This window comes from Gymnoscopelus braueri (genome assembly GCF_963280865.1).
Source record: "Gymnoscopelus braueri genome assembly, chromosome: 14".
NCBI lineage: Eukaryota > Metazoa > Chordata > Actinopteri > Myctophiformes > Myctophidae > Gymnoscopelus > Gymnoscopelus braueri.
In genome coordinates, this window is record NC_137619.1 from 16,772,535 (window position 1) to 16,844,623 (window position 72,089).

At 40.9% G+C, this 72,089-nt stretch overlaps 3 protein-coding genes across 5 annotated transcripts in view; 2 read left to right on the forward strand and 1 right to left on the reverse strand.

Moving 5' to 3' along the window:
* Positions 1-12,604: 12,604 nt before the first annotated feature.
* On the forward strand, positions 12,605-19,833 carry opn3 (opsin 3; the record flags this gene model as incomplete). Its single annotated transcript, XM_080448787.1, has 4 exons — positions 12,605-12,932; positions 16,228-16,547; positions 18,367-18,618; positions 19,558-19,833. The coding sequence occupies 4 exons, from the start codon at positions 12,605-12,607 to the stop codon at positions 19,831-19,833; spliced, it is 1,176 nt and encodes a 391-aa protein (XP_080304913.1).
* Positions 19,834-22,336: 2,503 nt separating this feature from the next.
* kmo (kynurenine 3-monooxygenase) lies at positions 22,337-43,433 on the reverse strand (the record flags this gene model as incomplete). The annotated part of the gene is made up of 15 exons (XM_080449612.1): positions 43,309-43,433; positions 42,358-42,427; positions 42,093-42,190; positions 41,081-41,170; positions 39,465-39,513; positions 36,388-36,475; positions 34,594-34,759; positions 33,809-33,880; positions 31,268-31,389; positions 30,356-30,503; positions 30,208-30,265; positions 28,910-28,992; positions 24,030-24,131; positions 23,875-23,934; positions 22,337-22,477 (listed from the first exon to the last, which is right to left on the reverse strand). The coding sequence occupies exons 1-15, from the start codon at positions 43,396-43,398 to the stop codon at positions 22,337-22,339; spliced, it is 1,437 nt and encodes a 478-aa protein (XP_080305738.1). The 5' UTR covers positions 43,399-43,433.
* Positions 43,434-45,805: 2,372 nt separating this feature from the next.
* ide (insulin-degrading enzyme) overlaps positions 45,806-72,089 on the forward strand; it is a 27,935-nt gene continuing 1,651 nt past the window's right edge. The window contains exons 1-23 of one of the 3 annotated variants that reach the window (XM_080450035.1): positions 45,806-45,948; positions 48,780-48,964; positions 50,237-50,444; positions 53,026-53,195; positions 55,240-55,362; positions 55,695-55,807; positions 56,155-56,317; positions 56,929-57,021; positions 57,205-57,296; positions 57,800-57,880; positions 58,524-58,627; positions 60,590-60,692; positions 61,113-61,235; positions 61,685-61,767; positions 62,429-62,573; positions 65,576-65,686; positions 66,086-66,206; positions 66,985-67,076; positions 67,487-67,598; positions 69,257-69,424; positions 69,563-69,835; positions 70,565-70,626; positions 71,989-72,061. In XM_080450035.1, coding sequence (XP_080306161.1) covers positions 45,851-45,948; positions 48,780-48,964; positions 50,237-50,444; positions 53,026-53,195; positions 55,240-55,362; positions 55,695-55,807; positions 56,155-56,317; positions 56,929-57,021; positions 57,205-57,296; positions 57,800-57,880; positions 58,524-58,627; positions 60,590-60,692; positions 61,113-61,235; positions 61,685-61,767; positions 62,429-62,573; positions 65,576-65,686; positions 66,086-66,206; positions 66,985-67,076; positions 67,487-67,598; positions 69,257-69,424; positions 69,563-69,835; positions 70,565-70,626; positions 71,989-72,061 — 2,896 coding nt within the window. In that variant the 5' untranslated portion in view covers positions 45,806-45,850. Of the gene's footprint in view, positions 45,964-48,779; positions 48,965-50,236; positions 50,445-53,025; positions 53,196-55,239; positions 55,363-55,694; positions 55,808-56,154; positions 56,318-56,928; positions 57,022-57,204; positions 57,297-57,799; positions 57,881-58,523; positions 58,628-60,589; positions 60,693-61,112; positions 61,236-61,684; positions 61,768-62,428; positions 62,574-63,353; positions 63,499-65,575; positions 65,687-66,085; positions 66,207-66,984; positions 67,077-67,486; positions 67,599-69,256; positions 69,425-69,562; positions 69,836-70,564; positions 70,627-71,988; positions 72,062-72,089 lie in introns of all 3 variants that reach the window. The other 2 variants (XM_080450036.1, XM_080450037.1) reach the window with 2 other exon arrangements.

A 72,089-nucleotide genomic window follows, 5' to 3' on the forward strand; every position in this document is an offset into this window, starting at 1 on the left:
TGACCTTTGCCTGTCCTTGGCCTTCTCACTTTTGGATTTGTTTGCCTTCAGAAGGCAAACAATTCCAAGGAAATTCCTGGTTTTGACACTTGCCTTTTTCACCTTGCCCCACCTGTATCTGTCACCTTGCTGTAAGCCTTGTCCCTGCTGTATCTGTCACTATGCTGTAAGCCCAGCCCCTATTTGTCAATACATCCTTTGTATTGAACCTGCTCTGCCTCTGGTCGTCTGCGCTTGGGTCCTTTCCCCTGACACTGTGGCATGCCCATTGCATCCGTGAAGCTTTCACTATATTCCCTTATGTCTCCTCGGTGCCTCAAGATTAGTTTGGCACGTTATACTTTGTTTCATGTAGGAGAGTATTGAAAGACAGGAAACCATGGGGCAAAGATATGAGAGACATGAGGAGTCGGTCTGATTAGAACTCTGATCCTCATGCTTAAGGATCATAGGTCTGTGCACTAACCGGCACAGCCACCAGGCACCCCCAACACCACAAGTTAACATAGTTAACTCTATCCTATGAAACTATAAATGTTCAATCCTCGCCACTACAACAAGTCTAAAACTATGACGCTAGTCTGTTATTTGCAGCTTACTAGCAATTCCTGGACAGTTGTAGACCATAATTCAAGACCATGTTCCCTGTCCCTCTCATCTGTGTTGCTCTGTGATTAGTAATGAAATGGCAGGAAATTTGTGTTGAGTTGGAGAGAAAATATTATATTTTCTAAGGGGCTGACTACCATATTGAGTCAAGCTGGGCTGTGTGGTTCCTGAGATAACACCCTGAGAGGGAGACAAACAGATCAGCTCAATGACACAGAAAGATATTCACCCGCAATATAAATATTCATGAAGAGCGAGTGGCATTTTCCTTTCTTTATTCAGTTAAGCAATCAGTCCAGTATGCTACTTGGGGTAAAAAAGAAAGGAGAGAAGATTAACTCTCAGTTGGCAGTGGCACACATGCACATGCACATGCACACACGTGTGGGCACGTGCAAGTGGATCTAGGTTACTGGAACGAGCGTGGGAGTTCATGTTTTAGGAAGAAGAGAAATAATAGATAAGGCAGGAGATTTCAATTAGCTTTGAGGCCTTTACTTACGGACGTCGTAAGCTTAAACTTCCTCCACTAATTGATAATAGACCAAATTACGGATGCTGCCACGGTGCTACGGCTGATCTCACATCCTAATGAGAAGTGTTAACTTATCACTACCACAGCAGCAGCAGCTTGATTAATTTATGAGTTTGAACCAAAGAATGGACAGCATTACACCCATCGACTCATACAGACCTTAAATGAAGCCTATTTTTCTATATCGCGTCATATCGCGTCATATCCTATGCACACGGAAATGAATGCTATTGGTTGAGACCACAGCGGGGGTGGGGAATGAATGCTATTGGTTGTGTAGCTTGTCCATCAAATCATCACAAGGTAGCCACGCCCCTCCTACAGCATACCCTACTTTATCATCAATTTTAAAATAAATGGGACCATAATTTACCAAAACGCATATCATGGTGATTGAAAGAAGATTTTAAACTAGCGACTGGAAGCATATAGTATTTATGACTATGTTTATTAAGGTAATAAAATCAAGTCTGTTTGGCAAAAACCCTTGAATGGAAAATGTATTTCTGACACCAGCAGGGGTAAAACAGCGAAACTACAGGCCATTCATGTGAACTGTCATTTCCTATTTACGACAATTTACAACTCAGAAGCTGGTCCCTTGGTTTGAACTTCTGTTTAAGTGGATCCATGCAGGAAATATGTCATTTATTTACATCTGGTGGTACTTTGAGGTGATAAAACCTCAAGTTGTACTTCAGTCAAGTCTGTGTAGTCTTAGCCTCGGAAACCCATGCCTTTTTTTTTTTAGAAAAGAAAAAAAGGCTGGGCGAACCATGCAGGAACGATGGTCTTAGGACCTTGTTATCTCCTAACCAATCAGAGTGCAGAGGGGCGTCGCTCTAAATTTGGTGACGTCAGCGTGCTCCGTGCACAGGCCGGGGGGGGGGGGGGGGGGGAGGGGAGGCGGGGACATAGATTGGTGAAGCAATAGGAAGCGCCGCACGAATCCGGTCGGCTGGGTTTGGATCCGCCCTTCAAGACCATTGATTGGGCTTGTTCTTTCAGTCTAGTGTAGTCTTGAACCTGCGTTGCTTTCTAACTCAGTTTATGACACTTGATAGAGTTATTTGATCTCTTATCTAAATTATCATAATGTGTCTAGGGTCACTTAACCTGGTTAAGTTATATGGGCCTGTACTCCAAGCTTTTACATGCTATTTGTAACTCTACTATGCTTTCTCTACCAAGGCCATGTAGCTGCAGCTCCATAGTGGCTATCTCCAAAATGTTCCCAATCAGTAATAACATGTCTTGTCAACGCTTTGCGCTTTAATGTCAAATGGTGTGATCTAATGTCCTAATGACCTGTATCTCTGTACATGACCTATATCTCTGTATGACCTGACATCTCAACTCAACTCAACTCAAATTTTATTTATAAAGCACATTACAATGACCAAGGCCAACCAAAGTGCTATACAACACATCAAAACAACAATGTTACAATACGTACGATGCAAATATAAAATACAAAATACAAAATGCAATCGCTGATTAAGAAAAGGATAACAAGATAGTGAGGTAGAAACGATAATTATGGTGTAGTTGTTTAACTATTTTCAAAAGCCATGGAAAAGAAATAGGTCTTTAGTAGAGATTTAAAAATGTCTATGGACTGAGAGGCTCGTATATTAAACATCGTCACTAATTTACTCTGTCAGCTGTCACCCTGTCACAGATAAACCTGCCACATGTCCTATGATATCGAAGGGATAACTTGTTTATGAAACCATAAGATGTATACAAGGATACCATAAGATAAACAACAACTTATTATTTAAGACAGCAGACGCCGTCCATCCTGATGACTCCATTCTACGTATGAGGGTCTTACAGCCAATCAGAAGGATGCACCTACATCTGATGTCATTGATGTCCAACTCTGTATAAATAACCTTGTCTGTTTGTTACAACTTTAGTGTGATTATTATTCTTGTCTGTAACTTGTACTGTCTTCGTGTACACGCTCGGGCAAATATAGACTGATCATTTTTGACTTACCAGGTGTCTGACTATCATTTCTTTGGGTGTTGACTGGACGGGTATTGGGGGGTCTTAGTACCAAACCATCTTTTTACATCTTATTATAAAGTTAATTCAAAACCAGCTTTATCAACACTAGAAGCAGTTGTAGGTCAAATTTCAAGTATGATGACGAGCCATGCGACTCAACTATGCACCTCTAGGTTGCCCTTGTTACTGTATGTTTGCAACTGACACACACACACACACACACACACACACACACACACACACACACACACACACACACACACACACACACACACACACACACACACACACACACACACACACACACACACACACACACACACACACACACACACACACACACACACACACACACACACCCCCCCCCCCCCCCCCCCCCCAGAAGATTTCATACTTTAAAGAAGAGGTGCAAGACAAGCGTCTATTTCAGCATGCTAACTTTCCAGGAGAAAGGCGGTAGATTCACTTGGAATCCCTATCGATGGTGTCATCGTTTCTGACATGTCCACAGCCCACCTCGGACGCAAAGAGCTAGTTTACAGAAATGGTGTCATCTTAGAGATTAGTAAGTTTTACATGTACATTAGTGAGAAGCAATTATATGGTATCATCTTATCTATTAGCTGTATAGTAAATAAAGTCTAATTAGTCTAAAGACTAATCTAACAGGGGCTTTCAGTAAAGTGATTGCACAAGTTATCTATTTGACAATACTGAATCAAGTCAAAAACGTGCTCATCCACAACCAGAGAACAGATTCTCATCGAATTCTTATGTTTGTGTACAAATTGACAAATATGCAGGTAATTATATAATAATCACACCCAGTGTGAAGTGGGCGGTGTGGTCATCACAGTGGTCATCACAGTGATGGAAGCTCACTTCAAAAAAATATGGATTTTTTGAAGTGCATAGTCCTATTTATAGGTTATTAATGTCATCATGTGTCTCGCTAGCCAATCACAGTGCTGAATAGAGTCAGCCAATAGAGTCAGCCAATCACAGTACAGCTAGGGGTGTACTAATGAGCCAATCACAGTACAGAGAATGAGGTGTCCCAACCCCACTTATAGGGGCGGCTACACCGCCCAAAAAAGAAAATTCTTGGAATAATGATTCTATAGGCCTACTGGTAAGAAGAATGTGCTAAAATAATTGCAGGCAAATATGCACTACATAAATAACTATCACACATGAACAGCATGTGTATGTCTGTCATTGAGGTTATTTGTTACAGCAATGTGCTCAGTCACACCCTATAAACAGTAGAGTAGGTCACACACATCTGTCCGTTTGCCCAGGGGCAGTGAGAGACACAGAGAGCAAAAGGGTGGTACAGCTGGGGCAGACTGGCACACCCAGCCCCATAATAGCCACAACACAGACACAAGCCCCAACCAGCAGGGTCACGCTGAGGTAACAGATATGACAGCATGTGGCAGATAGAGATACAAACCACCTCCCAGTCAACCCCTGTCCACCTGACACCTAGCCAGACATGGCTTCTGTGTCTCTGACCATGGGGAGATGAGTTGGACTGAGAGGACAAACTGTGCAAGGAGACAAGAGGATTGAATAGCCTCTGCAGCCACCATCTTCTAACAGTCTCTGGTTTCCGCCCCCAGCTGACAACGAATCTTTGGGGCCCTGGTGAATGAGTATAGGATTGACACCCGAGTTTTTAATTTTCTTTCATCGGCTTTCCCTGGGAGGGCAATGCTGCTGTATCACATAGCAGACAGTATTCATTCTGGATGCTAAACTGAACCTCAGATACCGTAGGCCTACAACTACGGGCTGCTTTTGATTTATCACCAAATCAACCTACAAGCTGGCTCTGCAATGTGCTTTTTCCAAGAAATTGTGAGCACTTGCAGTTTGCATTGTGCTCAAAACATTTTTTTTCCCCAGAGTTGGTCAGAATGCAGGTCAGCATCTCCCTTTTTCCACTGGGAGTGCTGTGTCTCATTCAAGGACATTCTGCATGGATAAATATTGGCTGTTGCAGGGACTGAAACAGTGACTTTTCAGTTGAACCTGTCCACCCTGTTATTCTTTTCTACTGAGTCATGTTTGTCATCGATAAACTCAGTTCACAAAACTAATAATCACACCAGATAAAACAGTATTTGTACTGTCTACTATTCTTGAATGCATGGGGTACATCTACCCCACCATCAGTACCAGTGGGCTTTGTCCAAACATTCTCATTGACGTACCTGATCAAGCGGCAAAATGTATGACAAGTAGGGGATGATGACGAAATGTGTTCCATGTAGACTCAACATTGAAAACAAGGCAGTGTGCCATCAGAAGCGGGCTTGAGCTCCATGAGGCATGGATCCTTCAGCTCTAAAAAGAAAAAGAAAAGATTAAACTTATTTGAGAAGCATTTATTCATTAAACTTCATTAAAATTATAACAATGTCACCTGGGGACATTGGCTTTTGTCATGACATTCTTGAGAACGTGTCCAACAGGGAAAATAGAATGTGCCCTAAGAGAGGAGGCTCTTGGTGATAGTAGAGATAAAGGTACAGCATGAATGCCATCATCAGCTATCACTTCCATCTAATCCTGGCTGACACAGTCAAAAGCAGGTAGGTTGGGGTAAAAATAAGGTGAGAGCAGAGGAAAGCTGGAAGCCATCTCTTACACAGGTTAGTCTTCTTTCATATCGTCAGATGTCCAGCTCAACTTCGTATAGGTCCCACGTCGAAGAGGCCAGCTTCTGAAGGTGGTCTGTATAGGGGGGCAGGTTATATTTGGCAGTCTGCTCAGACTCGCCACACTTGCATGCTGTGCTGCACTGCTGTCTGCCAAGCCCCACTTCTTCATAGATTATCGGCCGACCCCAGTATGTAGGCGGTTCAGCACGGTCCATTGCCGGTATGGTCACCTTTGACGGAATCTCACGGGTCACAGATGTAGCCATGGACTTGTCTTGTGTGGGCCCGGCCATCTCACACTCCTGCTTCCAAGATACCACCCATGCATTAAGTTGTGAAGACTGCTCTTTATCAACACAGATACGGAGTCAGTTCCAATGTTCAATGACAGCTTATTAAAGGACGACTCTTCATATTATTGGTCCTTACTAGTGCTCATGATAATTATGCTAACATTTTTGTCTACTCAGTCTGTGTCTCAGAGGAGGCCTGTGGACAGTCCAGAAACCTGCCTACCAATGACATCATCGGAATCCAAGCAAATAAAATGGCAGGCTTTCTATTCCTGGAAAGTTAGCATGCTATAATAGAAGCCATTGTTCTCCATTAATAAAAACATTTTTTTTTAAATCTTCCTACCTAATGATGATAGGCAGGTTTCTGAACTGTCCACAGCCCTCAGACGAGTATACATTTATTTTATTTTTGTTACCATATTATCATCATGAGCAGTAGTGAGTCAAGATCAATTATATGAAGATTGAAAATGGGTGAAGTCAAAGGAAAGGTTAAAACGTCTGGTGAGGGGGATAAAGCAATTCACAACATAAATTCATCCAGGGGTTAAGACCATTGCAAACACAAACTGAAGTGTTCAGTCAAGCTCATCAGTTTTCTATCCAGAGTTTCCAGTGTCCCATGGGGCATTGAGAGAATTGTGGGCATCACTTCCTGTTGTCGTTCAATTCACATTCCTACAGGAAGTGATGCCTATAATTCCCTAGGAAACTTGTGGATAAATGAATAGAAAAAACAATTTGCAGGTTTGCAGTGGTGGAAAAAGTACTACATTTCTTTACTTAAGTAAAAGTATCAATACGGCAATGTAAAAATACTCTGTTACTTGAGCAAAAGTCCAAAAGTAATGGCATCAAAATATACTTAAAGTACTAAAAGTAAAAGTACTCATCATTATGCAGAAGGTCCCATTTCACAAGTTTTCAAATAATATATAAAATGTATGAAAATCCTCTGAAAATAGCAGATACAAGCTTACAACTCGTAGCAAAAGACAATTGTAGATGAGCTTGTAGATGGCTATTTTCAAATTGCCACCATATAGGTCTGAAGTAGTTTGGTAATAATAATCAAAATCTAACAAGTAACTAATGTGTTCAAATAATTGCAATGGAGTAAAAGTACAATATTTGTCTCTGAGAGAGACTGAGTACTCAAGTACAAGTACTTCGTTACTTTCCGCCACTGCAGGTTTGTACCTGAATCACCCTGCTAACCATGTCGAAGAAGTGGAGTATATGGCTTATCCTTCCACCAATGAAAGCCAGCGAAGAGTGAGCACTACAAATAGCAGCCAGCTGCCTCCAGCCAGACCTTTCTCCAGCCTGTTAGTTAGAGCGCAGGTGTCATCATATCAAGCTGATTGATAATAGAGATTGGCGCCTCCCCTCGGAGCCGGTGCTGTCCGAGGTGCTGAACTCTGGGTCCTCAGGGATTTGATTATCTTTATTTCGAACATGCAGGTAAAAATAGAATAAAACAAAAAAAAACTAAAAACAATGGATTTCATAATATATAAAAAAAAGACAAAACAAACAAAAATGTGACCAAAAAGGAGTAGGAAGAAGTAAAGACTTATTTACTCCTACCCCCTTCTTATATAATATTTATAATAGGTCTACATGTATAAATCCTATGATATCTCTATATATAATACACATATACCCATATACTTACTATACATGACTTATATACACTTGCTGTATATTAATTATGTGTCATATTTAGGGTTTAATATACTCCCAGTATATCACTATACTACTCATAACATAATCTCCCAGTGCAGCCCAATTCACCACCCAGTGTCATAAAATAAATAAAAAAGCCAATACAATCAACACACCCCTTCCTCGTCTCTACAACAGCTAAGGATGTATTTTTTTATACATCCTCTTAAACTGTACAATATCCAGACCATTCCATACATACATTGACCCCACAGATTGTGATACACTGACTTTTCATAGTGGTAGCCTATGTACAAGAAGTTTCTTTAAAGGAGGAGTTCACCCAAAATATCAATTGCACACCCCATGAAGCCTTGAATACATGGATTTATTTTGGTTTTTGTCGCATTCCTAAGCCAATAATTTGGTGTATTTCCGGTAGGAGAAATAAAGAATCTGCTTTGTGTCTCCTACCGGATACATTAGCCGGTAGGAGACAGGAGTCAAATTATTAGCTTTGGAAAGCGACAAAAACACAAATAAATCCATGGATTCAAGGCTTCATGGGGTGTGCAATTGATAGAAAATAAGTTAAGCTCCCCTCTTAAATAATAACCCCCTCTATATCAAGAAACATTTTGTATATTCCCCGGTAGTAAATTATTTCTTGCTTTAAACATGATTTGAGCTGTTTAGAATTCCAACAAAGGGATAGATCATCTCTTGTGCCAAAGTATTGGATGCCCGGACTTGAGTCTGCTTGGGGGCGCTGCTGGCATTGTGGTGTAAATGCAGGATGCGCAAGTCATAATGGGATTTCCTTGCCAAGGGCGAGGGTAGCAGCCTTCAGAGGCCAGCTGGGGCGACTCCCACTTGGACTGGCAGGGGGAATACAGGGGAGGGACACAGGTTAGTGTTGTGTGTGTATGGGGGACCCGTGATCCGCATCCACTTAATTGGATCAGGATCATGCTTTTAATAGATCAGGGTTTCCTTTCCATGACAGAAGAGGACACTGATGTTGACACCAATCTTGCTAACAGCAAGCTGATGGGACATTGTAGATCTTGTATAGGCCTAATAGCACAAGTGTGCTGGCATGACAAACATACACAGCCAGCACTTAAATAACGTGACATCACACAGGTGGGGACATGTGGAATGGCCTCTAGAGCAGAAGAATCAATAGATAACATTAACAGACACAGAGTCACCGTGTGTTCGGGCAGCAAAGTGTCCAATTGTATAAGACATAAAGAACACCTGCAGAGGCAACTGTGCTCTGTGCTGTAATGACAAAAAGAGGTATAGCATTATGTGGATGTGTGCTGGCATGTGCATATAGGCCTACAGGTGATTGTGTGCATGGAGTTGGCCCACTTTTACCAAACAGCATCGCCTGCCCTTAAACCCTCAATCTGGTGACTAAAAACCCTCAAGAAAAAAACTGTTATGGGAATGGGAAAGGAAGAAACCTTGGAAAAGATCACAAAAACATGTAGTGTTGTTGTTAGTAGGACTAAACACAGAAGCACCCGGGAGGAAGTGGACTAAGAATGGGGAGGAGACAAACTGAGTTCCTACACTTATTGTAAGTCGCTTTGGATAAAAGCGTCTGCTAAATGACCGTAATGTAATGTAATGTACACAAAAAAGGAGGTGATGCCCCCTGAGGCAAAAACTAAGATTTGTTTTGTTTTTGCTGAATGGGTTCCCAGATTGAATTCAGTCTAACCAGAAGCAGGGCTAAAACATCTCCACCAGCGATAAAAATGTATGACCAGTCCAGATTAGATTAAAAGCAGAGGCATGGATTCTCCCCCTTATCCCCCCCCCCCAGCAATTTCACCCCTGATTGTATGTACCACATACATACAGCAGTGCAGTGCTGGCTCAATGGATTTCTGTGGCAGCTCACTGCAAGGATGTGTGTCCATGCATTAAAACCAGTGTAATGGATGAATCAACAGGGAATGGATCTTGGCGTCTCTTAAATGTACAGGGCAACAGCGCTACACCAGTTAATTCCCGAGTGCAGGGGATCATTTATCCAGGCAACCACTGCTGCATGAGTGGATACTCAGTGAAATCCTCATTGTTAATTTAAGTTAACCACTGAACCGCTGAACCACTTGACCTCTAAACAATTCTAAATTATTTCAAAACTAGGTGATCTACATGCTCAGAAAGGGTCGCACAGCGACGTTGGATAGATCTGATATTTAAAAATAATACAAATACAAAAATAAACATTTTATTTTCACCTATAATGTTAAAAATTTGGATGCCAGGGTTGAAGTTGTAAACTCTTGGAGTAATAAATGGATACATTAATACTGTGTAACAGCACTGCTGAAAAACATATAATTGACATAAATTATGAATCTTACATCTATTGTATTGTTGATAAAAAACAAAAACACTGAAACAACTAGGGTCATACTGTAGGTGTCACAGAAAAACTGAGGGAATCTCATTAAACATGGTCATGGTGCATGAATTGAAACATTAAGGGAAGGGAATTAAAATCCGAGAGTGCTGCAATGGCTACCTGTCTGTATTAATATATAGGCTAATGATTGACAGAAAAGCTCATTCTGACTCTTGAACTTGTTTGATCTAGACTAAAACCTAATTTATAATTTATTGTACGACAATACGAAAATAACGGCAGCTGATGAACAAAGAAGGTTGTTTTTAGTTGAAAATCTGTTATTTTCAGCAAGCAATATGAGAACGGCTGCTTTTCTTGAGTAGTAGTAATTATCTTCTACAGCAATCTTTACACAGAGGTATTGATCATATGGAATCGACATGGTGTGTGACATCATCCTACAGGAAACTGAGCCTCTGACCTCAATGCCATCAGTGTCATTCTACAGAATATTGTATGCGTTGTGATTAAATGGACAATGCAATAATGTACAATGCTGGTGGTGTTGACATAGAAAATGATCTGTAACTTTATGGGTTTATCTAATGGTTCAAAGAGGAGATTGTGGCAACATCTAGTAGTATTTAGGCCAGGTGCTGGACATCAAGGCAAGAATCAAATCAAAGGTTAAAACATCTGCACACTGGTTTAAAGCTCCCAGAATTGTTTTGCCTGATGAAGACCTATATAAGATATTTATATTTTAAATAAATCAACCTGTGGGCAAATGAGAAATTTGATCAAATGCAGCAGCCTCCCAAGAATCCTACATTTGACCACAATGGCATTTCCCTCTTGACACAACTACACCAGACAGTACCCCCCCCCCCCCCCTTCACCGTTTCTATATATACCTTTTATTGCTCCTGGTATTGACGATGATTTGTATTGTATTATATGTCTTGCATGTTTCTTGTATGTCTTGATTATGAATTGAATACATAGGACCACAATGGAAACAAGCCATCAAGGCGTTTTTTGTTATCCTTTTAGCATTGCTTGCTTAATTGTACTTGCTGTACTGTTGGCAAATGTTAATAAAGTATTCAATCAATCAATCAAACCTACTTTGTTTATATCGGCAAACCTGTGATGTGACAATAAAGTTCCTTCTTGATTTTTTTAATTCAATTTGAAATGGACCTTACACTGCAGATATAGTTGTTCAGTGTGATTTCTATTCTATTCCAAACAAATGTCCCCTCTCCATGCCTCCTTTTTCTCCCTGTCATGTATTTACACCTCTCTCCTCCCCCATCATCCTTTGGTACTCCCAGTGCACCACCCCAGTCCACCCAGCTATGAATGCCCTGTCAGGATCCAGCTGTGCATTCTGAATGCACATTTTCACTCAGACAGGATCATAATTGAATCTTGGCTGTGGGGCTTGTCAAGTGGCTGTGGTCTTTTCATTTCAGCATATATGATAGAGGGCCTGCTGGGAAGAAACATGCACCTGGAAAGGGCAAGATGTTAGTCATAGCCTTGTTTATTGTAAGAATCAGGTAAGAACTGTCTGCACTGGTCAGCATGGTCTGTGATAGCCTATAATTGGTTTCATTGTTCAAAAGCCAGATGTTAGACTTTTATGATGGCTGCATGGGCTTATGGAGGATTAGACATTGTCCGATATGCCATCTGTTATATAAACCATACTGTACAGCTTCCTTATGCTATAGATATTATCGTTTTCCCACCTATTTGTGCCATGCAGTGTTCACTCTGAAAAGCCACAATAGGAACAACTTGAAAATATAAATGCTTATAAGTAGTAGCACAAAGTTGTTGTTTTTTTCTTTTTTAAATTGGCAACACTCTATATATATGGGGCTGAAGTGGTTAATGTCTGTTTTTTAATAATAATCAAAATCTACAAAGTAACTAGTAACGTTTTTAAATAATTGTAGTGGAGTAAAAGTACAATATTTGCCTCTGAGATGTAGTGAAGTAGAGGTAAAAGTACAGAAATTTGGAAATACTCCAGTAGAGTAAAAACACCTCAACATTTTACTTAAGTAGGCCTACAGTACTTGAGTAAATGTACTTAGTAGGTAAAAACGCTGATTACCTTGCCATGATGACTACATGACAAGCCCCCCTCCCTCTCTCTGTTTGTTTGTTTGTTTGTTTGTTTGTGTGTATGTATGCGTGTCTGTCTGTTTGTCTATCTGTCTACACAAGACAGTTGACCCAGATTCACCAAACATAAGTACCCTACAAGACCGTACAAGACAAGTTAATTGAGTTACATGCGTCAGGAGTGGATGAAGAGCTGCGGACATTGGCTACTACTTCTGCAAAAGGGATAGATAGTAGTAGGCTACATGGTCATTGCGCGCACAGACAGCACAATGTTGGAAACCAAATGATCCACGCAATGAATCCTGCGAACGAAACCAGAACAGAGAGAAGTAGTACAGAAACAGAACACCACATCTTTGCAGTCGGCACGTACAAACTCCTGGCTTTTACCATCGGAACGATTGGAGTGTTTGGCTTTTGCAACAACGTCGTTGTCATCGTACTTTACTATAAATTCAAGAGACTGCGGACGCCCACGAATCTGTTGTTGCTCAACATAAGTGTGAGTGATTTACTGGTGTCGGTCACCGGGACAAACTTTACTTTGGTTTCTTGCATCCGAGGCGGTTGGATCTGGAGCTCCACGACATGCGTCTGGGACGGATTCAGCAACAGCCTGTTTGGTGAGGAATCCAGGTTTATTCTCACTTCAGAAACTATAGCCCCGTTTGGAACCTCTCCCTCCCATCACCACAGTATAGCTCCGAGATGAAGTCCCGCTGTGTAGGGTGCCGGCAGAGTGCGAAACCGGCGAACGGTGGCCAATATTGTAGATTCTTACCTTTTCCCGCACATCGTATCCAAAAAGTAAAGGTCGCCCCCCACCCTGCTCTCAGATGTTTGACATTTTAGCGGTATAGACATTTTAAGTGACGGGTTGAAACAAGCGTTTTAGTAAAAAAAAAAAGCCATGTTTTCCCAATGCAATCTTAAGGGGAGATGTAGCCTACAACGCATGCGGACGGGGGTTGACTGGCCACAGGCTGGATAAATAAGCGATTTAAACGCTTGTATCAACCCGTCGGTTAAAATGTCTTGACCGCTAAAATGTAAAACATTTGAGAGCAGGGGGGAATACCTTTACTTTTTGGATACGATGTGCAGAAAAAGGTAAGAATAAACAATATTGGCCACCGTTTGCCGGTGTCGCACTCTACCGGCACCCTACGCAGCGGGACCTCAGGGAAAGGTTCCGATTGGAGAGCTCTCTAACTGACAACATGCCTAATTGAATCCCGCCTGTGTTCTTCCAGCATTAACACATGCATTTGGTGAATGTCGTCTGTCAAAGAATGAAAGAAAATAAACATTTTGTATACTGGTATTATTAGCAATTGCCATCAGAAATAATGACACAATGGACACTAAATTGTTTGCGCACGCCATAATACGCATAATACGCCATAATACGCCATAATAATGCGCTGCGTTATGCGTTTGGCGACCGTTTTTACGCAGATATTGAGACGCAAGGAATTCTAATTAGCCTAGTAACACATGAACAGTATGATGCCAATTCTCACTATTGTTGCGACGACTATTCAAGTATTCATTAATTAGTTATCATTCTGTTATGATAGCTGTATGTCTACTTCAGCTTCTAAATAAACTATACATTAAATGAAACGATATTATCATGTTCAATAGCTCTGGTCCATATGGATATATAGCGTTAGAAGGAGACATGGTTGAAAAAGTACTCAAATTGTTTACTTAAGTAAAAGTATCAGTACTGCAAGAAATACTCAGGCAAGAAATACTCTGTTACAAGTAAAAGAAGAATTCAAAAGGTACTTGAGTAAAAGTACAAAAGTATTGGCATCAAAATAGACTTAATTACCAAATGTAAAAGTACTCATTATGCAGAATGTCCCATTTCAAGTTTTCAAATGTATAAATATATTTTGAAAATAGCAGATCTACAAGCTCACAATGTGTAGCTTGTAGATTGGCTATTTTCAAATGGCCATATATAGGGCTGAAGTGGTTAACATATGTTTTGTAATAATAATCTAAGTAACTTGTAAATACGTTTTCAAATAATTGTAGTGGAGTAAAAGTAAAAGTATTAGAAATACTGTAAGTAAGTAAAGTACAAATACCTCAAAATTGTACTTAAGTACAGTAAGTAAATGTTCTTTGTTGCAACGAGAGAGCTCCTTAACCTATGGACCAGAGCTACATCATGTGCAATTGCTACCAGAACGCTTGCTGCCGCCCACTTACATGGGGAAATTACTAGAAATGTGTGATAATGAGGTAATTAGTTCAAACTTGCAGCCTTGACAGTTCTCTATAAATATGCACAATGAATGATGATTTCCCCTACTCCTGTCATCTGAAAGGGTTTAGAATGTCTTTAAAATTTGAAGGACAGTACATATTCACTATGCCCCTCAGGCAATATGCTTGCATTTCATCCAACATTTTACCCATCAAATATAGTCAGCCCAAGCCATTTATTAACCCCACACACTGCCTCCTTTCATCTTTGAAATGTCATTGAGCAGAAATGACATGGGAAATGCCATCCCTATTTTGGGCATGTCATTCATTATAGGTGGAGATTTTCACACATTTCCAAAAAGTTTTTACTGTGTAGGCCTACTGCATTACAAAAATAGACAGATTATTTTAAAAAGGAGGGAAATCTGTGTTCATTTATCCAATTGAAACTCGGAGAGACTAAAAATGATAACAAATGGGCCCCGTAACAGGGTTGTTCACTCACAGTTAAATCGATAAGGATTTTACTGTACACTCACAGCTCACGCTCATCCACAATAGAGTCAGATAGTCATTTGTGTGAGAACACAGCGTCCTCTTCACACGTGCACCTTATGTGTGTTGTGTGTATGTATTAGACCTTGGTGAGCAATGTGAGCTGTGGGAGCAGACACGTGGCAGGTGAGAATGGAACAATGTGCCTGGGGAGGTCTACACTTGCAACACCGCCACCACGGCACCGAAAGAGAAGCTGTGGGGGGTGAAACTACACAGTAAAATGATCCCCAGTGTTACTTTAACTCTGAGAATGTGCAAATGGGGTCCATTTGGTTATATTTGTACATTTCCCAGAGTTAAATTGATCTGCAGAGGGCCCCCAAGGGCCGCGGTGTTCCACCAGCCGACCGACCCATTAGGCAATTTCAATATGGATTACAGGTACAATGATTAAAGGGTTTGTACCAATATACAAGATTGAAAATCAGTGTGAATCACAGCTGTTGGTCTGTGAGTGGTTATGCCATCTGTTAGGCTTGATGCTTTGATGGGTTCACAATGAAGACAAATGTTTGCATTAGATATCCGTTACATACCATTTAAACAAAACAAAAAATATCTGGGAATCAGAAGGTCGCCACCTGGGCTGCCCAGTATATGTTTTGAAGTGTCACTGAGCAAGACAATTAAGAATAAACCCCTAACAGCGTCCTCCATGCACTCAATATAACCTGAGCAGATCAGCTGGGTGAAGCTGAAACGGAATTGAAACTGAAGCTTTGTTTTTCCTTCTTTTCTTTTTTGTTTTACTTTTCTATTGACCCATATTGAGTATTCGGCATTAAGGACTTCACACGGGACTGACGCTCCTAGTAATTAATTTGTATTGGGAGAGGCGAGCTCAGGTGTGTTTGTGGGGGTCAGTCTGACAGGTGTAGTGACAAGCGGGCGCGATCCCGTGAAATTGTCGCATTCGTGCTCATCTCACGTGCACGCGCGCCCGCGTCAAGAGTTGAATTGTGTTGAACTTTTTCCTATGCTGCCACCACGGCACCGAAAGAGAAGCTGTGGGGGGGGTGAAACTACACAGTAAAATCCCAGTAGAAACACATCTACTCACATGAGGAACGAGTGTCGCTCCCCGTGTGAAAAGCCCTTTACTCAACATGACTGCCTCTCTGCCTCCCCTGCCAGGCATCGTATCGATCATGACTCTGTCCACCCTGGCGTACGAGCGCTACACCCGAGTGGTCCATGCCAGGGTAGTGGACTTCTCCTGGGCCTGGAGGGCCATCACTCACATCTGGCTCTATTCCCTGGCCTGGACGGGGGCTCCCTTGCTGGGCTGGAACCGCTATACCCTGGAAATCCACCGGCTGGGCTGCTCCCTCGACTGGGCCTCTAAAGACCCCAATGATGCCTCCTTTATCCTCTTCTTCCTGCTGGGCTGTTTCATTGTGCCTGTGGGGGTCATGATCTACTGCTATGGGAACATACTCTATACAGTAAGAATGGTAAGCGCTGGTTTGCTCAATGCCCTGTGATGGTCTATAATTAGACTGCATATAAGAGAGTCATAATCCATTATTACTAATGTTAGATATTAGATTTGTTTTTTTTATTTAGTCAGTATTATAAAGGGAAGCAGGGATGGGAATGGAAGGTTGCCAATTAAGGTTGCCTACATACAGTACATGTACACGCAAGGCATGGTTGAAAAAGTAAAAATAAGTTCTTGTATAAGATCCATACAAAAACTCCTTTGGGTATTACTTATTATGAAATATCCCCAGATGAAAAATGGTCTTACTTACTGTTTCTTTTCTTCTGACTAAAACTAAACTTGATTCACTCTCCCATTCATACCGTTCACTCTTATTATCCTACTGTACCCTCAGGGCCAGTCCTGTGCAGTTATAAATAATTTGTACGCTCATTGTTCTCAGTTAAACCCATGCTTATAGACTGTGCCTCACATCCACGTGTGGTACTGATCTAATCAGTAGTACAAGTTATCTTGGTAAGAAAAAAGGCTGTCTGTCCCCAAGGATAAATAGTTTACCTGTTTTCACGGCATGGTGTGTGTGTGTGTGTGTGTGTGTGTGTGTGTGTGTGTGTGCTCACACTGGGTAGCTGTAGATGACTCACTATTTGCTACTGACAATGAGCAGACAATCACTTAATATCAATCTGGACCGTGTAGGCACCCACCCTATGTCTGTTGCAGCTGCTATCCATCTGTTGTACAGAACATAACAAACTCACCATGACGCATCACCACACAGAACAGTAATTCCAGACATTGCTAAACTCAGAGAATTCAAAGAGAACAAATTCTCTAGAGTTTAGTATTTTTTTATTACCTGAACAAAAAACGATTTGGCCGCTTTACCAAAGCATGAACATGGGAGAGTAGGTAGCTGGGATAATAGCAGATGTTTTTCATATAAATTGAAGTTAACATGTTTTATTTTTGATTAAAGAATAAAGTGACACTTGACACAACGCTGCAGCGCTCCAATTCATTTTTATTAATTGTGTTCCATCTCTGGGGAAGTTTTGGTACCAGCTGCTTGTATTTTCATCTACAGACAGTAGATAGTCCAATTCATGCAAGTCATTGGCTTCTAAGGGGAAAAAAATATTATGACTAAATGAGGCAGTACAACTTTTAGATTCATTCATTGATGTATTTATTTACAAAAATGCATACACAATGACATGAACATATTTGTACATATCCGTTTAGTTTGTTTTTTGTTTTTGTTTTTGGGGAGGGGGTAGCCGAGACAATAAATACATTCATACAATTTCAACATAACTAGACAACTGAAAAAGCAACAAAACAAAAACAAATTGGTTCTGTAAATGGAACTCATTGATGGTTAGTGGTTAGGTCAGCCAGCTCTTAATGGAGGACGTGAAGGGCTTGCAGGTAGCACATTCTACATAACTGCTGCAGAGTAATTAGTGGGAGGGGCAATATCCAATCAACAAATTGGAACAGTAAGTTGAGGGGCCTCTTTAGAGCGCACCTCCAAAAGGACTTTCACTGGGGGCACCCAAATGCAAAAAGTTTAACCATACGTCATAAGCAATCTGCACATTAGAATTTGAGATATACTGGCCTAATGGTGCCGCCGAGGAAAGGCCATGGGGTCGTACTAAATGTGATATTTTTTGGTCAAAGTTACATTATTGATGTATTTGAAAATGCATTTTGATGTGCGGATTGACATGCAGATTCGCGAGTGTAATATCTTTTTACCTTTTTGGGTTCTCAGAGTTAAATTAACACCGGAATTACCACTCTTCCAATTTTCTCTTTCTCAGCTGCGCTCCATCCAGGATCTGCAGACAGCTCAGATTGTTAAGATCCTGCGCTACGAGAAGAAGGTGGCTGTGATGTTCCTGCTGATGATCTCCTGCTTCTTGATCTGTTGGACGCCGTACGCAGTGGTGTCCATGGTGGAAGCATTTGGCAGGAGGAGCATGGTCTCCCCCACTGTGGCCATTGTCCCCTCTTTTTTTGCCAAGTCCAGTACGGCCTACAACCCGCTCATCTACATGTTCATGAGTAGGAAGGTGAGATTGACTATTTTTTGGTTTGTTTGGTTGTTGATGAAAAAGTACCTGAAAATGTATATACACGTACATTTCAAAAGTCTCAGTGTCATACACTGTAAATCCTGAGTTTTAATTTGATAACTGTAGTTGTGTAGTCTTATGAGGATTGGGAATTCCCATGCTCATACAGCATGTGTTGGCAGTGGCAGTCAACTCCTTGGAACATGTGCCAAAACCGTGGAAAAACATGTGGCAAAGCACGAATAGTAAGAAGATAGGTAAATTGTATTCGCACTGCCAGATAACTCATTTGATTAACACTAATAAGCGATAAAGGGAAGTGTGCAAATTATTTGTGCAGGAGGCAGTAATCCCATAATTGGGAAAGGAAATCGTTAGGTCTCTAATAAAGGCTTGGTCTGTTTGGCAAACTGTGTTTCTGCTATCTTGTGCATTTGATACTGATAAGAAATCACAGCTACTGTAATTATACTCACTGTTTAAAAGGCTGTTCACACCGGCAGTGAAACAACGGACGAGTCTGTGTTGATCATTCAACGTCCTCATCAGCTGCAGCTGGTGAGTTTGATGAACCTGCTGACAGCATGGCCTGCAATATAAGATAATATTCAGAGCGGAATATTATCTTAATATTGCATGGCCAGTATTTGAAGGCTTATCGCAAGCCTTGTGCTTCCTCAAAGAAGGATCGTACTACTCTGGAAAGTTAATTACAACAGCTACATGTTTCTCCATGTTGATATTGGTTGATGTTTACCACAAGTTGTTTCTGAATGACGTTGTAATGGAAACTTTTCCACGGTTGCTTTGCAACAAGCTTTGTGCTCCGTCAACATTTGTTGTTTTGCCGCATAGCAAATGTCAGTGTGAACATCCCCCTAAATATCACATTTTTTTCCACTCTCCATCCCCTCATGCCGCCTCATCCTCTGACAGATCCGGCGCTGTCTGCTGCAGCTGCTGTGTTCGCGAATCTCATGGCTGCAACACAGCGTCAAGGACCGCCCGCTTGCTCCAGTCGTGCGGCCCATCCGTCCAATCGTCATGTCACATGGGTGTGGGGGTAGGGACCGGCCCAAAAAGCGGGTGACCTTCAGCTCCTCCTCCATTGTCTTCATCATTGCCAGTAATGACACCCACCAGCAGCTGGAGATGACCTCCAGGAATGGTGACGCTTCGGAGGTCAACATCATCCAGGTTCGGCCGCTGTGATTCAGGATCTTTTGAGGGATCGTGCTCCAGTTTAACCTGTCTCTCTTTCGAGTATGCCTTAGGACAATTCCAAGCCAAATTAACCCTATCTGACCTCATAAGATGGCTTTCTTTTCTGCCACTTACTTTTTTCAGGATCCATTGTTGTAGACTTTTACAGGTAATTCTGAAAATCCAGTCAGTCAGATGCATTTCCTGTTATTGTTTCATCTCAGCATTATAGTACAGCACTACTGTACTACAACCTGTACATAGTAGTATTATGGAGCTTTTACACTGCATGGTACTGGGTCAACGTGACTTGACTCGTTTCTTGTTTGTTTTTCCATTGGGCAAAAGAATTACTTAGTACCTGGTACTTTTTTTGGTTTCACCTCTGGTCAAGGTTCCAAGCCAGCTGAGGCTGTACCAAAAGTTGCCGTGAAAACAGGGCATGCTAATGATTGTTCTGAGAGAATCTTGACTAGCATTACGACAGACTAGCCGTTATAAATGTGAAATATGAAACAATATTGAGCTATTTCTCGCTTAAAATGTCATCAGAAAATGTTTCTGTTTCAGCGCTCAGTGGAAAATGTACTGGTATGTGGTACCAAAAGCAAGTATAGTCAAGTAGAGTACCATGCTGTGGAAGCGCCATTACGCTAGTCTCAGTAATGGCATTTCCCATGGTCTAAAATCAGTTGTGGTCACATACCACCATCATTTCAATAGCACAATTGTCATTAACACTATGTATGACTATGAACCTCTGCTTGGCTCAATCTGTTGAATCTGTGAATGAGTAAAAGCCTTAGCTCTTCAGCCACAGAATGTTGCTCACAAATGCTCATTATTGTATTCAATAAAGAGATCTTATTTTTACACTAGATGTGTGCTTTTCTTATCATCTCGTGTCATTGATTGAATATTTTATTAGGCAAAATCCAAGTGGGCAGCCTTCATCAGGGAAATGGTATTTGATGGAATTTACTTTGTGACCATATTGGAGTGTAATTAGATGAGAGGACTGGCCCCATAGGCAGCTGCAGCGAGAAATCCCTTTCATAATCTCCTTGTCTATCAGCTGTGAATAGATGAATAAAGTGATAATTACCTCATTCACTTGTGACTGAGTAAATGTAAGCAAATTAACTAGTGGACCTTGCGGCCATTGTAATTTGTGAATTTGTGATAATTATGACTTAAAATCAGTGGCTTAACATTTAATTTCAGTTAATTTTTCAATTAGTTACTGTTAGAATTCCACATAGATGCCCTACATACCCCCAATACAGGTCTCACCAAAAGAGAGGCGCAGTAGATTCAGAACGCTGCTGCTCGAGTCCTCACTGAGACCAAGAAAGTGGATCACATAACTATTAGTCATACTACACTGGCTTCCTGACTGTCAAATAATTGATTTAAAAATATTACTGTTGGTTTATAAAGCACTGAATGCTTTAAGGCCAAAATAAATTTCTGATCTTCTGATAGATGTAACGAACCATCAGGTCTGCTTTCTGTCACCAGAGTCAAAACTAAACATGGAGAAGCAGAATTCAGTTTATGAACAAATTCCCAGAAAACTGCAGGTCTCCTACAATGCAAAGGTGAAGACGTTTCTGTTTGCTGTTGCTTTTTCTGAGGCCTTTGATTAATTTCTTGCGCTGCACTGTAACATTATTCTATTTTTCTGTTTCATTTTAGCTTATTTTTTATTCTCTTAACTCTAAATAACTATTTTAAATCGTATTTATATATTAAAACAATATTATTTTATAACATGTTTCTATTGCACTTTGTCTCAACACTCTTAATGGTTTGTGTAAAGCACTTTCAATTGCCTTGTTATTAAAATATGCTAAATAAACTAGCCAGCAGTTGGTGCCGTGGAGGATCTGTGACTTAAGAGAACGGATAAGGAGAATAGACAGTGACAGTGCCAAATTTGATGTGGAACTTGCCAGGGTCCAGTATAATCTCTCCAATGGCCATTTATAATAACCCTCCCTGTTCTTTACACATTCATGATTTGCATATTTTAGTGTTGCAACTGGCCGCACAGAAAGATCAGAAGCAATGACAGTCTGTATGTGTGTGTTCGATTTCTTTTCTTCTCAGATGAACATTCTGAACATTTATAATAACATAATATTCATTGTGTTCATTTATTTTATTAATTTGGCTTCAGAATCTGTACAATGACAAGTTGTAACTGGGCATGAAGAACACTGAAATTGTCAAATCAATCACTAAAAATAAACTTTAATACACAGTAAAACCCACAGTTCATGGATTGCTATAAAATAATATAGAATTGTAGAAATCATGACTGGAATTGCCATGAGCGACTGCCAAGACTTCATTATAACAGTAGATTAGCACAGTCTGACCTACACAGCCTTCAATTACTGCTAATTAGAATACTCAATCAAACTCTAATTGGGTCATTGTCTTTTCGTTGTCAAACGCTCTCACTGCTCTCCTTGTTTGGACTGGAGATGGCACAGTTTGCAGATGCTCAGAAGGTTTTTAGGGCTAGCATCCTGCTCCACATTTTCTCAATGGTAATGTTGGACATATCGGGCGGATATTTAATGACCAGGTACGAGCCTCCCAGAATAGTAGCTGTAGCACAACATAGTAGGCCTTGGTTGATCACCTGTGAAACAAGAGTCATACAGACTGTAACGCCATGAAGTTCAAGTACACTTGTGTATATTGTCATATTTTTAAAAAAGGTCAAAAGCATGTGCATGCTTCTCTCGTCATATGGCATATATGGCAACACTCCAACACATGTGAGGTGTCACATAATATGTGCAATAATAAAGCATTTATGGCATTACAAGTGTGCAGACATGATACATTGGTGCAACATGGATCTGAATACTTTTGTGTTGTGTGTGCTTAAAATGCACTCTTTATTGAACTATTGCCCCGTCCACGCTAAGGATATTTAGCAAAACGCACATTTTCCTCTATGTGTGGGCCTCTCCTCCACACTGTTTTCGGTCACATTTTTTTTTTGAAAACTGATGAAAGAGTGAAGATTATCAAAAAATATCTGTTTTGGTGGAACCATTAAAACATGTAAAACGTAGCATTTGTGGAAATGATTACTTTAACACGATTGCGGTAACATTAATCAAGCCTCTCGTGCAAAAAATAAACTCACTCCATGAATGATTGATGGACATGCCAATAACATATTTACTATGGATGCTCTGTGAGGACAATACAGTATTTTGCTCTCCAGTTTAAACCAGGGGTTCCCAGACATTTTAATGCCAAGGACCCCCAAATAACCATAGCCTCTGGCTGCAGCCTCCCTAGCCCTGGTCCAGAGTGTTAGTGAGTTCTCTCTAATGCCCTGCCAGGCGCTCAGCTCTGCTTATAGACAAAGAATTCCACCGCCCTGCGAGGGGTCCAACTGTAGTAAAAATAAACAAAAGTACTTCCCTACTCACCCAAACAAAGGCTGTTTTGTGTTGTTGAAAGTCTATTATCCACGGTGGGAAGCCTCTCAGCACCCACCTTCTCTGTATAATATACTTATTGGGCAGAAAATACAATATGTCCGCCAGATGGAAATTATTTTATTTACTCCACTGTGCCCTCTACAGATATGGTCACTGGTAATTTATATTGACCAGATCTGTAGAGGGCGCAGTGGAGTTTACTAACTATTTGGGCGTTAGAGAGAACTGCTGAGAGAAACGCTCTGGACCAGGGCTACAGCCTCCCTAGCTACTGTACTGCAAAATGGCTTACAGAAAAAACAACCAATCTACAAGCTCACAATGCATCACATCTTGATTCGTTGTGAATTATTCATCTATCTTTCACTCCTTTCCAATAGCCTCCTCTGGGGGCCCCAACTTAGAAAACCACTGGTTTGAACATGCTAATCTAGGAGGGCGAATGTCAATTTTTCTGATGACACTGCTACTTCAAAAGAGTGCAGGGGGATTGCAATAGAAAGGCCTTCAATGGTCTTAAAATTTCATTCCATAAATTTGAATGTCAATGAGCCAAGAGAGCAAACATTTGTCTTACTTTGTCTTGCCAGTGCCAGCGTTTCACTGCATCATGGTACCTTGTCCTGGTGAAGGTGACCTGAGTGGGACAAAGAATGCCAGATTAACAATAAGAGCTTTTCAGATGGACCAAACAAAATAAACCTTTGGTTTTGTGAAATAGGAGAAACTTGCCATTGTGTACAGGGGAATTATTGTCTTTGGCATGAGGAAGTGGAGGATGGTATCGACATGTTTTCTGAAGAGGAACCACTTTGAGTTGACGTGTGCTCGCATCTGTAAAAACAAAAGGGTACATCTGTTAGGAATGTGAACCAGCTGTCTCTCAGATGTACAGTAATTAAGTGGATTCACAAAAATAAATCCTACGGCCATTTGAAAAACCTCCATAGAGCACAACCACTTATACCCTATAATATAGAGTATAAGTATATAGGGCCTATATACTTGGTCTATACTTGGTCCGGTCCCCTCCTCTTTTCCCTCTACACCAAACCTCTTTGCCAAAAATAGCCAATCTACAAGCTCACAACATGTCGCAATGACGCATTGTGAGCTTGCGGACTGGCTACTTTCCCCAAATATTCACCTATTATGCCCAGAATAGGTATGCTAGTGTTCATGTGGTAAAACAAAAACTCGTCTCATCTGTGCTGCACACTTCCAATTCCCTTTTTCATCTTACCGTGTCAGCAAACAAAATGAGCCTCTTCTATTCTCTCAAGTTTAAAATAACCGTGGGGGAGATGGAATCAGGTATTATAAGTCCTGATGAGATGTTGTACAGTAAATTAGAGTCTCATATAGCAGCAACAGTGCCTGAGGCCAATTACTGGCATCGCATGATAGATTTAACTCGCAGGTGGATAAGGAGAGAAGCCAGTCAGCCCAGTCGTGATGGAGAGCATTCACGTTATTTCACACAGTTGATTGGGTACAGCAGAGTCAGTCTCTCAATGTCCCTGCACCTGCTGCGCTTGACCTTACCCTGTGTCACTGTGGCCAAAAGAATGTTTGAAAATTGTGAAAACAATCTGAAGTCTTCATGTGATTCTAGACTGCCGTTATTATCGGTTATTTTAGTTTTATTTAAAAATGTAGGACATTCCTTACTCTATATCTGCATATACAGTGAGTGTTAAATTATCCATTTGTAACTGAGTGTAAAAATAGACCCATAACTAGAAAAGGGCGCTGCTCTGAGCGTAGATCTCCACCAGGCCAAGTTGCCTACCCAAGGCTGTGTTAGTCGTGGGGTGCAGCCGTCAGGACACTAGGAAGCTGCAAGGGAAATAGAGTTTGTACGATAGACAGTGCAACTGTTCATGTGTGTGGCGCCTCCTATGGGCAGAAGTGAAAGCGGGTTTGGAGAGGTGCAAGTTTCCTAGGGAGCTTACTGGGGAAAAGAGGGTGTGTGAATTATGGGCATCGCTTTCTGTTGTCAGTCTTTCAATTCATATGAGTGAGCCATGTCAGTCAATAATAATGTGGGAACACAACCCGACAGAAATAAAAAAGAGTCATATTAGTCTGCCTACTTTCCCTACAAGATCTCCCTCCACACAGCTGATTCAAATTAATGATCAATGCTTATTATCAAGCAGAGATTCAGGTGTCACAGCAGCAACAGCAGCCAGTCAGAATGAAACACAGGACAGGAGTTAGGTTACTGCTAAGAGCAAATGTCAAAACTTGTAGGGTAAGTAGTCAGACTAATGAGGCCCTTTCTGATTTCTGTCTGGTTGTGTTCCAACATTATCATTGACTGACACAGAGCACTCAAATGAATTGAATGACAGGAAGTGATGACCATATCTCACGCAAGGCCTCACGGGAGTGTCCCAAATTTGTGAGGACAATTACAGGCAAACGTATGGAGTATCAAAACCCTGTTTGACAGTCATTGTCACATGGCTCACAATACCATTTATCTCTAATTTGGTTGGAAATTAAATCACGTTTATGCAACAATCGCTATTGGCTCTACGTTATTTAATGTGCAGTTGAAATTTGGGGCAGATCGGACATGATTTTATGGCATTTTGTTGGTAAATAGGCCCCTCCTGAAGAAAAAAAATCGGAAGAATCTGACTTGTACAACGTATCACATGACTCCAGAGAGACGCTTTGGACAAAATCTGTAGCAGTAGAAAGCGCAAAATGGTGGAAAATCTAGTCAGGCAGAAATGGTCGTGTCAGTGAAGCCTCTGTGTGGAGACGCTCTAGTCTTCTCCCACGCTGCACCGTCAACAAGGAACGGGGCGAACTCATTGTCAAGTAACAGTGTATACAGGAGATTCTGTCTTAGTGACGTTGCCATATTGCACGCTGCACGCTTGTAATCCACTCGTGTTCTGACGGTAGAATAAATCCACAGTGCGACTGTCTCTTCAAGAGACTTATGGTATGAAATCCTTTTTCGGCATGATGAGTCCAATCACCGCTGCCACCACGCCAGTTTAGGTAAAGGCACACATTCATTGAGTCACATGACGCAAAACGCGTCACAGAAGTGACGCGCAGAAGCCTCAAATAGGCCTCGCCCACCACATTTCTCAACCCGGAAGAAGGGGTGATTTCGGCCCATGCGCTGTGTGAGCAACTCAATGCAAGTGGATGGGATGGGACATCGGGTGCCTTCTCTATTATTTTTGCCAGACCCAAGGGGTCGGCCTACATGAGGCTTTGTACCTGTTTTCTCCATACATGGGCATGCCCCCTTTGCCCTTAGGCCCCAGCCATAAAAGTCTGTCCCCCTTTCGTCCATACATGGGCATACACAGGCTGACACGTCATGTGAAGTCCGGCTTATAAAAGTCTGTCCCCCTTTCGTCCATACATGGGCATAGACACAGGCTGACACGTCATGTGAAGTCCGGCTTAGCCGTGACGTAGTGCTCTGATCTTAGTACTTATTCCGGGTCTGGCAGAACCAGGTCTCCTGGTCTTGTTAACTCTATGCTTCCATGTGACCAGTCTATGACATCACTTATGTACTGTTAGGAAAAAAAATCTTTAAAAAAAAGGTATAACACATGAGAAAGATCATATTTTCTTGTCCTACTGGCAGCGTGGACAAGACACTTGATGATTGGTCCAGTGGTTTGGGGGATTAGCCCTGTACACGCACGCATGCAAGCATACACAATTATTTGTTGCTGTTTGTTTTCATTTATGCGTAGAACTAATAGCTTTTTCTAAGTCATCAAATAAATGAATCCATATTTGAAAGACACAAAAACAAACCTTACAAGGCATATTCCTTAAAATGGAAAACAAAACGTTTTTTGACAACTGTAACTGTGGATTGTTTTGGTCTGCAGTTAATTGTTTTCGGGCAAAAACTGTTTTGGACATGTGAGGTTTCCACCCGACAGAGACCATAATATTGTATGAATACCTTTTGCTTGAATGAATACCTACTGGATTGTGCTTTGGGTGGAATACTGTGATGACACTGTGACCTTGGGTTTTTTATTCTGCATAGTGCAGGCTATTTGTGTAGTAGGTGTATACTATTGTATACTGTTGTTCATTGTTGATGGTGCCTCTGTAATGCTATTTCTTAACTTTGTATTTCTTACCTTTGTATCATGATCCAATTTTTGGATTGTACAACCTACGGAAATAACACTGAGGATTTTACTGTGTAGCTGTTCCGTATGTCTCTAGTAGGCAAAACAACACGCAGAAATACCTGCAAATGCAATCAGTGTTAATTAGCCGATGATAAATGACATATTGGATGAAAGTTTTCAGGGGTACCTTCTGATTTATGTGTCTTCAACTTTTGTCTTAGAGCCACTAAGTTCTAGGCACAGCCACAGAGTCTGGCAGATGGCGCAGATGGCGCAGCTGGCAATGAATCACTTCAATTATACTCTTAAGCAGTAATTGATAAATAATGAAAGCAGAACGGAGTGAGAGATTGGCTAAATAAAGGTTCTGGATTAAAGAAAGGATGACATGCAGGGGCCACATCTGATTACTTTGGTTAAAGTACAGGCCAGGGTTATGTGATATTGATTGAATTACTCAAATTCACAGGTGCAGAAGTCGTTAATGCTTGGTGTATGTGTTACAGTATGATTGGAGAACCAGTACGATTGAAGAAAGCGCGCTCGTTTTTACCACCCACCCAGCACTAGAGGGAGCCACAAGCCAGGCTTGTGCACAAACATATATGGCCACACACACACACACACACAGTCACACACACACACACACACACACACACACACACACACACACACACACACACGCACACACGCGCACGCGCTCATGCTTTTTTTGGTTTATTGAAAGCAGGACTGTTTAGATACTTTTATTGTGTTCTGGCTTTTGTTTTACTTTCTCCCTGACACACACACACACACACACACACACACACACACACACACACACACACACACACAGTGATCCATGAAAAGAACTATTCTGTCCCTATCGGTTTACAAATCAAACGGCGCTGAGTCGACTAGTGGAGCGTCGGCCGGTCAGCGCGGGCACTCGCGCCTCGAGGCGCGAGGGCGCGCTTCCTCGGCCTCAAGCTCCACTAAATCGGCGCGCCTCCGTCATGGACAAGCGTGTGCGTGTGAACGCGTGTTCAGCGTTCCCCTCATAGATATTATGGTTCCCCTAGCGTAGCTTCCTGGTTGCTATGTGGGGGGGAACAACAAAAGACAGGTCCGCTCGGCGCATCAAAGCCCCGCCTCTCCGCGTTCTCCTTCTCCTCCGAGGAGGAGGAGAAGGAGAGAAGGAGAGGACGGGACGGTTTATTACGCGAGGAGGAGGAGGAGGAGGAGGCTCCTCTTCCTCGCGAGCCTCGCGTAATAACCCCCCGCCTCGCAGCGCCGTCCTCCTTCTCCTCCTCTCGAGCCTCGCTAATAAACCCTGTCTCGAAAAGCCCCGCCTCGCCCCGAAGGAGCCCCGTGCCTAAAAACGAGCGCTCTGTCTTCAATCGTACTGGTTCTCCAAACGTACTGTGACATATGTACTGTGCAGAATGTTGTGAATTCAGAAATGTTTTGCAAGCTGCTAATGATCTGCCTTACTTCAACGTAGTTGTACATGGCTAGGTCTGCAATTGCATGGTCATCTGGAACCCTCACTCTGGTGTACTCGGGAAGCACAGCACCTGTGAAAAGTTGTGAGAGAGTGTATTGTATTTATATAATTGATTGATCTTTGAATAGCCTAGGCTTTATGCTTATGTTTGCTGGATCTGCAATTGTTTGTGACGCTGGGTTAAAGTCAAATTCTATTGATTATGGCTCTGTCTCATTTGGAAGGATACATCCTATTATATCACCTCAGCTCTTTGGTCCAATGCTGTTATTGTCTCCGCCAGGCCGAAAGGCATGGCGAGAGTATGTTTTACCCCCTGTCCAAATTTCTCACATGGGCCTGTCATAGCGCCACCTGGAGGCCGATTTGTGCTAAACCCATTTTTTTCCCATTACTCCTACAGATTTTATCCAAACGTCATGCAAATCGGTACACAGTATCTCTATAGTCATGTGATCAACACGGATCTGTCCGATTTCCTATATTTCCTATATTCCATCATCCTTGCCTTCCAAAGTTTGCAGGATTGGTTCGTTTTGAACAAAATGCCTCAAATCATGAACGCAGCTTCGGATTTCCGTGAAATTTCACACGCACATTCCCACTAGGCCCAGGAAGAAATGCCACCCTTTTCACATTGGCCTGTTATAGCGCCACCAGCAGGTCTAATTTAGCAAAACACATTTTTGGAACAAAATGCCTCTAATCATGAATGCAGTGTCCGATTGCCGTGAAAGGCCTAAGAAGAAACGGCCACCCTTTTCACATTGGCCTATTATAGCGCCACCAGGAGGCCACGATAACGTACCTGACCTGGCAGAGAATAAGTGCTGAGAAAGTTGGAATTAAAGAAACCATTCAAATAACAGGTTGTAAGGATTGATGGCCTCGCCGCACAGCCTTATGGGATGTCAAATAACGTATCTCATATTCACTATTAGGTAAGGCCCTGCTTTCATGTTTTGATGTTATTCACCCTTGGCCTTGATAATGATAAGCTCTGACAATCTGAATACTATCTATAGAATCAAGAGACCATGGCGTAGGCCTGGTATTACCATTTCTTTCCTATAACAGTTACTCACCCCTTATATTTGTGTTTAACTATGCTCTGATTCGCTGTTTCCTCAGAATTTAGCAAAATCAAGGACCATAACTAGAATGTATCCTATGCTTCCTATTGTAATGCGACTCTCCTAATCAGCCATATTTTCGGTCATAGGATCTTCTTTGCCAATGAGACAAAGCCTAGATGACTTTGATAATCTGCACTCATATTACTCACTGAAATCCTCGTTGAACTGATCCATTACTTCATTGAAGACAAGGCAGTCCTCAAATCCCTGCAAAATAAAGGTTGACTGCCATGAGATCCCAAATAAATTTCCTTTTATCTTTTGTAGCTGTGTCATTATGTGTTTTATATTACTTACAGCATTCATCCCCTGCCCATAGAAAGGCACTATAGCGTGGGCGGCATCGCCCATGAGGACACACTTGTCGTCGATGTGATACGGTGAGCATTTGACAGACACCATGGGCAGGGCTGGCAGTCGGAAAAAATCCCTCTTGAGTGCGTCACTGCAAGGCACACAAAAAATACAAGAATACACAGTAAAATCCTTTTAACTCTGGAACAAAATCAACCTATAATAAACAAACCTTTTGTACACTCTTCTGAGTTAAAATACACTAAGGATTTTACTTACAAAATACATATAGAACTTTGTTTACAAACTAATGTGTTGCAAAATGTCATCCAATCTTAATTCTAACAGCTGCATCTTCTCCACTGGAGAAAGGTGTTCAAACGTATATATATATTTATTATTATTATTCTTTTTATTTTTTCATACTGTAATTCAAAAGAATCCATGTCTTTTGACTAAACCGAATGAGCCGAGGTCTCCGTGAGCTGCTGGAGTCAGTTTACTTTGAAAAGTAAACAACCATGCAGCTCATTAATGCTCTTAATGCATGAGCGCTCCAAATGAAGTAAACCCGGAGAGGAAGCAAATGAATTACACACCTCGTCCGTTTCCATACCTCATCCTCTATCTCCCTGTCACCTGCAACATACTGTGTGCCTCAAATTAAAACCTCATCACTCTTATCCATGTAACTGTAGGTCTGCAATTTCACACTTCACAGAACGTGGCCATGGATGTGGTTAGAGGCGACTGCAAGATGGAAAATGAAAAGTGTTTCGAGGTTGGATTGGCAGGGTGGAGGTAGATGTGGGAAAGGAGAAGCTAGTCGGTGGTGGGGGGGGGTGAAAGAGGAGATTAAGGAGGGGTGGAGGAAGAGATGAAGGGATGAAGAGAGAGTGTGGAAATGTTACTTACACTCCTATTAGTGGTATAGCATCTGTGAAGTATGTTTGGAAAAATTCAATGACTCCATCTCCTGTGGTGATCTTCTCAAACTCATCAAAGGGCATGAAGAGGGTGCAGGTGAAAGTCTTGTCCTAGATTAGAAAGAAACAGACACAATCGCACATCGAGTTGGCCATGTTCGAACGACGAACATGCTGGTGCACATGCAGAGGCCCTAATGGATGTAATGTTTCCGAATGTAAATATAACACGTTGTATCATGCAATGTGAGCATACAGTACATGTCAGATGCTAGGGATGTCACTAACGGATAATCAATTAACGGTTATTACAAATAATTGAATAATTTAAGCTGCAAGCAGCGATGCCCAGACTCTCGCAGCTTTGTCCACATCAGTATTCACCGTGCTGTTACTGCGGAGGTGTGAAAATCCAACCTCCCCCGACCCTTCAAGATCAGTTTATTTTCTGCGACTGTGGAGTCCATTCTCCTTTACGGCTGTGAATGCTGGACACTGACGCAAGCCCTACAGAAGTCCCTGGACGGGTGCTACACCAGAATGCTCTGTGTGGTACTGAACATCAAACAGGAGGAACGCATTATCAATAACGGGGCTACCAAGTGTATCAGAGAAGACAGCAGTCAAGAGGATGAGACTAGCCGGTCACTACCATCGACTGAACTCCCTGCCAAAAAGCTTGTACTGTGGGAACCAACACACGGGCAAAAGGACGTCCGACACCTACCTATGTGGATGTGCTAAAGAAAAGTGCTGGTGTAGAAAGTACAAACGAGCTGGCCAGATCTATGGAGAATCGAGATGACTGGAGACGCCAATGAAGGACGACGTAGAGAGAGATGCAACATTGTCATCGTCTTTCTTTGTGAAATGGTCCCAAACCGAAAGACACTTTGTGCGTTTCATTTTCGCTCACGCTATTGATCATTCTCTAAACTAGTAGACTTCCCAGTGCCCAAATGTGTAGTATTTATTATTATGAAAATGTACCAATAAGCATATAATCATGTTTGGATTTTTTTTTTAATGTTGTTATTATAGCTTGCTTGATACTTATAGGACTAGTACTTATAGGACTATTGGTCCTCACTAATGCTGATTATAAGATGGAACCATTTACTTAGTCTGTGTCTCAGAGGAGGGCTGTGGACAGTTCAGAAACCTGCCAACTAATAACATCATCAGTAGACAGGTTTGGTCATTTCAAAGACAATTTAAAACTTTTATTTTGTTTTACTTTTTATTAACGCAAGGACAATGGCTTCTATTTCATCATGTTAATTTTCAAGGAGGGGAAAGGCTGTAGTTTCTATATGCTTGGAATGCCCACAGATGATGTAATTGGTAGGCAGATTTCTGAACTGTCCACAGGACACGTACAGTTAGTAGACAGAAATCTTATAAAGAGCATTAGTGAGGACCAATTATATGAAGATAAGGTTGAAAAAGGGCCAAATGTAGGGACATGTGGCTAACCAACTCTCCAGTGCCAGTGATGGATAAAGGTTACGGGGACTGGGAGTTGTGGGTATGCTATTATCTGCCCAGTTAGCTGCTGTTATCCATCAACACCAAAGTTCTCCCTTTAGGGAGTGTCGTCGTTACCATGGCATCTCCACGGCAGCAAGGTTATTTATTTCTCTCTATCTTAGGCACAGATGGTAAGTATTAAGTAAAACTTAAGATAAGATATTAACTTTTTAGTTGTCAGTGAGAACCAATCATAAAACAGGTTTATCAAGCTGTGGGCTAGCACACAGGAATCACATTGAGCATGCATTGAAATGGCTGGGATTAAACAAAAGAAAAGGGGGGAATGATATTATTGTAACATTGAAGTCAAGGAGACCACCTGGGTGCTTCATGCCCCCAAAGGAGCGGGCCTATTGGATTGTGACATTCGGTAGGTTTGAAGGCACCACTTTTTGTGTAACACCATACAATGGCCACAAACTGTATAGGCAAGCCGTCACTGACTTTGACCACTAAAATCAAATCACTTCATTCTTAAGTCGAAGTAGAAGTTTGTTCCAAATTTGAAGAAATTCCCTCAAGGTGTTTCTGAGATATAGTATTCACGATAATGGGAAGTAGGTACAGAAAACCTGAAATCATAATGCCTCCGGGCGGACATTTTCGGAAATCCCCAAAACGTGTCCGGCCACACTATTGCTGGTGGTGGCATAACTAGAGAGAGCAGAGTAATTAAAAGCAAACAATAATTTGAAATACTGAGTAAGCCTGATAAGTGTAAAGTAGGGTTGGTGCCCTGGGAGACAGCAGACACCAGGTTCTGATGAGTCAGCGTGTGGTGGCTTGAGGGATTTCTATGAGCTGAGGTGGGAACTAGGTTTGAGTTCAATTTAGAGTACTAAAGATAAGGAGGATTAGCGGTGCCGTGACCTCCCAAGGGTCAATCACTGTCATGTGGTTATGGTTTTGTTATATTTTATTGTCTACTATAGCTCACACTTCCCAAATACAATACGTAATAATTATGCCGCTGCAAATGACAGAGAAGCTAACTCACCAAGTTGGGCAGCGCAATCATCATGAATGTGTTCCGTGGCCAGATGTGCAGATAATGAGGTTTCATTGCAAACTGGAACACAACATAGAAAACAAGGGCGTAAACCTTGATGATGGTTACAAAATATGACCATACATTAACTCATTTAATATTTTTTGAAATATACAGAGTGAAATCCCTTTGACCGCAACGTCAACTAAGGCTTATTACATTTGTATCTGCACGTGTATAGCAGTGCTGCAGTGAAACTTAGCTTTTGTCCTAATGATAGTTCTATTTGGTGCTAGGGTGTATTCACCTGCTTGGTTTATGTGTGCAGATACTGTTCTCCTTTACACATCAGACTGAAATTAACACAGGATTTAGCTGTGTACCAAAATTTGCCAAAGAGAAAATATAAAGAACATAAATAGAGTGGCTGAGCAGCATCTCATCAATTATCAAAAAGATCATGAGCGTATTATTTTCATTTTCAATTTCAATTATTTTTTTTGCAGATTTTTGCAGAGAATTGCAGATCTACAAGCTCACAATGGTAGCTTGTAGATCGGCTATTTGCGCTATTTGTACAAAGTATATAGTGTACGGCTAAAGTGGTTAAGTGCATTACCACCGTGCATTTGTATTGACAGCAGTGATAGCAGTGGGAACCAAACCCAGAACCGTGGCATGTTAGCTTCATGTTCTGCCTACTGTATGTAGCCACTAGCCAGAAATTAGACAGCCTTCATCAAATCACTGTGGCATGCCAGACCTATAGCCTGGAACAGCGGTAGTGGACAGACCTCTCCATCGATGGGTGGCATGGTCAGCTCCAGGTAGCCATGGGGGATATAAGTCTGGCTGAAGTTGAAGCGGCTCCTTCGAAGGAACTGTTTGCGAATGGCAGAGAAGGCTCCATCACAGCCGACAATGAGGTCTACGCTGATATGTTCCTTGGCCCCATCAGGCCTGAAAGACATCCCCATGTCATGGAAGGTTGATGAAATCGTTTTTTTAAAGAGAACCGTAACATTACAATGACACAGCTACGTCAAAATGTAGCACACTTGTGTGAAAGAACTGGTGGTGCTTGTCTCCAATTTGGCTTCCCATGTGAGAGCTCCTTGCTGTGCTGAGCCACTGGACATTTAATTGAGCATTCAGACTGTCCATTACTGTGGGGCGTTTTAAGAAATATAGATAGAAGGGATACTGTAAGCTACGTACTGTACGCACCTTGTGTTAATGTAAGACAGTGTACGAATGTTACGGGTCCATTTGGTTCCATTTGTACACTGAGGATTTTACTGTATAGAGAGGGGGGGGGGTACAGGTTTATACTGGAAACTAGAAAAGGTCTGGAGTGCTATTTCATGGTGAAAATGTTAAAAACAGTACATGTGCATGTTAAGTTAGACGTGGGTTACAATACGTGTAGCGGCACAAACAGCCTAGTATTGAAACTATGAAATAGCCATCTTAATAAAGGCTTATTAGCTTTTTGCTAGCCTTAGATCAAGACTATACTAGAAGTATTTTATTGATTTTGACATTTTTATAAAAATGTCAAAATCGATAAAATACATCTATGATAGTTTGATCTAAGGCTAGGCTTTTTGCCATAAAACTGCCTTGGATATCAACTACAGTGAGTAACAATATACCGTATGTCACACTACAGAGAAGAAATGACAACCTGTTGCTAAAACTAGAAAGGAGGAGACGTATTTTACTGGGTACCTGTTTTAGATATGTTGCATAATCAGTAAGAGAGTCACAGTACTGAGTCACTGTGGCTTTACATGCCATGTTAATTATTCACCACGTGGCTTTGTTAAATCCCACAACAAAACCCACCTGCAGGTATTTCACTGCTAATCTGGTTGTAGATCATGTCACATTTACCTCAAGGACAACCAATTATAGCACTACTAAAATGTCACACGCTTAAAAGCAGCCCGTTTATCACCACCTACCAACACACATGCATGGCGACCTGTGTTTACCTAAAGGAGCACGATCAATAAAGGCAGAACATACAGTACGATCCATGGTAGCAGGAGTCAAAACACAGGCTCGAGGTTTAGCTTATGTGTCTTTGAATAGACTATCTTCAAAAGATAATGTACTGTTAGTGTTTTTACTGTTAATTATATTTCCTAACTGCCTCTTACCCCCAGGATAATATACTATAGTGTTTTCTCTCGTAATTATATTTCCTAACTGCCTCCTACCCCCAGGATAATGTAGTGTTTACTCTCGTAATTATATTTCCTAACTGCCTCCTACCCCCATTGTTTCACTTAACGTGTGTGTGTGTGTGTGTGTGTGTGTGTGTGTGTGTGTGTGTGTGTGTGTGTGTGTGTGTGTGTGTGTGTGTGTGTGTGTGTGTGTGTGTGTGTGCGTGTGTGTGTGTGTGTGTGTGTGTGTGTGTGTGTGTGTCTGTGTCTGTGTCTGTGTCTGTGTGTGTGTGTGTGTGTGTGTGTGCGGGTGCGGGTGTGGGGGTGTGTGTGTGTGCGCATGAGTGCATGTTTGTGTGTGCAGGTGTCGCATGCATATGTTTGCTTGAGTTCATGTGTATAAAATCAGTTATCTACCCGGCAAAGGTCATTGCCCCTGTTTCAGCGCTCCAGTCCAACAGTTTGTAGTCAAAGTTCAACTTTGTATTGGGATACATCTCTGCCGCTGTGGTTAAAGGAGGAGAGGAGAGTGTTACCAAAAAATCCTTATATCACAGGTATATAACAACAGGATTGTTATGACAGCAAAATAAAGGAAAACTCCATATAGGTGACAAAACCTGTTCTCCCCTTCCATATAATTTGTAAGCCCAGCCCGTACTACCGGATAATCGGGGAGATTTGGGGTCGGAAACGGGGGTCGGAAACGTACCGAATATCAGCGATTGTCTGACAAGATTATCCTCTAGTTTACTTTGAGATGTTCAAGGATCCAATCTTAAGCCTCCCCATTTGCCTCCCCATTTGCCACCCCGATCATTTTCAAGCATGTCTGATATTTATCTGGATGATTACATCACTACTGTCTGAGTGGCATGGTGAAGTGGCTCGTGACAGAGAGAAACACTGTTGTTGACAATCTGCAAATCTGTAAAATAAGCTTAAGAACCAGTAGAGAACCTTTAAAGAACCTCTGTACAAAAGAACCTGTTAAGCCTAGTTAAGAACTTGTTAATTTATCGCTGACAAAAGCACTCGAACTCACGTTCCCTTAATAACTAACTCTTTGTGGACATTAAAGACTTGGACAGCATTCTGTAAACCATGGGGGAATCTGAAATGGAAATTAAGCTCAGCTCAGTAGAGAAAGGTCTAGTCTACAGTAAAGCAAGGGCGTACCGTCATAGAGGCCAATGGGGCCATGGCCCGGTCTGGAAAACTCTGCTCCCCTATTTTTTTATATATATATATATATTTAAAAAAAAAAAACGGCCCCAGCCAGACATGCTAATTGCCTCTAATAAACAAGTCCTGATGTCTGTGGCTGTGCTAAACATGTTCTGCAGGTTTTGGCTCTGCTGTCTGCCCTTATTGAAATGAAGGGTTGCTATGCTGTGTCCCGACTCCCGCGTCCTGTGTGCACTAACAGTCACTGCATGCACTGAATACCAGTGGTGGAAAAAGTACTCAAATTTTTTACTTAAACAAAAGTATCAATTCTGCGATGTAAAAATACTCTGTTACAAGTAAAAGTAAGGTATTCAAAATGTACTTGAGTAAAAGTAGAAAAGTATTGGTATCAAAATGTATTTAAAGTACCAAAAGTAAAAGTAGGCTACTCATTATGCAGAAGGTCCCATTTCACATGTTTTCAAATGTGAAAAAAAAGTTTTCTAACCCTTGATACTTTTACTTAAGTAAAACATTTGAGGATGGAACACACTGAGGGATGGGTAGAGTGTTGTTAATGTTGTTGTCCTTATATCACAGGTATATAACAACAGGATTGTTATGACAGCAAAATAAAGGAAAACTCCATATAGGTGACAAAACCTGTTCTCCCCTTCCATATAATTTGTAAGCCCAGCCCGTACTACCGGATAATCGGGGAGATTTGGGGTCGGAAACGGGGGTCGGAAACGTACCGAATATCAGCGATTGTCTGACAAGATTATCCTCTAGTTTACTTTGAGATGTTCAAGGATCCAATCTTAAGCCTCCCCATTTGCCTCCCCATTTGCCACCCCGATCATTTTCAAGCATGTCTGATATTTATCTGGATGATTACATCACTACTGTCTGAGTGGCATGGTGAAGTGGCTCGTGACAGAGAGAAACACTGTTGTTGACAATCTGCAAATCTGTAAAATAAGCTTAAGAACCAGTAGAGAACCTTTAAAGAACCTCTGTACAAAAGAACCTGTTAAGCCTAGTTAAGAACTTGTTAATTTATCGCTGACAAAAGCACTCGAACTCACGTTCCCTTAATAACTAACTCTTTGTGGACATTAAAGACTTGGACAGCATTCTGTAAACCATGGGGGAATCTGAAATGGAAATTAAGCTCAGCTCAGTAGAGAAAGGTCTAGTCTACAGTAAAGCAAGGGCGTACCGTCATAGAGGCCAATGGGGCCATGGCCCGGTCTGGAAAACTCTGCTCCCCTATTTTTTTATATATATATATATATTTAAAAAAAAAAAACGGCCCCAGCCAGACATGCTAATTGCCTCTAATAAACAAGTCCTGATGTCTGTGGCTGTGCTAAACATGTTCTGCAGGTTTTGGCTCTGCTGTCTGCCCTTATTGAAATGAAGGGTTGCTATGCTGTGTCCCGACTCCCGCGTCCTGTGTGCACTAACAGTCACTGCATGCACTGAATACCAGTGGTGGAAAAAGTACTCAAATTTTTTACTTAAACAAAAGTATCAATTCTGCGATGTAAAAATACTCTGTTACAAGTAAAAGTAAGGTATTCAAAATGTACTTGAGTAAAAGTAGAAAAGTATTGGTATCAAAATGTATTTAAAGTACCAAAAGTAAAAGTAGGCTACTCATTATGCAGAAGGTCCCATTTCACATGTTTTCAAATGTGAAAAAAAAGTTTTCTAACCCTTGATACTTTTACTTAAGTAAAACATTTGAGGATGGAACACACTGAGGGATGGGTAGAGTGTTGTTAATGTTGTTTTATGGTCATTTAATGAATTAATTAAGCAAAAAAATCGCGCACGCTTCACGCGCGTACATGCCAGCGACGCAGTGGGTGGGGGGCCGGGGGGAAGGGGGGAGTCATTAATAATCTTGCCCGGTCCGCGTTAGAACCCACCGTACGCGCCTGCAGTAAAGTTGCACATAATATTCAGCGAGGAGGAATACAGACTTCATTCTTTCGATTTGTAAGGCATTCTTTACACCAGAATGAGAGTTTTCGATATATTTAATCAATATCTATGCAATCTTTGACAGAAAAAGACACTGCTGGAGTAGTATGTAATGTAAAATCCCCTAAAAGTGTACTACTTAAATGTGAAATTAAGAGTTAAAGAACATTTCAGTAACTTCCTGTCATTCTGTCTTACACTGACATATTAATTAAAGCAACATTAAACATCTCCTTGTTATTACTCCGAGGTAATAATGGAAAATGTTAGCCTTCAAAACCAGACAATGTTACACCAGCCACATGACAAAAAGATGCTACTACTGTTCCTACCTGTTAGCAGTTCTTTGTTGAGGTTGGCTCTGTCTACTGATAGGATGTACTGTAATGAAAACAAGCGGTTAGGTTTCAGTAAAGTCATATAGCTGTATTATAGCAGTTTCACAAGCAAGGCTGTGACACTGTGGTAAGGCAGGAATAATACCTACACGCACACACTTTAGATATTTTTTATTCATAAATCCACTTTAAAAGGCTGATATACCTATTGCAAACAAGAAGTCATGATGTTTTGAATTTCATCAGTCAAACAATCTTTTCTCAAGGGACATTTTTTGGCTAGACTATTCAATTCAATTCAGGCTTAAAACTCAACAATCAGAGTTTCTTCTTGAGAGACAATGAAGAGAGATACAGAAAAGGCGGGAGCGGGACAGAGCCACAGGTTGGATTTGGACCCGGCCCAGCTGTGGGAAGGGTAACCGGAACGCTCGCCCCAAAACACGCTCGGCCCCATTTTTTCCGCGGCCCACTCGCCCCCAGCGGTGGCCCACTCACCCCGCCCCGCCGCTGCGGAAAGGTCGCCCGGAACACTCGCCCCGCCGATGTGGAACGCTCACCCCGCTTGGTGAGAACAGACTACAGCCCATAACAGTAAGTTAGGAAGTAGTTACGCAAAATAACTGTCAAACCCTGTTCCAAGGTCAGGGCGACCGTTCTTGTATTCATGGGAAGTACGATAACATTATTCAATGTGGTGATCCACCAGGGCACCAACAATAACATAACTCTGACAAAAAATAGGACTATATTATAAAAAAAACATTATACGCCTTAATGTCAAGTCTCTGTAAGTTGACTTTCATTCCATACTCAAATGAATAGCATCCGATGGAGTTTCATTCTCCTCTTTTTCAAGATCAGAGATTGCGGTTGTAGATAGATTCATGTGTCATTCCATCTTCCAGTCTATGTATCATAGGTGCAGCTACTGTCTCCTAATGTAAGTCCTTTTCAGCTATTTTTGTTACGCACACAGATGCATTTAATAGCGAATAGACCTTTACTGAAGACCAATCTTAGTCACAATTTGTCTGTGGAGTCAGTTTCTCCATCAGGGACTGAGCAATTATGCAGGTGTGTGGTTAATTATCCGATGCCAATGTATCCTGCTATATGACAGGGACGTTACTGTTGCATCCACGTGCACGGTTTGAGCATGGTTCAGAAAATTATTTATGATATGTTGAGTTTAGTTCAAAGTCATTAGCAACCTATATTTGTGACCCTGTTCATGAGAAATGTGGTATTTACTAAGGCTTGGCATTGTTTATTACATTCCGAACAGAATAAAACTGCCTTTGAATGTCCTGATACTGATGGAGGTGCATGTCATATTTCTCTATTATGTTGCAGTATTGAGCTTCAGTGATACAAGTTCTTGATTTAGTTTTCAGTAAAGGAGTACAGTCACCATTGGGACCTTTTATCGAGCAAGTCAGTCTGTTCCAGTTAAAAAAGGGTCCAATCCTTTCGGCTTAGGAGCTGTATGATGGAGCATAAATGAAGCATAAGTCTCCACATATGTCTTCACGTAATCATAACCTGAGTCATTGTACACTTGTTCTTTTGCAATTAACTGATACTGCTGGTAAACTAATTGTAATTACCTGGCCTTTCTTGCCATAAGGGATTTCTGACAGTTTCCCACCCACAGAATGAATCATTCTAGCATCCATGGGGATTCCCTTGGAGACAATCTGAGGGGGAAAACAGAATATTTTTTTTATAGACAGATGGTTAAAATTGTAATACATATTGCAATAAATAAATAAATGTATATTTCCAACCGCAGACGACTGGTAAAAGTAGTAAACGCTCTGTTCGCAAGAAGGGTCGTCGTCATGACCTAGGTCATGGACACAGTATCTTTTATCTCCCATTATGGCCGCCCTTGAAAGTTTATTTGAAAAGCCAACAAAGCAAACCCTGTTCTGTCATGCTGAAAAGTCATGCAAGTGTAAAACAAGCATCTGACTCAGAGGGCTCCCAAGCGTGCATAACATACATGGTGCGCCAAACGTGGTGGACCCACAAAAAGATCATAATTGCCCTCCTCAGACAGCGGAACTAAACATCTGAACGGACTGTAAAGCAAAGAGTACATCGTGGATGGATTCCCTGAGGCTTATTTTCACACTTTGTATATTTCATTATTAAGAATACAGCTAAACATAAACAGGATGCCCATCTGCTTACTTCCACTCCAGTTTCTCATTATGTTGTTTGAGACAAGGGCACACACTGTATTACACTGGCAGTACAATAGTGTGTAGGATATTATGGTACCAAATAGACCCATAAGGGTATGGGTATATTTTCACTAGTAAGTTCAGATCAACACACACGCCGAACTGCTTTACTCTCTTTCTGTGATGCAGGGAATCCAAAGCCACAAAAGTACAGCCAAAAAGTCAAAAGAAGTACCGCAAACACTGGATCACCTCTGCATCGACTCAAAAAGATAAACGTTTCCTCAAGATAAAGGTTATCTTGAGGAAAGTTGTGTGACCAAAACATTGATCTTTTAAAAAGCCAAAGCAGAGCAGAGGTGATACAGTGTGTGCAGGACTTAATTTTTTGTATATATTTTCACTGGTACAATAAAAAACACACACATACCGTCTCTTCCATTCCCACTTGCTTTAGAGCCTGCCGTCCCCTATGGGACAGAGCCAGGTTGATGCTCCTTCCCTTTACAATTTTGGCTTGGCGAATATCTGTCCAGAATCAGACAAAATATTAACTATCATAACTTCTCTGTACTTGTAATCAATTGATGGATGTCTATATTTTCTCAATCCTTTGCATGTGCACTGTATATTGCATAGAATATTGGTTATATTTTCCCAGCCTATTCTCCAAGTACAACACAAATATCAAATACCTTCTCGAGATTCAAAGACTTGAACCTCAAAACCTCTTTTGGCAAAGTAGCAGGCATTCAACGCACCAACCTATGGGGTGGATGAATGAATATACTGTAAGAGTTATGAAAAGATTACCACAGAGTGCATATCATACCAGGCAGGCTTCATTGGATACCAGGCAATGCAGGAACTTCATATTATCAACAGTACATTAGACTATCGCTGGTACAGGCAGGCTTTGCATTGCTTACATTGCCAGTCTGGTCAGCTCTGTATTGATTTAGCCAAGCAAAGAGGGTGTTAGGACCAGAGGTGGAATGTAACTAAGTACATTTACTCAAGTACTGTACGAAAAATGTTGAGGTACTTTTACTTTACTTGGGTATTTAATTATTTTTTGTAATACTTTATAATCAACTCCACTACAGCCCAGGCAAATATCATACTTCATACTCCACTACAATTATTTGACAGCAAGTTACTTTGCAGATTTAGATTTAATTAGACATTAATTTTAAAAAGCATACACTAACTGATAAATTATGATTGTAGGTTAAGCTACCCAGCAGCAATTATAATCAGTCCCAGGCAGATGCGACATAGTGATGATGAACACATTAATGCAATACTCATTACAATCCATATGATTGTGCAATGGGTACATTTTCATGCCAATACTTTTGTACAGTTATAACTGTACAAAAGTATTGGCATGAAAATGTACCCATAGAAAAATTCTGAACTCTGGACTTTTACTTGTAACAGTATTTCAACATTGTGGCATTATTTTACTTTTACATCTGAGTTAGTTCTGAGTGGTTGGGTGCTTTACATTTACAGTGAAGAAACTAACATCACAACCCTATCCACAAAATGAATTTTACACAGCATACAGAATCTTTCTATAGCACAGTGCCATGTGTCTGTCAATCAACAACAACATAGAAATTCTTTCATTTTCGTCTTACCAATCCACCTCCTACTACAGCCACCACTTTTTTCTTGGTTGACTTGATTTGCTGGTCCATTGTGTGTTCGGTATGCTCTGGAATTATCATGCAAGATCTGTTCGTGGCGAAGTGCTTCACAAATGGCCTCGATGGTACCACAGTTGTGGAGGAAGGGCAGGGTGGATCTCATCAAGTAGATAGACGGTTGTGATTGGTCTGTCTCTTGTTCTTTTTTAAAAGGTAAACAAAACTGGCAGATAAACTAAACCAATCAATGAACTGAATGACTTGTGTAAGTAACTTTATGTCAATGACCCCGCATGTTCGTCTTTCATAAGCCCAATAAGTCTGTTAAAGCAATAACTATCCATCTTAAGTTACTTAAGTTAAATACCACATACAATTTTGTGTTAAAGCTATTGGTCACTCACATTATAACAGAAACATCACTGACCACTAGAAACAACCCACTATCGACTTCAGATGTCTGTTTCCATCTAGTGGCCGTGAGAGGGTATTGAGGGTAACAAGTCCAAGGACACACGCGCCCCTACAGTTGTACATACACCATAGAGTTATGACATGCACCTTATAAAACGCATGACGCGACATACACGTACAATATTCATCACGTTTTTATGACGCAATCATATTTTTTGCCAGGTAACTGATGTCAAAACGTTTTGGGTACGAATATAGCTCTAGTCAGGTAGTCAGTGGTGTAAATTAACTAAGTACATTTACTCAAGTACTGTACTTATCATATAAGTAAAATGTTGAGGTATGTTTTACTTTACTGGAGTATTTACACATTTCAATACTTTTGCTTCTACCCCACTACATCTCAGAGGCAAATATTGTACCTTTACTCCACTACAATTATTTGAAAACGTTTGTTACTGGTCACTTTGCAGATATAAATGATTATATTATAAAACATGCATTAACCACTTGCCATTGGAAAACAGCCAATCTACAAGCTCACAGCACGTCGCATTGCGACGTGTTGTGAGCTTGTAGATATTTTCAAACATTTTACTTTTACTTTTGGTAGTACTTAATATTTTGATGCCAATACTGTACTTTTACTCAAGTAACATTTTGAACACAAGCCTTTTACTTGTAAAAGAGTATTTTTACAGTGTGGCATTGCTAATTTTACTTAAGTAAAATATCTGAGTACTTCTTCCACCACTGGTATTAGTCATAGAGTGAATTAGTACTCCTTGGTGAATGACGTCAAAGAACACACGCAGGATAGTTAATCGATATTAGAAAAATAACAACCTCTTCTTTCACATAATGAAACAAAATGTAAACGTTGGCTAATCGTCGTTTGAATGTCATTACTGGCCCCTATAACCCCACGTAACGGATGTTCATTTGTTTTATTTTGTATGAAATGTGTTGTTCATAATTAAATTATTACAGACTGTAACAGCAGCGAACAGTACCTTTGGACTACAGTCAGTGTTGCCATGTCCGCTTATTATGAGTGACTGTGGGTTTATTGTTCAGTTAAAGGACTAGTTCACCCCAAAAATTACTTATTTTCTATCAATTACACAACCCATGAAGCATTGAATTCAGGGAGATTTTTTTGTTTTTATCGCATTCCTAAACCAATAATTTGATAACCAGCGGTCTCTCCGGTAGGAGACACAAAGAGTCTCCTTTGTGTCTCCTACCGAATACATTAGCATCTTTATTATTATCATCAAATTATTGGCTTAGGAATGTGACAAAAACTAAAAAATATCCATGAATTCAAGTCTCCATGGGGGGACTAATCGGTTGAAAATAAGTCATTTTGGGGGTGAACTATCCCTTTAAGTTGCTTGTAAATATTTGTAATTGCTGGTTGAGGTTTTTGGGGCAAGTTTAATTGCTTATTTAGGCTTGCTAACTAAATGTTGCTTAAACCAGTGGTTCTCAGACATTTTCATGTCAAGGATCCCACAAATCAATATGTATTTGTTTTTTGTCTGCAGACCCCCATCTGAAAATAGTTTATGCCAGGGACCTCCATAAAAAAAGAATAATCTTTCCCCCCTTCAAAATCCAGGATTTTTTTTGTAAATAGCAGATCTACAAGCTCACAACACAACGCCTCACATCACATCGCGACGCGTTAGCTTGTAGATCGGCTATTTTCAAACAGCCAATGTACATTATGTTTAAAGGAGTAGTTCACGTTCACCCTAAAAATTACTTATTTTCTATTAATTACATACCCCATGAAGCCTTGAATTCATGGAGATTTTATTTTATTTTTGTCGCATTCCTGTCCTGAGCCAATAATGATTACCGGCGGAGTCTCAAAGAGTCTCGAAGAGTCTCCTACTGAATCTCCATGCATTCAAGGCTTCACGGGGTGTGTAATTGATAGAAAATAATATTTTTGGGGTGAACCGCTCCTTTAAAATGCGACGGGCTCGCTTCGCTTGGGCTTGTTTCTCTCTCAAAACCTGGCAACGCTTGTTCTTCTGGGCTCAACTACATCGGTCTGTTTAAACATGGCGGTCTGCTGAAGCGAGTAGGATTTGTTGTTCATGAAGTTATGCTGCAGTGCATTATTAGCAGAACAGCTCCGTTGTTTACCACGCATCTCAAGAAGGCATCGCCAGGGAATAGTTTGTACTTTAAACAACAATTTAGGTAGGTCCTCGACAGGTAAATACCACAACTTTTTATAGTACTAATTTAAGCTCATTGTGGGCCATTGTATTGTCTCGGCCCGTTGCTATTCATCTAGTTAGGGCCGGATACCGGCTACATGCTAGGCTAGCTGGAACCAAAACTAGCTTTGAGACTAATATCATTTATGATGTGTTCACACTATAAATGCTGCATAGAACTGAACTCCACGGAACAACTAGATTAGGACTATCGGGACGTGCTTTGGTCCTTTCTCAATTTCTCAAGCTAGTTAGCTACTGCTTCTTTCTGGGGGTTTTTTTCTTTCTTTTTTATTTTTTTTACACAGGGTAACAACGTTAGTCAGTCTTGACGTTACGGTACAGTACAGTACAGTAACGGTTGGCTAATGAAGAGCTGTCGAAACCCAAGTGGATGGCGTAGTTTGTTGTTATAATAGTTTAAAGGGTGTGTTTATGCAGAGCCGGGACCGCAGGGGCCCAAGAGTCAGGTGCGTGTGGGCCCTCTACAACACTCTGGTTCTCAAACACTGGGTCGCGGGCCAATTGGTATGGGTCACGAGTAAATGTCAAACATAAAAACGAAAAAGAAATGCATGAATAAAACAAAATCTATAATTTTTCAAAATAATTTCATGAATAATTTTGTGTTTTTTTTTTTTTTTTAAGACATTCGATAAATAAGAAAACAAATAAGTAGTGAAAATAGCCTATCTACGTGAACTTGTAGATCTGCTATTTTCACTAGTTTGGGTACCGGACAAACATCTAATTTCTCTTTTGGGTCTTGAGCTAAAAAGTAAGGGAACCACTGCTCTAGAAAATTGAGCCAAATGTGTGTGTGAGCCTGACCTTTTTTTAATTTCAGAAGCTGAACTAAAAAGGCCCCACATACATACAAAGGCACGTTTTATTTTATGAACAGGCTAAATAGCCAAGTGGAGCCGAGCCAGTGCAGTAAGGGGCCCCTGTCAGTCAGAATATGTTGGCCTCATGGGATTTTCTACAGGGTCCCAAAAAGTGTCAAGAATTGCCTCCGTACAAGAAAGGCCAACTACTTGGTTTTACTGTCCTGACTGGGTGGCCAAGACCGTGTTGTCACATTTTGTGAGAGAAATAAGCAACCGGGTCTAAGAAAACAAGCCCAAAAGAAGAAACTAGGGCACTAGGCCATTATGAGCACTTAAAACCTGTATACATTGAAAATGGCAGATCTGGAAGTTCTGGAAGAGCTTGTAGATCTGCTATTTTCAAAATATTTGGAATATTTCTTTAAACACTAGAAATAAACAACCTGCAACTACCAATATTTAGAAGCAACTTTACAGGGGAAAAAACACTTTAAAAAAGGGGACATCAGTGGCCCAAGACCACTGGACCTTCCTGGAGTCAGTGGTTTTTGAGCACACATGGCATGACTACTACTGTACCATGTACTGTATGTGTCAGGCTTTAAACCCTAGCTCATCATGTCATTATCTAACTGGTTCAGAGGTCTTGACTCTTATACTGACTGACTGGTTGTTGAAGGCCCCCCTGTCCCTTTGGCACAGGTGAGAAGGTCTTTTATATGCGAGTGTCATGTGTGTGGTTTTGTTATTCTATAAGCCTTAACTATTGGCTGTTTTTAACAACTTTTTACTCACCAAAGTTACTATTACAGTGTTACCCTGTATCTGATTTAATGGGAATAGAAATTATGTGTATACTTTACTTTTTTTACATTTTTTACCACTTTTAAAAGCTGGGTAAAGATTAGGTGGTGGGTTTCAAACCTGCTGATAACTGAAATGTTGAAAATAGGCTGTACTACTATATAATGTCACATACAAATGCAATAAATATATTTAAATTGTAATATTATGTATATTATGTGTTGCTCAGGTCATGCACTGGTAGCTGAGTCTAATTGAGGAAAATGAGCTATGGATGGCAAACTACTGAGCGGAGAAAGATGATCGAGTACTTTTGATTTAGATGGAATGTGAAGCGTGTATTAAAAAGAATCCCTGTGCATTCCCATTCCAAAGTATGTTATTATATGGTGTTCTATCCATGCGAATACTCAGGCAGTTGTGTAGCTCCATAAAGAACCTCTCACTCCGCTATACAGCTCCGAGATGAGGTTCTATGTCGTTACCTTCCAGAATCGGGTGGACGTCCGCCAAGGCTCCGCTGTTTACCCTTTTGTATACGTCGTATCCCAAAACTAAATGGTAGATTCCAAGCCACACGGATGTTTAAAGTTTGGTTCGGCGCATAACATTTTAGGAACGGAGCGAAACTATATATAAATATTGGGAACATGAATTTTAGTTGGTTAGATATATTTGTGAGCAGACAGTATTCAGAGCTGCTGTAAAGGTAGAGCTGGAACAGTCAGCAAATTGCAATGACATGCAAATTAGCCTAATAGCAATGAATTGATCTAATAGTCATTTGTTGCCATGTTAGGTGTATGGCCTTTGTCCAGAGTTGGGCTGAATGTCCTGTTGATCTACTCTGCTGTTACCTTCTCTCATTGAGGGCTCTACCATGAGTTGGGGCCTAAAGTTGGTATTGGTGTATGTATCTGTATGTGTCAGTGACTGTCTATTAATATTCATAGAAAAAACAAAACGCCTATAACTTTTGTCCTTAACGAATTCTACACCCAAATGAACAGTGATGTCACTTTTAGGTGTTTCCCTGGGTGCAAATAATATAGGCTTAGAAATACTAATCAAAACATATTGTGAACAGGCCTGGAGAGACAATATTGGCTAAGCACACTGCAACAGGTGTCTCTTTACTGTAGGTTTGAGTTGATATTAATGTGCCTTTGCTCTGCAGGCTACTGTCGTCCTTGCCCCTCAGAATGACCGACCCGGCTGTAAATAGGGTGGTGAGTGACATCATTCGCTCTCCTGAGGACAAGCGTGTATACAGAGGCCTGGAGTTCACCAATGGATTAAAGGCTGTGCTGATCAGTGACCCAACCACAGATAAATCATCAGCAGCACTGGATGTACAGATAGGTAATGCCATCTCACCTCTTTCACTTGGATGTGTGCATATTAAAAATCCTTAATCCATTAAGACCACAATGGAAACATGTTCCTAGGACTTTTTTTGTGTTATCCTTTTAGCCTTTATGTCTGACTGTACCTAGTGCTGTTTACATTTCTGACTAATAAAGCATTCAATCAATCAACGACCTGAGGCCGATTCTACAAATGCCTTCTAAACCAGTAGTTCTTTCAAGATTTTTAGCAAAAATAGCAGATGTACAAACTTGCAGCGTGGGACGCGCTGTGAGCTTGTATACATGCTATTTTTGAATAGCCAACGCTGAAATCTAAAATGACAGATACTTTCCTGGTTTTAATGGGTTAATGTTAGTTTTAACTATGACGAGTACAAATGGAACAAAATGTACCCGTGCGGAGCTATTGGGTTCCATTTGTACACTGCGTTACTTAACACGGAGAATTTTACTGTGTCATTTAAAATTTATTATTTATTGTGATCAATTAACCTAGATTTACTAGATTTTCCATTATACAGTTTACTCTGGAAATGCCAGTAAATGGTTTCAACAAAGTTCAGGGTTTAAATTATGGAGAAATTTGACAAAGTGCTTGCCTCTGAATGAGTCTACATGCCATGCATGACCAAGCTATCAGGCATGTTTTGCCTATAGCTGTAAATCTATTACTGATGAATCGGGGTATAAAATACAATTTCAAGGTGCTTTGGGCTTAAAGGACAACTTTGTTTTTTTACCATCAAGGTTTATATTTTAGCTTGTAATTAAAGTAAATAAAAGATGAGTGTTATATTTTTTTAATTTACTGCTTTCTATAGTTTTAACAATTTTTGCGATTTTTTTTTTTTTTTTTTTTTTTTTTTTTTTTTTTTTACAGTGGGCGGGGGCATTCGGGCAGGTGGCTAAATATGTATTTTTTTACACAATAAAAAAGGTCCTGTGGTCTTTGATGGCCAGATGTGAGTTATATAGAAGAGCTACTGTAAATAATAATAAAGAAAACGGCGGGTTATTGTGTAAAAAAAGACATATTTAGCCACTGGACAGAATGCCCCCGCCCACTGTAAAAAAGATCGCGAAAATTGCTAAAACTGTAGAAAGCAGTAAATAAAAAAGTTAAAAAACAAAGTTGTCCTTTAATGAAGTCTTATTTTATTTTAGTAAGACCAGTTAGTGCATATGACTTTGCATCTAATGTAAAAGGCTTATGATCCATAAAATATGATAAACGATTGACTGGATTTCTGTGGCTCTATCACAGGTTCATTGTCGGACCCAGCGAACATCTCAGGCCTGGCCCACTTTTGTGAGCACATGCTGTTCCTTGGCACCGAGAAGTACCCCAAGGAAAATGAATACAGCCAGTTCCTTAGCGAGCATGCAGGCAGTTCCAATGCCTTCACCAGCGGAGAACACACCAACTACTACTTTGATGTGTCCCATGAGCACCTGCAGGGAGCCCTGGATAGGTAACGTGACGTCCTAATTAGTTGGTTGGATTGATTGATATTGCCTTTCACAGAAAGGAATTAGCCAGATTATGACTTCTCGGTATGTCCTTTTTTAAGCAGGTTTGGTCATGTTCAGACAGAGTGTGTCAGGTTTTGTTTGTCATTTTGGGTGTGCCCATCTTGTGTAATATGTATGTAGTATGCATCACTTCGTGACGCACCTTTTACATGCTTCTTAAAAGTGTACAAATGGCTGGGGCACGCGCTGCAATAATAGCAGAGACCATAGTGCGACTCTGCCATTTTGGTAGTTTGTCAAGTAAAAATCTATTTCTGAAGCTTCCTCTGGTCTTCTTGCTCTTATGGCCCAACATATTACCCTGCTCTGACAAAGCAGAGAACTCCTTAGTTTTTCTACTTAAGGTTATATTGTCTGCAGTTACATATGTTGTAATTATATATGAGATTAAAATTGTATTAATGTATTTAATGTAAAACAAGACATTTCTAAGGAAAAGCTTAATCGAAGTTGCTTCATGCAACTGGACACTGGTAAATGAAAGCACATTTCAGACTTGCATACTGTACATAATCCCATATGAATGATCTGCAAAAAATGCATAGGTCAAAGGGTAGTTCATCAGTTAGATAGGTCCAGACAATACAAGTGCCGTGTGAATAGGGTTTAAGCTACAGTAGTAAGTTGGTGGCACCCAATTGCAATAACATTCTTCTCTAACCTCTCGCCTGTTATTTTCTTTATTCTGTGTGAAATTTCATAGACATAATGCATGCACAGTCAAAGCTTAAAACCTTTAGACCTCTAGAAAACCTTTCACCATGAAAGGTATAGAGCCCTTGGGAATCTGGTCATCTAAGTATATGGTTTAAGTCAGGGGTGGGCGACTTTGATGATGGAGAGGGCCACTATATTTCCACACTCACTCCAGAGGGCCACATTGCCTATACTGTCTCTCCGTATTTGAACTTTTTTCGCCATTATATGTAGCAAAAATAGCCGATCTACTAGTGCTGCACGATTAATCGAAAAAAGATCGTGATCTCGATTCAGACACCTATGCGATCTCGATTTTAAATTATGACTATTTCTTTTTTTTTTTTCCTTATATTTTTATATTTACAAGAGAATTGTGTGAGAATCGTGATCTCAATTCTTATGGAGGAAAATCGTGATTCACATTTGAGCAAGAATCGTGCAGCACTACGATCTACAAGCTCAAAACGTGTCGCAGTGCGCCGCGTTTTGAGCTTGTAGATCGGCAATTTTTTTTATTGGAATCCTGAAAAGTAACTTATTTAATTTCAAATGCATTTAGTTATACTTAACTTTATGAACTTAAATACCAGTAGGTATGATGAACGACTGTAAATATTCATTATTCCTTTTACATTTTTATGGTGATACTGATATGGTTATTCTGTAGTGATGTTGTTTTTCCTTTTCAATATACCTTTGGTCTACTTAAGAATCAAGATCAATGTCGTATGTTCATCGGAGTTGTTTACTTATCAATATGCAAATGCATGTTTGTCCAACAACTTTATCTGGCTCCAATTACTACTGCTAGCCTTGTTGGGCTGGCGAGAGTACACCGTAAAGTCCTCAGTTTTCATTGATCGATTTGTAACTCTTGAGTGTACAATTGTAACAAATGGACCTGTACAGCATTTTACAGAGTAATCGGCAGTGTAATTCGCAACATTTCCTGAAACCATAGGCATAGGGTGAGACCGGAGTCTTCAGTGTCACAAGCTTTCTTCTCGTGTGTCAACGCAGCTGCTTGAGAGAACATGGCATTAGGGTGGAAGAATTTCAACTGTTGATGGGATAGGATTACCTACTTATTAATGAATGATTGTCCAGCCAGCACCTGTTTCTGTGTCATAGGTTAATTGTTGTTGTTGCCATCGAATTGTGACTTGTGAGGACCATCTGGACTGTAGGGAAGGAAAGGACAGTGCACAAGACTGTTAAAATATTGATGACTTAGTTTGCTCCCTTTTGAAAAACGCTAATGAACACCATTATGTTGTGAGGGGAACGTCTATGTCAGAGCCGTTTCCAAAGCTACTAGTAAGCATAGTCATGTTATAATTATTTGAATGACATATCTCTTTGATTAATGAATGTTCAGAGTGCTAAGAGACAAAAAGAGAAACAATTATAGCCCTGTTTCTTTGCAAAGAACTCTCAATGTCAGATTTTAGAGCCCTAATTATTACACATTTGCATTTTTCTATCGAGCCTTTTATTTATACTTAACAAGCATAAGCAAGCATGAACATGCGGTTGGCTTAAACGACTAGCTGATAGGACAGAGGGCTATGTTTGGTCAGATCAGATGTCGGATTGATGTAACTACAACTTTGTCTGTCTAGCCAATTTATTTGCATGGCAGTTGATCACACTAAAACATGCAAATGGTTTTGCATCTCTTTGTGCCAGGTCTATTAGCTCTTTGTGCAAACTAATAACCAGCCCAAAATACTTCTATTTCTAAAGAAAATGTCTTGGAGTTGAGGAAAACCCTGAGATGAATCCAGTCTGTAGCAGTTTTTATGTTCTATGCCTCTGTAGGTTTGCCCAGTTCTTCTTGTGCCCGCTGTTTGATGAGAGCTGTAAGGACCGTGAGGTGAATGCTGTGGACTCAGAGCATGAGAAGAACCTTATGAATGATGCCTGGAGGCTGTTCCAGTTGGAGAAGGCCACTGGCAATCCCGACCACCCCTTCAGTAAATTTGGAACAGGTATTAAACACATTTACCCTGGCGACCTCATTTTAGGAATGTCATAGGTGAAGATTTTCAAAATTGTCAGAAATAATAAAACTAGCATATCTAGTACAAGCTCAAAATGCTTGTAGATCAGCTATTATCTCTGGGTGACACTGGCTTGCAACCAAGTATAAATCAGACTTGTGGCTCATTTGTGAACAGATTAAGTATTCCAATTTCATTCAATGAAGCATCAGTAACGTATCTGTCACCCAGGTGTTGCTAATTACGAACCAGACTGCTTCTATTAATTAGAAGTACATTGTACAGTATGGTGTACAATTTGATATTTATTAGCTATGAAGGAATTCTGCACATCTGTTCTCGTTCGTAGTCTCATAGAGAATTACTGTGCTCCTGCATTACACATCTGCCAATCAAAATGGCATATTTTCCCTAGTTGGTTGACATTCCAATAACATCTTTCGACACTGATCATTAATGACTATTTCATTCAACTGGCAACACAAAATGTTACATGGGAAACCAGTCCATTATGTGTAGGGAGCTTACCTTCCACTACAGTATGTGATGATTGCTGTGGATTTAGAAAGGCTCTAAGCCCATAATAGCCAGCTGGTGGCAGTGTTGAGTTATACAGGCTTTAATCCATCTAAGAATAGAACTGGATCAGGTCTGAAACAGATGCTATGTCAAAGGGACATGATACAAGTACGATTTGGACACGCAACACAAAACTCTCGTAGAAATGCTTGTTCTAATTGTCTCCAGGTGGCGTAGATGTAATTTTATGGTAGTGGCCTTTTGAAGGTGTCATTAACAATTGGCTAGATATCTTTTCTGCCTTGAAGGAAGGACTAGATGACGTAGGCTGTTGTAAGTGGAATAGATCTTGTAAACAGGGCAGACCTGCAGCAAGTGCATGCTAGTGAGTTGGCTTTACTTTGGAGATCAACTCTGATCAGGGAGGTGACCCCCCCACGCTTGACAATTATAAAGTCACTCCTCAGTAGGGATGTTAATTGCAAAAAAATTGCATTGCAATTTATTTTTGCGGGGATATATAATAAAGAATGAATTTTAGAGTCAATAAGGCAGTTTAATACGACTCAACATGACATGTGTGCATGTTGTATGTTGAGTCTATGTTCCATTTAAATTATTAAATATACAATTTAATTTAGCTATATAAATTATGCTATTCATCAGAATTATGATACTGTTCTTCCAGATTTGTTATGAAAAAGACAGACGTAGCTCATTTTCCATCTATTAAGAATTGTTTAATGCAACTTGACTGACTTGACTAGTTTGCTGTAACATTTTTCACATACAGTACTGTACACAACTGACTATTACACATCATGTATAACTCATGTTTGTGCTGCTATGTCATTCTAAAGGTCAGCCTGATCTTAATACATAGCCACAGATGTTTACTGTCAGAGAGGCTGTTGTTGACTCCCCTATAGCACTTGTTCTTTAACCACTTAAACCCCAGAATCCGTATTCTGGGGAAAACCAGAATACCAGATCTGCTATTTTCTGCGAATATGTTTAGTGTAGAGTGAAAACGGAAGATACACTACTTGGTAGAGCGGAGTCCCATAGGGCTCTACAGTATGGGGTTTAAGTGGTTGACTGTCATTGTGATTGTTAATCTGCATCATTGCTAATTTGTTTTTCCAAAGTCTCTACAGTCAGTCATGGAGTCATGTGATTTTGAAAATTGGACTAGAAAAGACCTGTCAAAGATGTCAATACACATTAACATATCAAAAGGTTTAGGGGACATTTTGTAATTATTCCTTTTGTCTCCAATTATCTGACATTAATGTCAGGCTTGGCTGCTTGGATATCTAGTTATGTTGAGGGAGACATAACCCAATTTACACATTTCATGATTTTCTACAGGGCCCTCCCTGGTGATCAATTCAACCCAAAAGGATGCCTGAAATTGCCTAGTGGAAACCCTGACCAGCACATGGTTTTCTCCTTAATTATGGAGAAAAAATATATGTTTTTGTAATTCTATAGTCTTGATTGTTTTTTTTAGGTAACAAATTGACCCTTGAAACAAGACCTGTTAAAGAAGGAATTGACATCCGCCAGGAGCTCCTGAAATTTCACTCCACATTCTACTCTTCCAACCTAATGGGACTCTGTGTGATAGGAAGAGGTGAGATCACATCCACTATTACATAGTGAGTTTACAATAAGTAAACCACATTAACACTGGCGTCCCTATACTGGGGCAAACATTCAGTAAAGATAGCAGATCTACAAGCTCACAACGCGTCACAATGTGTGAGCTTGTAGATCTGCATGTGAGCTTGTAGTTTGGGTATTTCTAGGAAAGATATTTGATATAGAGGGGGAAAAAGGAGCAGACCTGGTATTGACCCCTGAGGAACACCGGTCGACGAAGAATATGCTCTTAAGTAGTTTTAATGTCCAATGAGATGTAGTTTGTCTTCTGCCCTCATCTGTATTATCTGCCCTCATGTTCAGAGACACTTGACGAGTTGACCACCATGGTGGTCAGTCTGTTTGGAGAGGTGGAGAACAAGAACGTGCCTATCCCAGAATTTCCTGAGCATCCCTTCCAGGAGGAACATCTCAGGGTGAGTGAGTCGCAGACATATCGTCCCATATGTCTCACATTTTACTAGGGATGCACAAAACGGAGGAAAATTAAGTGTGTTCTACTGCTCTGGCGAATACTTACTCAAAGTGGGTGGGCGTGTGTGAGAGAGAGAGTGAGAGCTATTTCTGTATTGCCTGCAGAATCCTCTTCTAGTTGAAATTTAATATAAAACAGCCAGCGGTGTGAACAATAAATCAATTTACTGTACTAACAATAAGGCCAATTACTATTATTAGCCTAGTTACTAGTACTAGCCTAAATTGCGATTGTAAACTGAACCATTCATTCAGTTTTTTACTTTATTTTTTTCCCCCTCCACTACAGCAATTCTACAAAGTGGTGCCTATCAAAGACATCAGGAACCTGTATGTGACTTTCCCCATCCCAGACCTGCAGAAGTACTACAAGTCTAACCCAGGACACTATCTAGGACATCTGATCGGTCACGAGGGTCCAGGAAGTCTGTTGTCTGAGCTCAAATCCAAAGGTTGGGCATGACGCTGCATGATGCTAACAATAGACATGCAGTGATATTTGTTTGACAAATAATGAAGTTAGATATGTGGTTTTTCAATATTAATCTTATAGTACTTGTCAAAAAGGAGCCTAATGAGTTTGCTCAGTTTAATGAATTTAAAATGCCTGAAGTGGTTCTTGTTTTGAATGCAATCTCTTCTCACATAATTTTCAACACTATTGGTGTATTTATGAACTGACGTTAAAGAACTTGCACTGTGCAATATTATGTAAAATAAACCTATTACTTAATGTGTGTTGGGCAAGTACAGTAGGTTCTCGGAGCCAAGGAGACTGTTTAGCTTCAAACAGTGTTCCAGGATTCGTGCTTATGCAGTGCTTGTCAAGAAAAATATTCTTCCTAAAATTGTGTAGAGCTGCAACTACCAATTATTTTCCTAATCAATACATCTTTCTATTACTTTTTTAATTAACCGATTAATCCATACTCAGACCATTTAATCAGTCAAATAAGGCGGAAAAGTACAAAATTATGGTAAATTCTCATTGCAAATCAATCTTTTAATTTGCTTCTAATTTCACGCTTAATAGTGTCTTAATAGTCTTTTTCATGCCACTCAGGCTGGGTGAACACACTGGTTGGAGGACAAAAAGAAGGAGCGAGAGGATTCATGTTCTTCATCATCAATGTGGATTTGACTGAGGAGGGGCTCTGTAAGTACACAGTCAAATTGTAGAAAGTGTAAAAAAAAAAAATTACAACTTTATTTTACAGTTTTTATGGTATATACACGTACAAATGTATAGCATTTTAAGAAAGTGTTAATTTAACAAATGGTACACTCGTTGGAGTTAAATTGTGTGCGTTGGGTCGTCATTTGTACTTGTCCTTTGCAGTGCATGTAGAGGACATCATCTTCCACATGTTCCAGTACATCCAGAAACTGCGCACAGAGGGACCTCAGGAGTGGGTCTTTCAGGAGTGCAAGGTGATCCATGCAGACATTGAATGCTTATCCTTGTGCTCACAAGGGGCATATGGTCTGTGCGCTAACTGGTCCGAAGCTGTGACTTAAATGAGATAAACAAGGACAAATTCAGCTCTTATTTCTGGCTATGAGAGACAGTATTATGGCAAATCACTGGCCACAGTGGCTGATGGATTCTAAAATGTTCTTTTCAGTTTCACTCTCTCTGCCAGAGATGATTTATTTTAATAGAAAATGACCTCTGAATTACGCATGTCTGGATCCCTGCCAGGCTCCTCGCGAACTCTACCACAACTGCCACAGTCCATCAGCATTCATTTGGTATAAATTTGTTTTAGCATCTCCTGTACTTTTGGATGAGCATGAAAGCAGGATGTAGAAAAGCTTGAAGTAACTGTCCCTTTTTAGTTTTTTGTTGGGCATTTTAGTTTAGGCGTACAGTAGGTAAAATTCTGCTGTTTTTTTTTTAACTAGAGTTCAACGTGTGCTCTCTCTTCCTGCAGGATTTAAACAACGTGGCCTTCAGGTTCAAGGACAAAGAGCGACCCCGTGGCTACACTTCCAAAGTGGCTGGTTTAACGCACGTAGGTCCTCTCTTTCATCTGCAGAGTTTGTCTCCAGGGCAACACACTGCAGTTCATTATGCCTGCGAGTGATGTCATCAGGCTGGTGCTTCTGCCTACATCCATGACTTATAGAGAAGATGGAGTCATTGTACTGTCACAGTATTACTACACTGTGACTGTGTGATTACTATATATGACATGGCTGTCATAGAATCCTGCTCTACTAATAATAGGACGTATATTTCTGTGTGCACACAGCTGAAATGTTCTGTGTTTCTGTTGCAAATTTTGGCATACTGTTTCGCACACTAAAATAATGTGAAATAGTAATTGATGGGAGATCTGCACACTAATAAACAAAAGAGAGGGGCGTACAGCATACCTTTTTGGTATTATGCTCATGTTTTGATGGTATGCATGCAGGTTTCCTAACACTTACCTTGCCAGTGTTGAAACATATTCACCTAAACTAAAGTCACTGCACCTGTAATGTTGCTTTACATGAGAAGTAGAGAGTTTCAACTTTCATCGCATTTGGTGCTCAACATAAAGTGGCAGTTGAACCCGACATGTGAACTTCCCGATTAAACGGAAGAGATTTCCCAAAGTTAAGTTGTCAGTACTCCCAACCACTTTAAAGATAATTTGATTTCTGTTTCAGTACTACCCACTGGAGGAGATCCTGGCAGCGGAGTACCTTCTGGAGGAGTTCAGACCAGATCTGATACAGATGGTGCTGGATAAGCTGAGACCAGAGCATGTCAGGTCAGTTCTAGTACATCACCCCCCTCTAGCAGAGACGCAATGTTGGGCAATGTTTGCAGTCTCTTTTAAGCACTGTTGGCATAACAGTTAAGTTCTTTTTTAAATTCATCTCAAGGCAGGCATGGCTAACCTCAAGTTAAAGGTACAACATAGAGAACACCAACAACATAGAGTTGCTGGTGATTATTGTTTTCGCGATTGTGAAAATATTGTAATAAAGATCTCTGTTGTATGTATGCGAGTCACTGTGTAATTATGATACAGTGCATTGAGATATTGTGGACAATGTCATGAAACTTCATATATTACATCTCTAACTCAGTATTTCGTAATTATGATGCAATTTGGTGTTCAAAGTTCAGGGTTCCAAAATGGTCAATTATTGAACACATTGTCGTACATTACTTGATCTAGTCTCATCTATAGGAGGAGACTGGTTGTATCTGAAAGCTTGTCTCAAGCCATTGCACTTCCCTGCATTGGATTTCCTAGATGGCATAAGACTATTATGTAAAATGTCATCGAAGTTTGCCCTTGTTTGGTTTGGATAGTTTGGAAAGTATTTACTTTCTTGGGTTCTGTCTTAATTCCAGGGTTTATATTTTACTCCATCTCTGCATTCAGTACTTTGTGACATAAAGGCCACATTTCAGCAAGGAGAAAGGTACAGTACCTCTCACAAAAGCTGAGTTGTATTGAACTTGGTCCAGTCATATACAGTGTAATTGGCCAGGATATCAAAGAATCACTTACTAAGGAGGCCTGAAGTGAACTGTCAGCCATTTTGCTCGCACCATTCCCGTTTTACGGTCTTGAGATAACAAAATAACTTCCTTCTACTTACAAAGTGTTGCCCTGCTTTGATCTTTAGATCAGATTTAGCTTTTAAAATATCTGCCTTGAAAGTAAATGTGAGGCAACGCTACAGATTCAATTTTCTCTCCAACTTCAAAAGCATGTTGGTTACTTTGTGCGATAGATACCCGGTGGATACCTTATCCAGTTTTGCTCTCAGTGGACGGAAATCGCAGGCATCCTAATAGGATTTCACCTTGGCTGTTAGTGATGTTGTCTTAAACTGATGTGTTATGTTTGTCCATGCACAGAAAAACATTGATAAAGTATTATGCCAAATGAGACTGTCATCTGATAGCATAGGTTTATATGCACTTAGGTCTGTTTGCTTTTCCCAGTTGACTCAACTTTCTGGAACCAGAAACTCATGTGAAGGGCATACGGTTGTGGCGGAACGGCCCATAATGGGTAGAGGGGCTCTCTGGGAATCAGAAGGTCTCCGGTTCACCCCCCAGCCCCGGTCTGTGTGTTGAAATGTCCATGAGCAAGACACTTAGCCGCTAACTGCTTCCCGCTGTATTAATGGTGCTCACTGCAATAGTTAGGATGGGTTAAATGCAGAGGCCAAATTTCACTTATGTGCAAATGTACTGTGACCCCCTTTTACTCATTGAAATGTCTGAAAATAATAATCACACTTGGCTGTTAATAAAAATCAGCGATCAGATTTTACATTGACCCTAGTCCTACTAATAGTCATTGGCTGGATGTTTGCAAGAGAGCTCTATTCTCAGCGCTACTTTGCGATTGATCAATGCCGAGTTCACAGTTTAACATTTGGCTGTCAATTGAGATGGCACATCTTCTAAACATAGATGGTCAATAATAGGTTGGCGAAACACAGATACATTAGCTACTACCACAGTCACCCTATTAATAGAAAACTAAGACGATTTGAAAGGTGCTTGGATCTAATGTCAAGGTTTGGAACACTGGAGCCCAGTATAATATAGTGCGTACATTTAAGAAGCTTTTAGTGGTACAGATTTAAAAACATTAGACAAAAAATGAATACATTAACAAGCTTTTAGTGGTAGGGGTTAAATACAAATTAAATACATATACTGTAACATGACCTCGTTACGTTCTCTCCTCTTCCCCCTTTAGAGTCGCGGTGGTGTCAAAGTCGTTTGAAGGGCAGACGGACAGAACCGAAGAGTGGTATGGCACACAGTACAAACAGGAGGCCATCGCTGAAGACGTGCTCCAGGTGAGTCACTGCACTCACAGGGATGCTCCCATGGGAGGATGCTGGCGCTGTGTGCAAGCAATCTGTAATATGATTAAACACTTGAAACCTGGTGTCCTTATTCTAGGCATGTCATTAAAGGTGAACATTCTGCTAAAATAACAGATCTACAAGCTCAGCTATTTTTGGCGATGACATTTGGTTCAGAGCCTTCGGGACCTTGGTCAACAAAGCATATAGGTTTAAGTGGTTAAGGTGTCAAACAAATGTCTTATCCTTAGGCTCTTCTTTCAGCTTTTCCCATTCTTTCTCAGTTCTTTGCACTTGTTCACATACGTTTTGTTTTTCTTGTTCAGACTTGAATAAATATTGCTTTGCTTCTTGGATTTAGCAAAACACGTGTGTGTGTGTGTGTGTGTGTGTGTGTGTGTGTTTTCTCAGAAATGGGGAAATGCCGACCTCAACGGCAATTTCAAGTTACCTATGAAGAACGAGTTCATCCCTAGTAAATTTGAGATCTACCCTCTGGAGAAAGACTCTCCAGCCTTCCCCACTTTAATCAAGGCAAGTGTTTCTGCTCGTTACTTCACGCCAGCAGACAGTCATGAAAGCTTGTCTGCTTATTTTGGTCGGAGAGTCTCTGTTCTTCCTCTTTCATATGATGATAAGGCAGTGTCAGGATTGAGACATGAATTTAGCACTGGCACTGCCATCACTGAGATCAGAGGAGGTAAGTTATTAACTGCAGCTTACATGTTCTGCTCTCTCGAGGAAGGACTGGAGAAAAGCCTTGGTACTTAACTTTTTTCTTTAGTGTTATACACCCTGCTGAGTACAAAGGCAGTAACATGTTCTGTTAACATAATTAAATCAAATTTATTAGAGCAAGCACACAAGGCTTTCGGGCAGATTGTTGTGATGTACTTTGCTGACTTTGCTGAATCTACATAATAGACTTTTGAACGCAAATAAGAAGTGTATGTGTTTTGAGAAGTTATTTTTCTCCCTCTCAGGACACTGCTATGAGCAAGGTGTGGTTCAAACAGGATGACAAGTTCTTCTTGCCCAAGGCTTGTTTGAACTTCGAGTTCTTCAGGTGCGTAACTAACTATGTCTCTTGTTGGGCATGCTAATGCAACCGGTATGATGTGATGCATTGCTCTTTGGCCATTAATAATTCAATTTGCTTCTTACTGCTTTATGCTACAAATCTTTCCCACTCTTTTAGTGGAATCTAAATCAAAACCCCACGGCTGCTGTATGCAATAAATGTATAGGTTTTTGTTGCATATATAGGCTATAGACGGCTTAAGTTCACAGTGCATGTTGACAAAGGATGCAAACACATGTCTTTGCACATTTTGAGGGGACAGTGGGAAATAACAGTAGGAAATAACAATCACTAATATATAATATATGAAGTTTCATTCCAAAATGAAATATCCACCACAAATAACTCATTATAAAAAGTTTTTTGAATATATATGTATACTGCATGTATTAATATAGAGCACATTACAGGGAACTGTTGCCATCAAGGGTCCATTTAGAATATTGTCTGACTGGTTTTTAAATGGAACCTTTATGTACAACTTTTGGAATGGAACCCTTCCTATATATTTGACATTCACTAAACAGCTAAACATCTAAAGGAGATTAAGCCCTTTTGATGAATTCCCATATCTTGGTTTGGGGTACCTGTTTCTACCTGTGTGGTGTTTGTTCTGTGTGATTCACCACTGCCATTTCCTCTACAGCCCGTTTGCGTATGTGGACCCCTTGCATTGTAACATGGCATATTTATACCTGGAGCTCCTCAAGGACTCCCTCAACGAGTATGCATATGCAGCCGAGCTAGCTGGCTTGAACTATGACCTCCAAAATACCATCTATGGGATGTATGTAAGTATTCAGACACCCCTCTCGATCGCCCTCAGCCTTACATCACCTTCCCTCGGGTCATCCCAGCGTGGGCCGCCGCATCCCAAGCCAGACCTGGGCTGAGTAGGATTTGCAAATACTTGTCATAGATTGTTTTTGCCTTATTTCTGTGCCCAGAGGGGTGGGGTTTGCCAAGCCAAAAACTATACAGCAACCAATACAGATTTTAGAAGTCGGTTTACTGTTCAGTGATCAACTACTTCACGCGATGCCATTCTGCTGACGTGGCAACCCTAACCATCCAGTACTCTGGGCAGAATAAAACAAACTAAGTATAATCTGCAAGTGCTATTCGACTCAGGTCTGGTCTCAATCCAGCCTCTGTTCTGTGTCGGTATCCTTTGCCTCTTCATCTTTCTTTCATCTTCCCTCCTCCCTCAGCCGCCTCCTTGCAAACCTAGTCGACCACTCAGTGGGGTTGGTGGTAAAGAACGAGGGTCCCACCTGTCCTTTTAGACTTGATAGGCATCAAAGCAGACTTAATAGTTGAATTTCTAAACTGAAGGTGGATGCAGAGGAAGCGGACACTTTCACCAGCAGTAATATTAAAACCCTTCTCTGTCAGTGTCCTGGACAGGGAGCCGGTCCCCAGGCTGCATATACATACTCATAATCATTCTTCTTATCTTTTCTTTGTCTGACACTTCTTTTATTTTGGGTTTGATTTGCATCTCTCCTTCCCCAACAAATGTCTCTTATATATATTTTTCCCCTATTGTTTTGTTTCTCCTCCTCCATTAGTCGCTACCTATACACAGATCCCCTGCACTGCAACATGACCTACCTGTTGCTCAGGTTGTTGAAGGATGATTTAAAAGAGTATACATATGCAGCCCGCCTGGCTGGGCTGGTCTATGGGGTAGCCTCAGGGAATAATGCCATCCTCGTAAGTAACGTCGTCTCCCTTCCGCGGCCTGCAAGGCCACTGGTGGACCCAGGAAGGGGAACCCTGTTTGAGGCTTTAAGAGTGTGCAGGGCGAGCTTGGGTTTTGCTTCTTTTTTGCTCCTTTCTACTGCTACGCTCTACCACTGGGCTACTTGCTGACATGTTTTTTTGTATGGGTTTTGTGTGATGTACGTATGTTTGTCTTGCCGTGATTTGTTCCACTCAGAAGGAGGGGTAGGTCACCTAAGTGTCACCTTGTCTTTGTATCCTCTGTCTATACCAGCTGCTTGTCATGTCTAATGCATTCAGATGGTGTGTCCAGAGGTCGGAAGAGGAGTTGAGCAACCAGATAGCAAAGTGGTTAGGACGCATTCCACATGGGTTCAAATTCCTGGTAGAGGGCCCCTGGTTCGATTCCGGGCGGGCCTGACAGTCTGCTGCATGTTAATCTGATTGTATTAATTGTAAAATAAATATGGATATGATGTCGTTAACACAATAAAGCAAGGCAACTATTCTTTATTTAGATTTAATTTAGGCGTTATATGCTTTATTTCAGAATTCACATAGACAGGAAACCAAGGGCAGAGAGAGGAAGACATGAGAGGCAAGATGGGAGTCTGATTCAGACTCTGGTTCAAGTAGCATATACTGTACATAGTCTGTGCACTAACAGGCTGAGCAACTAGATACCCCAAGACAACTACTTCTACTGTAAACATAATAGGCATTTAAAACATAGAAATCCAAAGATAGTAGAATGGCATCCCTGTTTTTCAAAGCAATGTGCCTCTTCTAACCGACACGTCTCTGTCTAACTGTGGTTTGCTGTGGTAATGCGGTGTTCCCTCTTACCTGCCTTCTAACTTAACACAAATTCTTTCTGCACCCATTCTCACAAGTATTCTGTAGCCTCCTGTATGCTTTGTGTCGTCATTACTAAGGACAATTTTATGGTTGTAGTCATCTATTTTCCCAGACATTGGCAGGTTTGCACACACTTGGAACCAAGAGCTGGTGTTGGGGTTGACTTGAGTCAGCAGCACTGGTGGTGGCTGGCTGGATGCCCGTCAAGGTTAATGATGTTAGCAACAGATCACCGCTAATGTGTGACACCTCAGAGTCTGAGAGAAAAAGGGGGTGGGGGTTGCGTATTTCTGACAGCGTAGCCAGCGGATTTGCTGAATCATGAACAGCTATAAGATTTGGTTGATGTTGCAAAGATGAGTCGTATAACCTTGGCCGTGCATTTCTATTTTTAAAGGAGTAACTTACATAAAAATACGCTGCAGACACAACGTCATAGACCCTCACCCGGTGGAATCCAGGGCTTAGACTTGTGTTTGTATTACAGCAGGTGCTAATTTGAGGGTTCTTTTTCAGGTTAATAATCTACTAATGCAGACTGTCATATGATTTGGTTTGTTGGCCTTAACAACAGGCTGAAATTAGAATGAAACCCTGCTGTTAATACACAGTTAGAAGCATGGATGTTTACAATGGCATAGAATTCTGTGACCTCTGTAACAGGAATTAGCATTTAGACTGGCTGTCTGCCAGAGCAGTCAGTCATAAGTGTATCTTAGTAAGCACATAACATAATGGTTTGATCTCCCTCTGTTCGCTAATTTGAAACTCTTCATTGTATACCTTTTGCCTTTTTGTTATGTGGTGTTTAAGCTATTTTAGGCTAATTGACATTTTATCTGGTATACTGTTAATATTATCCTGTATTAATGCAGGACAGTAATGTAGAAGACCCCCAGAAAGTCTAGAAAATACTAACACTTTTTTTGGTAGGTTTGTCAAAAAAAGAATAAAATAAAGAATAAAATCCGCTCTTTTTTTTGGGAGGGGTGCGGGTTAAGTCCTAATTAACACATTTTCAGTAATTGCAGACCCATGTTATTTCACATTTCAATTTGTTCTTTTGAGGAGCACATCCTAAGCTATAGAATGATATTCACGTCCATATTATGAACCACCGTCAGCAAAACCTGCATTGAATTGGAATCCAATGAATAGACTTTTTCATGTAATGACACTCACTTGCCTTATCATCTTCTGTGTGCCACAGCTGTCCGTGAAGGGCTACAACGATAAGCAAGACATCCTTCTGAAGAAGATAATTGAGAAGATGGCCGCTTTTGAGATAGACGAGAAACGATTTGACATCATCAAGGAAGCGGTAATGGCTTACACCGTTTATGGCATCTCACTGTGACAAGTCCATCCATGACATAATTTGATATGACAGGCACTAGCCTGCCATTTAAACCTCCAGATGGAACGTTTTACTTTATTTCTCGTTCCATTGCAGAACTTCAAAGAGACGGCAGTGTCTCTTTCTGTTATCATTGAGACGGTAGTTCTGATATACTGAGATCTTTTTGGGGGGCTTAGGATTTCTGGCTAATGGTGATCTGGTGGCGAACTGAAAGCTGAGAGGCAGGCAGCATAGGAGAACACAGAAGGAGGGCCTGGGTCATAGCATAGGCCTACAGAGGCTGCTGTGGGTACAGAGATGGGGTGTGTGATTATTACCTGATTATGAGTAACAGTGAACTGACTTTGACTTCTCCTCCAGTACATGCGCTCTCTGAATAACTTCAGGGCAGAGCAGCCTCATCAGCATGCCATGTACTACCTCCGCCTGCTAATGACTGAGGTTGCCTGGACCAAAGACGAGCTCAGAGACGCTCTGGATGGTGAGACAAACACACCTCTCTCCATCTTTCTCTCTCTACCCTTCCCTTTTCTGTCTGAAACTGCCTTCCCTTGTGCTCATTAAACTGGGTGTACACTACAGGATTCAAATCTCAAACTTTTTTTTTTAATGAGGGAGACCGCAGACATAATGACAGATTTTAATTGTGTTTTAATACATTAGGGCCCCTGCATGAAAAGCAAACAATGAATGGACAAACAGTCCTATTGTACATGTAACCATCTTTTGTATTCAAACTCCACAGTGCTTGGTTTAGCACTTTTACCTTACTAAGTAAGCTTTTAAATTAGGTGGACGAAGATAAATGAAGAATGGCCGAGTTGTAGTTGGTATATTCCTGAATATGTGACTGAATTTGTAAGTCTGTGTATTAGGGATGTGATGGTGACTGACTTGTGTTTTTGTAAGTCGACGAATCAGAGCCAAGCATCCTCCATGACTGCATACCTCTGTATATAAACCTCCCAATACTTAGTTATGGAGTTTGTTCTGTCTGAAATCTTTTTTTGTGTTGCATATTTGGAAACCAGTGTAGTTTTTGAACATTTTTGAATACACAAAATAATGTAATTTTTTTTAGTATGGAGTTGAAAGTCTCTTATCACATCCCTAATGTGTGTTTAACCAGGCTGGCACTGCATTGATGGCAGTACACACAAAACACACACACACGCAAAAATGTGTGCCTTTTTCTCCGGATTTGCAGGCTGGGGAATGGCTCTGTGATTGATTGCTGTTGTCTGTGATTTGTATTCCAGATGTCACCCTACAACGTCTCAAGGCCTTCATACCTCAGCTGTTGTCACGGTTACATATTGAAGCCCTTCTCCATGGCAACATCACCAAGGAGGTTTGTTTGATTTTATATATACTACTTGGGGGGGCATTTTGTCTATGTAATAGAAAGTTCATGGGAGAGATGGGTCTTTCCTGGGACGAAGCACAGGCCAAAGCACGAGACAGGGTTCACTGGCAGTGTATGATTGCGGCCTTATGTCCCAACCGGGACGAAGAGGATAAGTAAGTAAGCAAGTAATAGAAAGTTCAACTCTTTCATATGAGGCCCCCACAGTCTGTGCATGTGTGACACCATCACAGTCTGGTGCAGAGAGATTATTGAATGAATCATTTGGCCAGCCACATAGAATAGTGTAGAAGGTTCGTCACAACATAAGTTATGTGATAGAAGTATTATGCCCTCCATATAGATACATGATAGTGTTTAATGTTTTTCTCCTCTTTTCATTCTGTCCTCTCTAGTCTGCTCTTGGCATGATGCAAATGTTGGAGGACACTCTCATTGAGGCTGCTCACACCAAACCCCTCCTCCCCAGCCAACTGATTCGCTACAGGGAGGTGCAGGTTCCGGACGGTAGGTCAAGTGCCCTCATTGAACATACCCACACACTCTGTTTGAAGTACTGTGAACATTACACCAGTCATGCCCATCCCCATGGCACAGGAGCGGAAAGGTTCCTAGTCCAATAGAATAGAATCGTCCCCACTCCTTGGGGTGTTTTTTGTCACTGTATATGTATATACTGTATATATGCACATACGTGAAATCTGTCTTCTGCAGTTACCCATGCTATAACAACTAGGAGCAATGAGTAGCCATTCACTCTGAATCGGCAATTAGCTGGCCTGGAATCGAACCTGGGACAACCAGGGCCTCTGGCTTCCCAGGCGGCCTCACTAACCACTCAGCTATAGCCGCATTATCCTTGTCTGTTTGTGTAATGACTGTGGGTATACATGGCAGTGGCACTCTGCTGAGTGAAACGGACGTCACTGAGCAAGAGGCAGACACACTTTCCCCTTCTTCCTTTTACGCACTTATGAAACACACACACATATGCTGCCCTCGTGATCACTTTAGGAAACTTGAGCATTGCAGTGAGGAAAAGCAGAGCCGTCAGAGGCCACCTGGAGACATCCTGTGTGCCGCTGAGGGATTTTCCGGGCCCGTTTCCAGCCTGACACATAGACGGAGAACAGGAGTGCAGGGAGAGGGAGTGAAAGATGTAAACATGATATTTGCTTGCCAAATGACTGACTGGCTGACCGACTCTGTTGGTGACACAAAGCATTTCATAGTTCCAGCAGCAGAAAGGCACCCGAGCAGGTGTTGCGCATAAATCTGTGGCTGTTATACCTTCATTACTGAAAGAAATGCATTGCGCCAGTCAACACGGTGCAGCATGACGATCGGTAGCTGTTTCAACTCGTGTGCATTCGCCATTATGGGTCTTTTATTTATTTGTTCATATGCAGAGGTGGCTCGTATTCACTAAGAATGCAGAGGAAACGAATGCTGGGCAATTATTTTAAACTCTAAGTATAATCTGCAAAGTTGAGTACTGAGGTTGCCCATATGCGTCTGCAGTCTTTTAAGGTTTTCTTTTAGAGACACTGCCATCAGGAACTTTTAACATCTTTTCTTGCATTCAGAGTGCTAAGTCAGCATATACACCAATATTTACCCACCTAAAACGGTACTACCTATATATATCTATAATATATATATATATTGCAAGCACATCCATCGTCCATTTTGGAGACATTCAGCAAAACGGGATGATTACATTAAAGAAGGCTGTTTCCACCATTCCAGAGAGTGTCATCAGTGAACTGGGCTCTTAATTTACTGTACTAAAATGTAAGTTTTCCTGTAGAGCTCTTCTACTCGACTGTACTAAAGCATACCTGTAGCCAACATGCTCAGCCAGCTCATCAGGTTTGCAGATTTCTTTACAGGGCATTTATTATACATGGAGTCGTTTTTCCTTTAGAAAAGAGATTCTGGACACTTTAAGGAATATATTCGGCACAGAGAACTTTGGAGAAGGAATCATTGCAAAGCTCTTGTTTTCTTCTTTTTAGATGCTCTTAAAACAGGAATGACAAAATAGCCATGGTCCTTAATAATTGTGTGTAGAAAAATCATTCAAACTTTATCACTGCAATACACTGAAAAATGGGTTTGTGAGAATGTGTTTTAAAAGTTGTAAATGCGCCTTCATCTGCCAGGTGGCTGGTACGTGTACCAGCAAAGGAATGAGGTACACAACAACTGTGGCATTGAGATCTACTACCAGACGGACATGCAGACCACTCATGAGAACATGCTGCTGGAGTTGTTTTGCCAGATCATCTCTGAGCCATGCTTCAATACACTGCGCACCAAAGAACAGCTGGGTGAGCCCACAAATGTGCAATTTTATTTATTTATTAAGCTTTATGTGTATAGCGCAGTTTAAAGGTGCTTTACAGACAACAGAATAAACAATTAACAATAAAAACTAATCAAATGGCTCTCACACTGTGTTTCTCCAGGCTACATAGTGTTCAGTGGGCCTCGCAGGGCCAATGGAGTCCAGGGCCTCCGCTTCATCATCCAGTCAGAGAAGGCTCCACACTACCTAGAGAGCCGCGTGGAGGCCTTCCTGCGCACCATGGAGAAGTCTGTAGAGGAGATGAGCGATGAGGCTTTCCAGAAGCACATCCAGGCTCTGGCCATCCGCCGTCTGGACAAGCCCAAGAAGCTGGCTGCAGAGTGCGCGAAATACTGGGGAGAGATTATCTCACAGCAGTACAATTTCGACAGAGGTAAGGCCTCTCAATCATTCTTAATTGTGCTTCACCTAGCAGATGCATCTTTTTGGGAGCATTTTTTCATAAGCTTTTCTGCCATTATGCTTCCTTCATATGCTGAGAGTTTCATATAAGCAATTGCGATGCCTGATTCATCTGTAATCTGCCAAAAGTGTGTTTAAATGTCTACTGAGGGAGAGGTGTTTATTAGTTGCTGGAGGCAAAAAGAATCGGGACACTGGCAGCTAACACAGCCAACCCCAAGGTCATAGGGAAACGGTGCAAGTCATTAGTCAAGACTCGCACACAATGCTCTATGGCATGTCTGGAGAATGGAGTGCCTGGTGGAGAAGGTTGCTCTTAGTTAGAAGACACTTTTAGTTCAGTGAGTTGAGATGGAGTACATTCCAGCTTTGTTCTACAGAAACTATGTTTAAAATGTTTCTAAAGTGAAAAAGCTGCTTCAAGGTAAAGTGTCTTTATGTAAAGAAAAGAAAGTCAGGTTATTCTTTTCAAGGCCAAAAGGAAATGCATCTAATGAAGTGGCAACAAATACATACATAAAAAAGCCTTTTTAACTTTTCTTGGCTTTCTTTTATAAGAGTACAAAGTTATGCACATTTTGTTTCTATAAACTTCTAAAAACAAAATAAACCTCTTTTCAAATGCATCCCTTGAGTTTGTGCACAAATATAAATTTAAAGTGATGAAGTGAATGCCAAGCTCGTTGTGGTTGTTTTTCAGATAACATCGAAGTTTCCTATCTGAAGACTCTGACAAAAGAAAACGTAATGCAGTTCTACAGAGTGAGTAGCACAACCTTCTTTGTTTGCTGTTATGGTGCAGTGTTTCTCCTTTGACACTGCACTTGCTCCACGCCCGCACTCAAATTGACATTGATCATTCCGGACACACGTGTACATGTGACTGGGGTGGTCAAACCCGGTTCTCTACCCAGTATGCGTACATGTTGTTTCAGCCTGTCTGGCCCTGGGTCTGCCTCTAAATAATGGCTGCTCGTTTTCAAACGCAGTCCCCCAATCGTCTCCTTCTCCTCAGCATCCTACTTCTATTCATAGCTGTGGGGGTGACACTGACATGGGCACGCTCGTAGCATATCGACTGCAATAATGACAGGTTGTATCACAGCCTGCCTGTTTCAAGGGGATAAAGGGCCAAGGAGACATGACCAGTGACAAGAATTAGCATATCTCCCCATAGCAGAAGAGCTTTTCAGAGGCCCCATGCAGAATAAGCCTAATGCAAGTCTAATGTTTGTTTCAGTATCGGCGACAATCACAGAAGCAGACTTTTCTTGCTTTTTGGTCTGAGAATTCACTCTGAATACAGATGAGTGTCTTCAATGTGATCATACTTATAGAAAATCTTAGCTGACATGTAGAGTCATGAAGACATGAGGAAGTGACATTGACTTATTTCTTTTTTACAAACCTGACAATGTTATGGAAATTATTAATTTCCATAATGTGTCCCTATAATCTTTTTCTGTGCTTTACTGATTAATTTTGCCGTAAAGACCTGGGAGACACATGATGCATTCAACAGAAACAAAATCTAACATTTTAACACAGGTGTTCATGATAATGGCATGGTTTTTCATTAGCAACAATCTGCCGCTTAACACCTTTACCGCCGGGCCCGTAGTTCTACGGGCCGTTAAATCCAACGGTTAAGCGCCGAGCCCGTAGTCCTACGGGCTGCGGTCTTTTCGCGCATGCGCGGTCCGGGTGCACTTTCGGAATTTTTTTGATCCACTTCCGTTTCCGGTTTGATGACAGGAAATAGAATTATTTGGGATCCGGTTTCGACGATCACGCCCGCTCCCATTCTACAGACGAAACTGAAACTCAATTCTCTTCCTGTAGTTTTTTCTCCTCGCATTTCACTGTTTAACGTAATCCGCTCTAACTCAAACATGGATGCCCCGTTTGACACGTGGTTTTCACTGGGAGATACAGGGAGATCTCGCGGATGTAAACAGACCGTTCACGGCTCAATCTTAAGGATTTTAACAAGATCTATGGCGACATGAAAAAAACAAAAAAACAACAAAAACACCTTGGCACTGGTGAGTACATTATGAGATTAACCTCTGGCGGTGGATGTGTTAACATATGTTTTCTAACTTCCTCTCTCTGTCCTTGCAGGAACTGCTGGCAATAGATGCACCCAAGAGACACAAAGTGTCTGTACATGTTCTCTCTAGGGAGATGGATTCTTGTGAGTATTGCACTATAAGGGCTAGGGT